Here is a 60,948-nt window from a genome sequence, read left to right on the forward strand (position 1 = left end):
GGGCCAGATGTGGCCCTTTGCTTGCCTTTATCCAGACCTCTGGGCGCTTTTTCTCCTACTGATACAAGACACTATTCCTTTACTCCCACCAACAATGGGGACCTTTACAAACATTGCTTTTACAATCACTTTAAAGTAGAAATTTACTCATAATGTAGTAGCAATTTTGGAAAACCAGAGAACTCCGGACACAGACCTTGAGGAATACAAGTGATTTATTAAAAACAGCGCTGTTTTGACCCAACAGACGGCTCATGCTCTCATCTGCTAAGTGACTTATAGAAAACTTCTTACAAGCATATATACAAATGATTACGTCAAAAGGCATACATTTCTTCTTTCACTTTCTATTACTGTCAAAAGGCTTTCCATACTCTACAGAATAACCCTGAAATAGAATCTGCAGATAAGGATACTAACTACAAGCTGGTACAAGTCACTCACAGGAAATAAGGGAGGGGGGAAGATGATCCAAAAACATTGCAAGCAGATACTGTTAGAAATGTTAGTTTAAAAGGGAACTCTGCCATATCTGGGTGCTACCACATTCCCCCCTTTGATGCTATCGTAGCGGAAGTTTCAGTGAGATAAAGCATCACCAATTAACCACTAACCACCAAATCCTAAGGGGCTAAGGGCAGTCTAGCTGATCATGGACAGCTAGGGGTTGATATTTCCACATTGCCATTACATGGATTGCAGCCTTCCTATTGAACAGCTGGATAAGCTAGGCAAGGACTGAAGGCTAGTGTCATGACTTTTCTCTCCCCATGTTCCCCATGCTGTACAACTCCACTGGGGACAGTATTTCCAGTGGTAGCGTTGTTGGATGTGACGGAGAAATCAATGGGGGGTGGTGTCCGGGCTGGGGGGGAGACAAGAAACTCGGTTTTGGAAAGGTTCAATTTAAGGAAGTGGAGCGACATCCAGTCTATGTCGCTCAGTAGGTGTGTGATTCGGGCTGAGACCAAGGGGGTGAGGTGGGGGGTTGAGAGATAAATTTGTGTGTCGTCAGCATAGAGGTGGTAGTTGAAGCCGTGAGAGTGTATGAGTTGGCCAAGGGAGGAGGTATAGATGGAGAAGAGAAGGGGCTGGATGGGGGATGAATTACTATAGGGGGGATGAATTACTATATGGGGGATGAATTACTATATGGGGGATGAATTACTATGGGGGATGAATTACTATATGGGGGATTCATTACTATGGGGGATGAATTACTATATGGGGGATTCATTACTATGGGGGATGAATTACTATGTGGGGGATGAATTACTATATGGGGGATGAATTACTATATGGGGGATGAATTACTATATGGGGGATTCATTACTATATGGGGGATTCATTACTATGGGGGATGAATTACTATGTGGGGGATGAATTACTATGGGGGATGAATTACTATATGGGGGATGAATTACTATATGGGGGATGAATTACTATGGGGGATGAATTACTATATGGGGGATGAATTACTATGGGGGATGAATTACTATATGGGGGATGAATTACTATGTGGGGGATGAATTACTATGTGGGGGATGAATTACTATATGGGGGATGAATTACTATATGAGGGATGAATTACTATGGGGGATGAATTACTATATGGAGGATGAATTACTATGGGGGATGAATTACTATATGGGGGATGTATTTTCAGTTTTAAAAATGTGGCTCTCAAAATAAATTTCAATCGTGGTTTTGGCGAGATTTGGCTCAGTTGAAAAAAAAGGTTGCCCACCACTGACCTAAGACTATGATTGTGATTATGACGATACACTGTGGCCCTGATTAACCCTTTGCTTACTGGGCCCTTAAACCCCCTTCATGACCAGAGCGCTTTTTGCAATATATGCAGTGTTGGATTTGTTTTAAATGTTGAAATGGTTTTGCGGCTCCCAGTCTTTTTTTCCCTCTCGGAAACGGGTCCAAGTGGCTCTTTATGTCTTAAAGGTTGCAGACCCCTGGTTTAGGTTAATAGCAGAGCAAAGATCAGGCTCACTGCATCATTGGGATTATCAGCTTGCCTATGGAAACCGTAGTTCCGTATGGTCACCCAGGGTTTAGTTGGTCCATAGGTGGGGTCATAACAGGTTACCTTGTTTCCTACAGTGCACATTGAATACGTTGTTCCATTATGTACACGTGTCAGTGACTACACCTTCACATTGATAATGAAAATGCCATAATAACATTCTAGTGGTTACAGGCCCTACTCTACTAATCTCGATAAACTGGTCACATGATCTGCAACCCCCCCCCCCCCCCCCCATCATTCTAGTCAGGGTTATTATTATGGCTACCAGCAATTTTGTTAAAACATTTTTATCAGGCATCATATCGGTGTATATTCCCATCTTCTGCTGTGCGTTGACCAGTCAGCTTCCGGGTGTGACTGGAGCAGAGCTGGAGTTCTTCCTTCTGGTCAGATGTATCCCTTTCTTCCGCCATGCGTAGACTCAACAGCTTCCAGGTATGTGTTGAGAGCAGGGTTGGAGTTCTTCCTTCTGATTCCTCTGGTCAGCTTCAGCTTTAAGGGGTCTTGAGGGTCTGCTTTACTCAGCCTGGAATCTGTGGGCTCAGCAGCTTACTTTGCCCTGCAGTGATGCATCCAGGGTGTCACCTCAGCCACCTTATTGGCTGTGGGAGTAGATAGCAGAACAGTGTAAGGACCTCTCCATCTTGGCCCTAAAGGGGTTACGCCCCACTCTTTTACCCACACTGCATCTCCCAGGGCAAAGGTATGGATGGGGTTGGACAGGCTTATGGGGAGTTTCTCTTGAACCCACTTCCCTATATCCTGCATATTCTCTCCCATCTTCTGTAACAGTTCACTGTTCACCACCCTCCCTATTTAGTGTAAGTCTCCCTTGATACCCCTAATGATGGGTGGGGGCCTACCATATAGTACTTCAAAAGGGGACAGATTTGTCCTCTTTGTTGGAGTACTCCGAATTCTCAGCAAGACAATGGGCAGCATCACGGTCCACTTAATTTGGATTTTCTGACAGAGTTTTGCCAGTTGAAATATTAGGGTGCGGTTCACTCTTTCCACAACTTTGAGGCCAGTATGCAGTGTGTAGTGTCCAAGTGATCTTGAGTGTAGTTGTTAATTCCTGAAGGCACTTGTGAACAAAGGCAGGGACATTGTCTTAGCCTTTGGAGGAGGGAATTCCATATCTGGGGATAATTTCCTGTATTAGGCATTTGACCACTTCTCTGGTAGTTTCAGTTCGTGTAGACCAGGCTTCCACCCAGCCCAAATAGGTGCAGACATCCACCAGCAAATATTTATATCCTCCTGAAGGGGGCATAACAGTGAAATCTACCATTAATTCTTCCATTGGTAAGGCCCCTACTGCTTGTACTCCAGGAGTTGATACAGGCCATAGTCTTGGATTGTTTCTGGCGCATTCCACGCATCTACTGGGGCTGCTGCTTGTACTAGCATGGGTAGTCGGGGAATGTAAAAATGTCTCTCTTGGGCCTTTTCAATGGCTGTTTTGCCTGTGTGTGTTCCATTGTAGAATTATGTCACTAATTCAGTTGCTACAGCAGCTGGAATGACAATTCTTCCATCTTGCAGTTGATACCACCGGTCTTCCCTGTACTTTCCAGGTTCAGTTTCTATCCATTCTTGTTCTGCCTTGGTATACATTGGGTGCCATTCAGAGAGTGGTACTGGGAACAGAGGGGCCATAATCTGTTGTGGGGACCGCTGGAGTGCAGCCTCTCTGGCTGCTTGATCTGCTTTTCTGTTGCCTTTTGCCACCTGGGAGTCTCCCTTTTGATGACGCCTACAGTGTATCACTGCAACTTCAGGGGGGGCCCATACTACTTCCAAAAGTTCTAGTATTTCTGTCCCATACTTGATGCTCTTTCCCCCCTGGATGTGATGAGTCCTCTTTCCTGTACAGGGCTCCATGAGCATGAAGAGTCAGGAAAGCATACTTAGAGTCCACATAAACATTCAGTCTTAGGCCTGCAGCTAGTTGTAATGCTCGGGTCAGGGCCCTGTGGTAGGGCTGTTGCCTCAATCACCGTTTCCTGTGTGACCACTGAATAACCGGCGTAGCGAATTCCATCTGGCTTTCCCAAGGGACTCTCAAGTCTGGCCGACTTGCATAGACTTCATCTATTACCTGGAGGCAGTTATGTATTAGGGGTTCTTTTGAGATGAGGAGCGGGGTTCAGAGTGCTAACAGTCTCTAAAGGGATTTCAGGATTTTCACACAGCATGGCCTGGTATTTGACCATGCAGCTGTTAGTAAACCAGTGATTTCCCTCATAATCCACCAATGCCTGAATGTGGTATGGAACTCGGACATAGATCTCTTGACCCAGTGACAACTTGTCAGCTTCGGCCACCAATAGGGCTGTTGCTGCGATAGCCCGCAGGCAAGGTGGCCAATCTTGACCTACAGTGTCCAGTTGTTTTGAAAGGTATGCCACCGGGCGTTGCCACGACCCCAGATATTGTGTCAGTATTCCCACTGCTATCCCGTTTCTCACTGACATACAGATAGTAGGGCTTTTTACAGTCTGGTAGGCCGACGGCAGGGGCTTGCATTAAGGAAGTCTTAATGTCTCGAAATGCTTGGTCTTGTTGTCTTTCCCATAGGATCAGTTTCTTCTCTCCCCCCTTTGTAGATTCATAGAGGGGCTTGGCTTTTGTGGCAAAGTCTGGTATTTAGATCTGGCAGAATCTGTCTACTCCCAAGAATTCACGCACTTGATGCCTGGTTGTTGGTGTAGGGATTTGGCAAACAGCTTCTTTCCTGCCCTCTCCCAACTGCCTCTGGCCTTTTGATATTCTGAATTTCAGGTATTTTACAGACGTCTGGCACAACTGAGCCTTTTTCCTGGATACCTTTATAGCCTGCCTCCCACAGTAGTTGTAACAGTGACCATGGGCTCCTGGGGGCCTAGCAGATGGAGCCCGGTTGGTCTCAGTACTGATCTTCATCTGGATACACAGGGCCTGCTAGCCCCACAAAATCGGCATATTTGTCTTATTGCCTGTTCCTTTCATATCGTCCATTATGAAATTGTCCCTCTCGTGGCTCCCTTCTCATGGGGTCCAGTCCTAGTCTCCCAGGTCCTCCTTGGGGACACTCTTACTTCCAACGTCTTTCCTGTTTGCAATATGCACATTGATCCTTTCCCAGCCTTGGTACATAATCTCCTTTTTTTTTTTTTTTTCCACTTTCTTAGCCTCCTTCCGGCTAAACATACCTAGTCCTTTTGGATCTCTCCGTCAGAGCTTCTGCTAACCTATCCACCTCCTTTTTCCATTCTCCAATTCTTCACTCTTCTTGTTTTTCAATCCCGATTGACAAACACTTTCGTAGCTATTTCTAACAATTATTACTCTTACAATTTTCCTCTTAACATCCCTTGTAGACTAACAAAAACTGTGTTAAATAACATCTGATTGTCAGTTGCTTCAGGGTCAAACGAGGTATATAGCCTAAAAACTTCACGTAGTCTCTCATAAAATTGTCCTGGACAATTGGGCTGCTGAAGAACTTTTGTGTCTTACTGAGATTTGTGGGCCTCTTGCCAGCTGTTTTCATCCCCTATATAATAGCTGTCTGATGAAATTCAAGTTTTCCCATATCCTTCACATTATTTGGATTCCACTGGGGGATCTGTTTTTAGAAAATGTTCCTCCACCCAGGTCTGGGAGTAAGCTCTGTCTTTTCCCAACTCTCCGGCATAATGAAAAGCTGCCAGGGTTATCTTGTGTCCTTCCTCTGTGTTAAAGAGAGTCAGTAGAAATTTCTGGCAGTCAGACCAGGTGGGGATATGCGTTTGGATCAGGGGCGTATTTACCACAAGACACTTGCCTAGGGCGGCATTTTTTTTGGGGGGGGCAGCACCTCCCCCCAGAAGAAAGAATGAAAGAAGGGACACACGCACCATGGGAACCAGGTGGAATCCTGCTTCATGGTGTATGTAGAGCCTGACTCTCATTCCTGGGGATGTCCAGAGCTGTGAAGATGAATGTCTATCATCAGGGGGTAGTGGAAGCCTCTCCTGGGTGGGGGTCAGGGGTGTTGTTGGTCAATGTCAGGCTCTCTCTGTGGGAGGGGAAGTTGTGTTGGTTGGTGTCTATGGGGGCAGACGATTTTTGTGTTGCCTAGGGCAGCACAAAACCTAAATACATCACTGGTTTGGATTATCACACAGGGAAAGTCTGGCAAAGCCTGTGGCTTCTCACTATTAAAAAGGGTTGTAGGTTTTCCAGTTCAGTTGTGGTGAAGGGAGTGTAGACTAGAGTCTTGTCCCCCTATTAATTGCTCCCTTAGGGGCATTTGCATGGGTAAATTGATGGATAGGACTAGAGTCTGATTACTGGCACTGGAGTCCTTCGGGGTGGAAGTGAACACCTGATCTGTGCACCCAATAGTTGTTGCTGTGCCCCCAATTCCCATCCTACTGCTATTTCTGAAAGTGTCACAACTAGGGGTGTCATAGTCTGTCCCTCGTTCACCCATGGTATGTCCCTATACATATGGAGGAGGCAGATCTGTCTCCTCAGGTTGAGAAAGATACGCTTGTTACTTTTTAGGCTGTAGTGTTATGGTTGTCATCCATACATTTCATATTGTATATCAGCTGTATGTCTCCTATCCTCTGTACATCTCCTGCACAACTCATATGTTATCTATTCATTCCATCAATATAATATACAGGTAATGTGTCCTGAGAGATCTGTGTACACAATATATGTGTGTATTATATACACTGGGGCAAAAAATATTTAGTCAGCCACCAATTGTGCAAGTTCTCCCACTTAAAAAGATGAGAGAGGCCTGTATTTGGCATCATAGGTAGACCTCAACTATGAGAGACAAAATATGAAAACAATCCAGACAATCACATTGGCTGATTTGGAAAGAATTTATTTGCAAATTATGGTGGAAAATAAGTATTTGGTCACCTACAAACAAGCAAAATGTCTGGTTCTCACAGACCTGTACCTTCTTCTTTAAGAGGCTCCTCTGTCCTGCACTCATTACCTGTATCAATGGCACCTGTTTGAACTTGTTATCAGTATAAAAGACACCTGTCCACAACCTCAAACAGTAACACTCCAAACTCCACTATGGTGAAGACCAAAGAGCTGTCGAAGGACACCAGAAACAAAATTGTAAACCTGCACCAGGCTGGAAAGACTGAATCTGCAATAGGCAAGCAGCTTGGTGTGAACAAATCAACTGTGGGAGCAATAATTAGAAAATGGAAGACATACAAGACCACTGATAATCTCCCTCGATCTGGGACTCCATGCAAGATCTCACCCCGTGGGGTCAAAATGATCACAAGAACGGTGAGCAAAAATCCCAGGACCACACGGGGGGACCTAGTGAATGACCTGCAGAGAGCTGGGACCAATGTAACAAAGGCTACCATCAGCAACACACTACGTTGCCAGGGACTCAGATCCTGCAGTGCCAGACGTGTCCCCCTGCTTAAGCCAGTACATGTCCGGGCCCGTCTGAAGTTTGCTAGAGAGCATTTGGATGATCCAGAAGAGGATTGGGAGAATGTCATATGGTCAGATGAAACCAAAATAGAACTGTTTGGTAGAAACACAACTCGTCGTGTTTGGAGGAGAGAGAATGCTGAGTTGCATCCAAAGAACACCATACCTACTGTGAAGCATAGGGGTGGCAACATCATGCTTTGGGGGTTTCTCCACAAAGGGACCAGGACGACTGATCCATGTACAGGACAGAATGAATGGGGCCATGTATCGTGAGATTTTAAGTGCAAACCTCCTACCATCAGAAAGGGCATTGAAGATGAAACGTGGCTGGGTCTTCCAACATGACAATGATCCCAAACATACCGCCCGGGCAACGAAGGAGTGGCTTCGTAAGAAGCATTTCAAGGTCCTGGAGTGGCCTAGCCAGTCTCCAGATCTCAACCCCATAGAAAACCTTTGGAGGGAGTTGAAAGTCCGTGTTGCCCAGCGACAGCCCCAAAACATCACTGCTCTAGAGGAGATCTGCATGGAGGAATGGGCCAACATACCAGCAACAGTGTGTACCAACCTTGTGAAGACTTACAGGAAACGTTTGACCTCTGTCATTGCCAACAAAGGATATATAACAAAGTATTGAGATGAACTTTTGATATTGACCAAATACTTATTTTTCACCATAATTTGCAAATAAATTCTTTCCAAATCAGCCAATGTGATTGTCTGGATTTTTTTTTCTCATTTTGTCTCTCATAGTTGAGGTCTACCTATGATGCCAATTACAGGCCTCTCTCATCTTTTTAAGTGGGAGAACTTGCACAATTGGTGGCTGACTAAATACTTTTTTGCCCCACTGTATACTGTCCTCTATACATCTCCTGCACAACTCATATTATCTATGCATTCCATCAATATAATATACAGGTGATGGTTGTACGGCGTCAGACCCCAGCCTTTCTCACCAACTTGTGACTGAAGGACCAGCCAATCTCAGATCGCGCTGTCACTTGCGTAATAATGCCACTCTCAGATGCGCCCTACACAAAGATTTTCCAGCTCGCGAGACCACAATCTATGTGCCAGCAGTCTGAGAGCGATTGTTACTGGGTCAGGTTAATTACACAATTAACCCTTCACACTGCCACCACTGCCTTTTTACAGAGAAGGAGGAAACTCACAAATCTTAGCAGTAACACTATGATATTAATATAAGCGGCTGTAATACACACTGCCACTGCTGACAGATGTATTCAGAGGATTATCACATACAGTAGCACTCTTCAGAGACAGGGATTCTTTAGTTTGCATTAAAAGCTTTAGAGACAGTTCAACACTTTTCAGAAAATAGGATTTATTACTAAAAAGGTCAAAATGGTGCAATTAAAATATTTACAGAAAACGATGTAACAAATATATATAAAGAGAGTAATAAAACAACAGAGAAATAAAAGAAAGAAGTTTCAGAAGATAGGATACTTGCGAAAGTCCTTAGTTTGAGCAGAGTCCAATCGTCCGAACAAAAGGTTACCTTTGCTCTCAAGATGGTTCCTGATTGATGTTAAAAGGGAGAGCTAGCTTTTCTCCAGGCTGTCAGTCTTTTTCTATTATCTCAAAGGGGTGTCTCCTGAGAACAAATAGCCAATCACCCCATTTGGGGATGGGTGTTAGGCGGTGACCAAGGTTCGGACCAAATCCCTTACAAGTTCATACTATGGTCAATAACCTTCAATAGGTACAGGTAGCATCCTAGCAACTGGCAGAATAATATTTAGAATTATATTCTGCTCACACAGATACCAATCTTGGCATATCCTGCCACTCCGGATAAAAGAGATTGCTTTCTGCCCTCTTGTAGGCGCAACATAGGGATGTAAGGTGTCATATGACTCATAATAAAATGTACGTTTTATGGCACACTCTGCTGTAATGGCCCAACAGGTCATGACTGACTGGGTTATGGTTTTACAACCGGGCAGAGGAAAGTGGTTTTTCCAGCAGACCTTCTGGAACCAGGCTAATTAGGGGTTTACAGCCATGGAGCTTATCCAGCTGTGCATGTGCACTGTTAAACTCAGTTCACTTACAGACTCGCATTCCATTCAAGAGGGAGGATCTGGAGAGACAAAATGGCTGTCAGTGTCCATGTCTCTATGCGCACAATTGTCACAATGTATCCTGAGAGATCCGTGTACACAATATATGTGTGTATTATATACACTGTCCTATATACATCTCCTGCATTATCTATACATTCCATCAATGTAATATACAGGTAATGTATCCTGAGAGATCTATGTACACAATATATGTGTGCATTATATACAGTGGGGATCGAAAGTTTGGGCACCCCAGCTAAAAATTTGTATTAATGTGCATAAAGAAGCCAAGGAAAAATGAAAAAATCTCCAAAAGGCATCAAATTACAGATTAGACATTCTTATAATATGTCAACAAAAGTTAGATTTTATTTCCATCATTTACACTTTCAAAATAACAGAAAACCAAAAAATGGCGTCTGCAAAAGTTTGGGCACCCTGCAGAATTTATAGCATGCACTGCCCCCTTTGCCAAGCTGAGACCTGCCAGTGTCATGGATTGTTCTCAATCATCATCTGGGAAGACCAGGTGATGTCAATCTCAAAGGTTTTAAATGCCCAGACTCATCTGACCTTGCCCCAACAATCGGCACCATGGGTTCTTCTAAGCAGTTGTCTAGAAAACTGAAACTGAAAATAGTTGACGCTCACAAAGCTGGAGAAGGCTATAAGAAGATAGCAAAGCGTTTTCAGATGTAAATATCCTATGTTCGGAATGTATTTAAGAAATGGCAGTCATCAGGAACAGTGGAAGTTAAAGCAAGATCTGGAAGACCAAGAAAAATATCAGACAGAACAGCTCACAGGATTGTGAGAAAAACAATTCAAAACCCACGTTTGACTGCACGATCCCTCCAGAAAAATCTGGCAGACACTGGAGTTGTGGTACACTATTCCACTATAAAGAGATACTTGTACAAATATGGTCTTCATGGAAGTCATCAGAAGAAAACCTCTTCTACGTCCTCACCACAAAAATCATTGTTTGAACTTTGCAAATGAACATATAGACAAGCCTGATGCATTTTGGAAACAAGTTCTGTGGACCGATGAGGTTAAAATTGAACTTTTTGGCCGGAATGAGCAAAAGTACGTTTGGAGAAGAAGGGGCACAGAATTTAATGAAAAGAACCTCTGTCCAACTGTTAAGCATGGGGTTGGATCAATCATGCTTTGGGGTTGTGTTGCAGCCAGTGGCACAGGGAACATTTCACGAGTAGAAGGAAAAATGGATTCAATAAAATTTCAGCAAATTTTCGATGGTAACTTGATGCCATCTGTGAAAAAGCTGAAGTTAAAGAGAGGATGGCTTCTACAAATGGATAATGATCCTTAACACACCTCAAAATCCACGGGGGAGTACATCAAGAGGCGTAAACTGAAGGTTTTGCCATGACCTTCACAATCTCCTGACCTCAACATAATTGAAAATCTATGGATAGACCTGGCTACAAAAAGCGTTTACAAGCTGTGATACTTGCCAAAGGGGGCAGTACAAGATATTAACTCTGCAGGGTGCCCAAACTTTTGCAGACGCCATTTTTTTGTTTTCTGTTATTTTGAAAGTGTAAATGATGGAAATAAAATCTAACTTTTGTTGACATATTATAAGAATGTCTAATCTGTAATTTGATGCCTTTTGGAGATTTTTCCATCTTTCCTTGGCTTCTTTATGCACATTGATACAAATTTTTAGCTGGGGTGCCCAAACTTTCGATCCCCACTGTATACTGTCCTCTATACAGCTCCTGCACAACTCATATATTATCTATATCTTCCATCAATGTAATGTATCCTGAGAGATCCATGTACACAATATATGTGTGTATTATATATACTGTCCTATATACAGCTCCTTAGTATTCTATACACCTAATATTTCTTACAATGGGTCAATGGTCTCTATAAATCAAACGTAACATGGGGCAGCCAACATTTTCCATAACGGGTCCAGCCTTTCTTGCACAGTGATTCTAACCTTTTAGGACTGAGTTTCAGTTTGCAGGTTTTGCAAAACCCACTCCTGAAAGTACTGATCATGCCCTCTAAGGCACTCCAAGAGGGTCTGGACTGACTGATTACCACCCATATTGTTTCCTTAGAGACACCAAGACAGACACAGAAGGATAGGGGATTGGATTGAGGACCTGGTAAGGGGTCCAGGGCCCTCGACACAATAGGGTTAAAAGACAAACACTTCCCCTTATTAGTGACTCTGTACAGAACGATATCAGCCCCGGGACCAAGAACTGCACCTACACAGAGTCAACTCTGGCTTCACTGCTGGGCAGCATCTCATTCACTCACATACACAGCAGACTTTCCAACCCAAAATTACTGACTACCTGGAGGTAAGGTCCACGGATCCACAATCATCCAAATCAAGGGCACCTCGGGAGGTAATCGGGCTCCCCTTCTCTCAAACCGTTGAGAGGCCCTGACTGACTGTTATAACCCAAAAGCCAAAGATCTCACCTGTTCCCAATGTGTGAAGCTTCACTATTTATCAGTTGGTTCCCCAGTCTGGGTTCTTTAGACTCCAGCAGGTCGATCCCGGACTAAGGTGACTAGAATGTAGTGCAGTTTCCCCAGACAAATACCCAGTGGCACCTGAAACAACACAGTGATCCCAGTGGCCAGCTCCGGACCGATCCCCGGGGTTCAGGGTGGAAAGCCACCTGTCGCGGTAGTTACACCTGGTTTCCCGGCCAATGCACCAAAAATGTAGCAATTTTGGCAAACCAGAGAACTACGGACATGGACTTGAGGAAAACAAATGATTTATTAAAAACAGCGCTGTTCTAACTCAACAGATGGCTTATGCTCTCATCTGCTGAGTTATAGAACACTTCTTACAAGCGTATATACCAGTGATGGCGAACCTTTTTGAGCCTGAGTGCCCAAACTGCAACCCAAAACCAACTTATTTCTTTCAAAGTGCCAACACTGCAATGAAACCTGAATATCGAGCTTTTGGTTTAGAAAAAACAACTCGTACAGTAGTGCAAACTAATTAACAGTACAGGGATGACCAGAGACTGCGGACACAGTACAGGGATGACCAGAGACTGCGGACACAGTACAGGGATGACCAGAGACTGCGGCCACAGTACAGGGATGACCAGAGACTGCGGCCACAGTACAGGGATGACCAGAACTGTGGACAGTACAGGGATGACCAGAGACTGCGGACACAGTACAGGGATGACCAGAGACTGCGGACACAGTACAGGGATGACCAGAGACTGCGGACACAGTACAGGGATGACCAGAGACTGCGGACACAGTACAGGGATGACCAGAACTGCGGACAGTACAGGGATGACCAGAGACTGCGGACACAGTACAGGGATGACCAGAGACTGCGGACACAGTACAGGGATGACCAGAGACTGCGGACACAGTACAGGAGATGACCAGAGACTGCGGACACAGTACAGGGATGACCAGAGACTGCGGACACAGTACAGGGATGACCAGAGACTGGGGACACAGCACAGGGATGACCAGAGACTGGGGACACAGCACAGGAGATGACCAGAGACTGGGGACACAGCACAGGAGATGACCAGAGACTGGGGACACAGCACAGGAGATGACCAGAGACTGGGGACACAGCACGGGGATGACCAGAGACTGGGGACACAGCACGGGGATGACCAGAGACTGGGGACACAGCACGGGGATGACCAGAGACTGGGGACACAGCACGGGGATGACTGCTGACCTTTGGGGAGGGAGGGGGAGCGGGTACCTGAATTTGACAGGTACCCGCTCTTACTTCCGCAGAGTTTTTTTTTTTTATCTTACCTGTTCCTCGATCCAGCCGCTCGCTGTCTTCCCGGCTTCTGTAGTGTGGGCGCTCGTCGGACAGCCGGATGCCCAGTGCGCATGCGCGAGAAGCTCTGCGCTTTGTGATTGGTCCGGCGGCTTCTGGGATCTGTCATGTGTCCCAGGTACCGCCTTACCATTCACAAGGAGCACTGCTTCTTGTGCATGCGCACTTGGGACCCGGCTGTCACGCACACTACAGCCGGGAAGACAGCGCGCCGCTGGATTCTCCTGGCGTGCCCACAGATAAGGCTCGGCGTGCCGGCTGTGGCACGCGTGCCACGGGTTCGCCACCACTGGTATATACCAATGATTACGTCACAATGCATACATTCCTTCTTTCACTTTCTTTTACTTTCAACAGGCTTTCTAAACTCTGCTGAATAACCTTGGACAGCAGCTGCAGATAAGAATCCCAGCTACAAGCTGGTACACATTACAGGTGAAACTCGAAAAATTAGAATATCGTGCAAAAGTTAATTTATTTCAGTAATACAACTTAAAAGGTGAAACTAATATATGAGATAGATTCATTACATGCAAAGCAAGATAGTTCAAGCCGTGATTTGTCATAATTGTGATGATTATGGCTTACAGCTCATGAAAACCCCAAATCCACAATCTCAGAAAATGAGAATATTACATGCAATCAATAAAACAAGGATTGTACATAGAACAATATCGGACCTCTGAAAAGTATAAGCATGCATATGTACTCAGTACTTGGTTTGGGCCCCTTTTGCAGCAATTACTGCCTCAATGCAGGGTGGCATGGAAGCTATAAGCCTGTGGCACTGCTGAGGTGTTATGGAAGACCAGGATGCTTCAATAGCGGCCTTCAGCTCTTCTGCATTGTTCGGTCTCATGTCTCTTATCTTTCTCTTGGCAATGCCCAATAGATACTCTATAGGGTTCAGGTCAGGTGAGTTTGCTGGCCAATCAAGCACAGTAATCCCACGGTCATTGAACCAGGTTTTGGTGCTTTTGGCAGTGTGGGCAGGTGCCAAGTCCTGCTGGAAAATGAAGTCAGCATCCCCATAAAGCTCGTCTGCGGAAGGAAGCATGAAGTGCTCCAAAATCTCTTGGTAGAAGGCTGCATTGACCCTGGACTTAATGAAGCACAGTGGACCAACACCAGCAGAGGACATGGCTCCCCAAATCAACACAGACTGTGGAAACTTCACACTGGACTTCAAGCATCTTTCAGTGTGTGCCCCTCCATTCTTCCTCCATACTCGGGGTCCTTGGGCCTCTCCATTCTTCCTCCATACTCTGGGTCCTTGGTTTCCTAATGAGATGCAAAAGTTGCTCTCATCAGAAAAGAGGACTTTGGACCACTGAGCAACAGACCAGGTCTGTTTTTCTTTAGCCCAGGTAAGACGCTTCTGACGTTGTTTGTTGTTCAAGAGCAGCTTGACAAGAGGAATACGTCATTTGAAGCCCATGTCCAGGATCCATCTGTGTGTGGTGGCTCTTGATGCACTGACTCCAGCCTCAGTCCACTCCTTGTGAAAATCCCCAGCACTTTTGAATGGCCTTTTCCTGACAATCCTCTCCAGGCAGCGGTCATCCCTGCTGCTTGTGCACCTTTTTCTTCCACACTTTTCCCTTCCACATAACTTTCTATTAATGGCTTTGATACAGCACTTTGGGAACATCCAACTTCTTTTGCAATTACCTTTTGAGGCTTTCCCTCCTTATGGAGGGTGTCAATGATGGTTTTCTGCACAACTGTCAGGTCGGCAGTCTTTCCCATGATTGTGATTCCTACTGAACCAGACTGAGAGACCATTGAAAGGCTCAGGAACCCTTTGCAGGTGTTATGGCTTAATTAGCTGATTAGAGTGGGACACTTTGAGCCGAGAATATTCCACCTTTTCACAATATTCTCATTTTCTGAGATTGTGGATTTGGAGTTTTCATGAGCTGTGAGCCATAATCATCACAATTATGACAAATCACGGCTTGAACTATCTTGCTTTGCATGTAATGAGTCTATCTCATATTTTAGTTTCACCTTTTAAGTTGCATTACTGAAATAAATGAACTTTTGCACAATATTCTAATTTTTTGCGTTTCACCTGTATACTCACAGGAAATAAGGGAGGGGGGAAGATGAGCCAAAAACCTTGCTTCTACAAACACAGGCTGATAGAAGTCTTAGAGTTTAACCCCTTGGCGCCGGCACCTCCCGGCCCTTTAACCGGTTCCCGCCCGGCCAATAGCACAAAGGCAGCTGGCAAAACACCTCATCCCTCTGGGTGGACGCCATATGGCGTCCTTTCAGGCACGCACAATGCGCCTGCCCACAAGGCTGCTCTGCAGTGCAATCTCTCACCAGGCGTGTACCTCGAACACAGCCGATGACAGATCTGTGTACTGGCCCCATTTCCAGTACCATATGACCTGCTGTGACCAATCACAGCTGGTCACATGACTATTGTATACAATGGATGGCTTCCTTTCATGCCATCCATTGTATACTAGTGTCTAGCTGTGAATGGTCACAGCGATCACATGCACAAGCTGGGCCAATCACAGGTCAGCTGTGCCATGTAATTAGCCATGGCCAAATCACACCTAAGCACAACCCCCCCGAATGAATCAATGTCATTCAGGTAAATGCTTGCCTACAGCAAACTAATTCTTTACTATCAGCAAATTGTGTAAAAAAAAGAAAAAATATTGATCACTTCCCCAAAGTAGTACAATGTTACTATGGTGACATTATACTACTTTGGTCATAGTGCAATATGAAAAAAAATCTTAAAAAGAGAGAAAAAAAGTAATAAAGAATTTAAACTAATAAAAAAAAAATATATATTTTTTTTTAATACTGTCATCAGTCTGTGTCCCTGATCACTGCCATGCCAGTTATATGACGCTGTACTGCACTGGTGACAGTATGTAAAAAAAAAAAAAATAATAGTGAAAATTATTTTTTACATTTTTTAATTTTCCGAAAAATTATGACAAAAAAATTACAACTTCAAAAAACTCACCATGCCTCTTATGAAATACGTCGGACTGTCTACTCTGCAAAAAGGGGTCATTTGGGGGATATCTGTACTGTTCTGACATTTGGGGGATATCTGTCCTATCCTGACATTTGGGGGATATCTGTACTGTTCTGACATTTGGGGGATATCTGTACTGTCCTGACATTTGGGGGATATCTGTACCGCCCTGACATTTGGGGGATATCTGTACCGCCCTGACATTTGGGGGATATCTGTACCGCTCTGACATTTGGGGGATATCTGTACCGTCCTGACATTTGGGAGATATCTGTACCGCTCTGACATTTGGGGGATATCTGTACTGTTCTGACATTCTTGGACCTCAAGAAATTAGATTGGCTGTCAGTACTTCAGGATTGATCACTGTTTGACCATAGTTTGTGAACTCTATAACTTTCCTACAAACTAAATAATAAATACTAATTTGGGTTATTTTCACCAAAGACATGTAGCAGAATACATCTCGGCCTAAATTTATGGAGAACAATTATTTATTTGCAAACTTTTATAACAGAAACAAAGAAAAATGTGTTTTTTTTCAAACTTTTTGGTCTTTTTTTTGTTAATTTAGCAAAAAATAAAAACCCCAGCGGTGATTAAATACCACCAAAAGAAAGCTCTAGTTGTGTGAAGAAAATGATAACATTTTAGTTTGGGTACAATGTTGTATGACCGCGCAATTGTCATTCAAAGTGTGAGAGCGCTGAAACCTGAAAATTGGCCTGGGTAGGAAGGGGATGAAAGTGCCCGTTATGGAAGAGGTTAAGGGTTTCAGACGCCTGCAGGCGGGGCGGGATCTTAGGGTCATGTGACTGCCATGATTCGCGGTCACATGATTGGGAAAGGTCCAGATCACAAGAGATCGGGACCTTTCTGTGAGTACCGGACATGTGTGCTGGGAGCGCACAGGACGCGCGCTCTCAGCACATGTTTTTCTTAATTGCACGCAAATATGTGGCCGCTCAGCGTGAAGGCCCAGACACCGGGAGGCCAAACATCTGCATGCAGCCGGCGCTGAGGTTAAAGGGAAACTCTGCCATATCTGGGTGCTACCACAAGAAATGGCCTGGTGATGGGGGGGGGGATCCTCCGGAAGGCAAGTGGTTAATTTAAAAGTGTTCTCCAATCTCAGTTACAGTGGGTGTGGTCTCTCCCATTCACAGTGCAGACTCCTCCCACTCCCCATGGAAGCAGTGGGCTCTCTGCAGCAGTCCAGCACTCCTCCTGCTGAATCATCCACTCAAGCTGACACAGAGCAGAGGATCAGCAGAACAATCCGCCGTCCAGCATTTCCAGAAGACCAGCCTGAATATTATTCTCATGATGACTGGATTCTTCTCCATCCCTGAGTGCACAAGATGGGGCCCGCCGGCCCTCTGCCCTGAGTGCACAAGATGGGGGCCCGCCGGCCCTCTGCCCTGAGTGCACAAGATGGGGGCCCGCCGGCCCTCTGCCCTGAGTGCACAAGATGGGGCTCGCCGGCCCCTCTGCCCTGAGTGCACAAGATGGGGCCCGCCGGCCCTCTGCCCTGAGTGCACAAGATGGGGGCCCGCCGGCCCTCTGCCCTGAGTGCACAAGATGGGGGCCCGCCGGCCCTCTGCCCTGAGTGCACAAGATGGGGGCCCGCCGGCCCTCTGCCCTGAGTGCACAAGATGGGGGCCCGCCGGCCCTCTGCCCTGAGTGCACAAGATGGGGCTCGCCGGCCCCTCTGCCCTGAGTGCACAAGATGGGGCCCGCCGGCCCTCTGCCCTGAGTGCACAAGATGGGGGCCCGCCGGCCCTCTGCCGAGTGCACAAGATGGGATGGGGGCCCGCCGGCCCTCTGCCCTGAGTGCACAAGATGGGGGCCCGCCGGCCCTCTGCCCTGAGTACACAAGATGGGGCTCGCCGGCCCCTCTGCCCTGAGTGCACAAGATGGGGCCCGCCGGCCCTCTGCCCTGAGTGCACAAGATGGGGCCCCGCCGACCCTCTGCGTACGGCCGGCAAGCTGTTAGCACCAGTTAGGCAGCAGAGTGCTGGGAGCTGGAAACTGTATATCAGACCAGGGCTGTGCAGTGACACCAAGGAAATAAGATGCCATTCATTTACATCTATACCATGTAATAAACCAAACTCCTCTGAAATGGACTCAACACACTCCACTGTGTCCAGAACCCCATGCAGCTGAGAGCTGAAACACGCTATGGGGGGGGGGGGGGGGTTAAAATTCACAGTTATGACCACCAATGCAGTGGGGTTGGGTGATTAGATTTCATTGTGGGGGGAGATAATGACACCACTTCTGGGGACTATGGTCACATCCACTGACACCAATGCTGGGGTTATTATTGTGTCCACTGACACCAATGCTGAGGTCATTATTGTGTCCACTGACACCAATGCTGAGGGTTATTATTGTGTCCACTGACACCAATGCTGAGGGTTATTATTGTGTCCACTGACACCAATGCTGGGGGTTATTATTGCATCACTAACAAGAATGCTGGAGATTATTCCACTGTTGGGTTTTGTTTCGTCCACTGACACCAATGCTGGTGGTTATTATTTAATCCACGGACACCAATGCTGGTAGTTATTATTTCATCCACTGACACCAATGCCGGTGGTTATTTCATCCACTGACACCAATGCCGGGGGTTATTTCATCCACTGACATCAATGCTGGGGGTTATTATTTAGTCAACTGACACCAATGCTGAGCGTTATTATTGTGTCCACTAACAAGAATACTGGACATTATTTCATCCACTGACACCAATGTTGTTTTTTTTTTGTTTACTGACACCAATGCTGGGGGTTATTATTTCATCCACTGCCACCAATGCCGGGGATTATTATTTTGTCTACTGCCACCAATGCCGGAGATTATTATTTCGTCTACTGCCACCAATGCTGGGGGTTATTATTTCATCCACTGCCACCAATGCTGGGAGGTATTTCATCCACTGACACCAATGCTGGGGGTTATTATTGTGTCCACTGACACCAATGTTGGGGATTATTTCATCCACTGACACCAATGTTGGGGATTATTTCATCCACTGACACCAATACTGGGGGTTATTTCATCCACTGACACCAATGCTGGGGGTTATGATTGTGTCCACTGACACCAATGTTGGGGATTATTTCATCCACTGACACCAATACTGGGGGTTATTATTTCATCCACTGACACCAATACTGGGGGTTATTATTTCATCCACTGACACCAATGCTAGGGGTTATAGTACTCCTTATGATACAGTGCAGATTATAATGCATTAGAAGCCATTTATATGGAGGGGGCAGTGCTATTGGGTGTCCCCTCTGGAAGTGTGGGGGGGCCACATATGAGGCCGTCTATTATGGGCAAGTTGCCCGCCATTACTCTGTATCTGGGCTGCTATTGGCCTGTCCTTCTGAGCATGCTCAGTGCCTGGCTGTCACGGTCACCCATTGGTTGAGGTGCAGAGTATGAGGCTGGCAGCCTGGACAGATCACACACATATGTGAGGAGAGGACACGACGCTCCCCACACTGCGCCCAGCTCTGCAGCACGGAGCCCACGCGTCTGCGGCGTTTCCATGGGACCTGGTCCCTCCCCCCGTCGCGCTGATTGGTCAGAATCTCCTGCAGGACAAAAGTCGGCGTCAATCACACCGCGGGAACTTCAAGTTCTCCTTCCGCCAATCAACGCGCGGGGAACGCCGGGACCTGACGTCACAGGAAAGGAGGGCGGGATTGGTTGCCGGAAGCGAAGGCACCGGCGGGGAAATGGCGCCGAGCTCGAAATCGGACCGGGGAGCTAGCCGGAAATGGGGCCCCCGGGATCATGTCATTCGACAGCTGGACCGTGTGAAGGTACCGGGAGGGGCGGGTCTGGGGGGGACGGGGCAATGCTGAGGGCGGATGGGAGGTGTTATTACTGAGGGGACAGGATTACAGAGACCGAGAGCGGGGGAGCAGAGCGGGTATATAGAGGGGGAGGGGCCGGAGTGGGATTATAGAAGGGAGGAGAGGGGGATACAGAAAGGGGGAGGGACCGGAGAGTGATAAGGGACGGAGGGTGGGGTGTAACTAGGAGAGGGGGGGCTGGAGTGTAATAATATCACAGAGGAGGGGCTGGAGCATAAAGGGGAGGGGCTGGAGCGTAATAATTGAAGGGGGTGGGGTGTAACTAGGAGAGGGGGGCTGGAGTGTAATAATTGAAGGGGGTGGAGTGTAATAATATCACAGAGAAGGGGGTGGAGTGTAATATCACAGAGGAGGGGGCTGGAGTGTAATAATATCACAGAGGGGGGCTGGAGTGTAATAATATCACAGAGGGGGGGCTGGAGTGTAATAATATCACAGAGGGGGGGCTGGAGTGTAATAATATCACAGAGGGGGGGCTGGAGTGTAATAATATCACAGAGGGGGGGCTGGAGTGTAATAATATCACAGAGAAGGGGGTGGAGTGTAATATCACAGAGGAGGGGGCTGGAGTGTAATAATATCACAGAGGGGGGCTGGAGTGTAATAATATCACAGAGGGGGGGCTGGAGTGTAATAATATCACAGAGGGGGGGCTGGAGTGTAATAATATCACAGAGGGGGGGCTGGAGTGTAATAATATCACAGAGGGGGGGCTGGAGTGTAATAATATCACAGAGGAGGGGCTGGAGTGTAATAATATCACAGAGGGGGGGGCTGGAGTGTAATAATATCACAGAGGGGGGGGGGCTGGAGTGTAATAATATCACAGAGGGGGGGGGGCTGGAGTGTAATAATATCACAGAGGAGGGGCTGGAGTGTAATAATATCACAGAGGGGGGGCTGGAGCATAAAGGGGAGGGGCTGGAGCATAATAATCGAAGGGGATGGGGTGTAACTAGGAGAGGGGGGCTGGAGTGTAATAATTGAAGGGGGTGGAGTGTAATAATATCACAGAGGAGAGTGTAATAATATCAGAGGAGGGGCTGGAGTGTAATAATATCACAGGGGGGGGCTGGAGTGTAATAATATCACAGAGGGGGGGGTCTGGAGTGTAATAATATCACGGGGGGGGGGGGGGGCTGGAGTGTAATAATATCACAGGGGGGGGGGCTGGAGTATAATATCACAGGGGGGGGGCTGGAGTATAATAATATCACGGGGGGGGCGGGCTGGAGTATAATATCACGGGGGGGGGGCTGGAGTGTAATAATATCACAGAGGGGGGGCTGGAGTGTAATAATATCACAGAGGGGGGGCTGGAGTGCAATAATATCACAGAGGGGGGGCTGGAGCATAATAATCGAAGGGGATGGGGTGTAACTAGGAGAGGGGGGCTGGAGTGTAATAATTGAAGGGGGTGGAGTGTAATAATATCACAGGGGGGGGGCTGGAGTGTAATAATATCACAGGGGGGGGGCTGGAGTGTAATAATATCACAGAGGGGGGGCTGGAGTATATTAAGGGAAGGGGATGAAACATGGGTAGAGCATATTGAGGAGGAGCTGAGTATAATAAGAAGGGGCTGGGAGTGGTCAGAGGGTAATGAGGAGGGACCGGAGCGTAATAGAGAGAGAGGAGGGGCCGGAGCATAATAAGGAGAGTGGGCGTAGCGTAATAAGGGGAGGGGTTAAAGTGTAATAGAGGGAGGGGATGGAGAGGGAGGGGGGGCTGGAGTGTAATAAGGAGTGGGAGGCATCAAGGTATAATAAAGATAGGGGGAGAGACCAGAGCATAAGAAGAAAGGGACAGTGTAATATGGGGAGGGGTGTAATAAGGAATTGGGGAGAAGCTGGAGTGTAATAGAGAGGAGGGGCCAAGTGTAATAAGTAGAGGGGGATGGGTTGGGGTGTAATAAGGAAATGGGAAGAGGCTGGAGTGTAATAAGGAGAGGAGGGGCGGGGCATAATAAGTAAATGGGGAGGGGATGGAATGTAATAAGAAGAGGCGGGGTGTAATAAGTAGAGGGGGAGGTGCTGGAGTGTTAGAAGAGGAGGGGCTGGGACATAATAAGGAAAGCGAGGAGTGGCTGAATTGTAATAAGGAGGGGTGGGGTGTATTAAGGAAATGGGGAGGGGTTGGAGTGTAATAAGGAGAGGAGGGGCTGAGCATAAGGAAATGGGGAGGGGCTGGAGTGTAATAAGGAGAGAGGGGGTAGGGGCATAATACAAAGGGGTAGGGGCTGGAGTGTAATAAGGAGGGGTGGGGTGTACTAAGGAAATGGGGAGGAGCTGGAGTGTAATGAGAGGAGGGTCTGGGGTGTAATAAGGAAATGGGGAGGGGCTGGAGTGTAATATGCAGAGGAGGGTGGGGCATAAGGAAATGGGGAGGGGCTGGAGTGTAATAAGGAGGGGCCTTGGTGTAAGGTTGAGTCAGAAGGGGCGGGCATTGACCTCATGACTAGAGCAGTACTACATTGTGGTCACTAGATGGAGGTGAGGAGTGTGGGAGATCCAGATGTCCTGTTAGTGGATACAATGTCTGCTGGAGAGAATTGGGCAGTAAATGTAAGAGGTCTCCTGGGCTCCTCCCCTCCAGTCAGTGTCTGTAATGGAATATTCTACTAGCAGGCATAGAGGACATTCCTCCTGAAGAGGACTATCGGCCCCCTGAGTGTTTCTGGCCAGTCAGGAATGTAGGTAGTAGGATTCCATGGAGGAGGGGCTGTGTGGATGGTGTATATTTGGGATGTCTGTACCAGAAGTCCCCTCCTTGCAGTCACCAATAACATTGTTGTGTATGTGATCCCAGAATTAGGGAAGGTCTCTTTTTTTTTTTTTTTCTACAGATCACAGGTCAGCTCTCCCCTCGTCTGTTTCGGAAGCTTCCACCCCGCCTCTGCGTGTCTCTGCGCAACATCGTGGATGAGGAGTTCCTACAAAAAGGGTAATGACTGCATCGTTCGTAATTCGAACCATGTATGGCCTGCATTAGGCGGCACTGATTGCCAGCACAAATGGACACTATTGGCTGCACTGATGGGGCTACCCTGATCACCAGGACACTGATGATCAGTGTAGATGCCTCCCCTGTGAAATGCCACTTACAGGCTCTCCTCTCCCCCGCCCTGTCGGGGTGAGGAGAGGACTGCCGATAACCAGCATTTCCTATTTACCCAGTGAACAGCTGTGATTGGACACCGCTGGTCACATGGTAAAAGCGGCTGTGATCGGCCCATTCCTTAGTCATGTGATCAGCTGTGTTTGAAGGAAACCGCGATCACAGATTGCATGGTGTGTGTCCCAGGGGGCATGCGGGTCCGTCTTTTGGCTATAGCGCAGTTGGGAACTGGCTAATGTGACTGGCATTTTTGCATTGAAATCATTATGGGGCGTTTTTGAATTGAAGTGGGAGACAATTTTGCATTGAAGTTAATGGGATGTGATTTTACACTAAAGTCACTAGGGGGCGTTTTTGCATTGAAGTCAATCTTAGGTGATTTTGAGGGGTCATTCACTCTGGAAAACTGAGCACATCTTGTGGCCAAAAAAGTAGTATTGCTGCTGATTTGCAGCTTTCTGGTGAGATTGTCTGCAGCCTGACTTGGGGAGTGCCACGCCTAGAGCGTGCCAGATTGGATGTTGCAGGGGTGGTGACCTTTGGGCACTGGGTTCCTTGTGGGGCACTTTCCGGACTCCATTTTGGTATGTTAGCTGCAGAATGCTTTTCATCTGCTGGGCCACCAGCATGGCCTCAGTTCTTGCCCTGTCTGAAGACTCGCTCAGTGTGTAGGCAGGTCAGGCTGAGCATCGAGAACCATTTCATTTTCATTGGTAGCTTCCCTTTTTTTTTGCCTAGAAATTAGTTAATGCCATGGGTGTGAACACTGCTGTCATCCACTAGGTGTCCAGTGTGTGCTCTGCGTTCTTTTCCACCATGAGTTCGCATCTCTCCAGTGCCGCTCTTTCTTCTAAAGAGCCACGTGGAATTTTACTCTTTAATCCATTCCTGCTGCTCACCATCAGTGACTTTAGTCACCTCCAGTTCATCCAACCCCCACCTGCTACCAGCTGTTCGGGTTCCATGCGTATTTGAGGCCTTGGGGACCTCTGGTCTTACCAATTATATGCGTATTGAAAGATGCGCATCTGGTGAGTGCGTATTTTTTACTATTTACCAACACACCACTGGAACGTGAAGTCACTATCAACTCCTGTACCGATCACCTATCACGAACTGTCACCAATTTTATTAACAGACTGGAGTATATACCTTTTAGCGCTGCACTTTTCATATATATGTATTTGAGGCCTTGCCCCTTACCTTGAGCCTTTACACTGCCTTAGAGGACTGCGTTCATAACATCTCTGATCATGGACGCTGAGGGTTGGCAGTCCCGCTGTAGCCTATGGCTCAGCTCACTTACTACCATCAGCTCCTGGGCTTTTTACATTGTGTTTGCTTCTTGGTGCCAAAGTCATCAGCCTGGAATTATGCTGTCCCCTGCTGTTAGAGCCTCTCCTGTCCTCTTGAGTCCACTTTGACTCTGTCAGTTGTGGCTGGTTCCTCTGCCCTCACTGCTGAGGTTTTTACCACACTCATACAAGACTTTATGACCCAGTTATAATGCAGAGGCCAGAAGTGCACTTCCATGCCCTCTCCAGCAAATTTTGTACCTGGTTTAACTGTGGCTTTAAGGAAGGAAACAAACTCTCTTGCGCTCTATGACCCAACCAGGGGTAGATAGATGGGACCAGGACTTGAAAGTTTCCACCGCCACCAGTGGGTATGGGGTTGTGCAGTTCCAAACAAGGCTGGGGAATCCCGACCAATACTGCGAAGCGAAAACAAACAGCGCACAAACTTTGCGCATTAACTCAGTAAACCAAAACTCATTAGATACAGAATAATACTCACAAACAATGATGAATATCAAGCATGTAAGTCCTCAAGGGGACTAAAGATTAAAGCAGCCTGCGTGAATCCCATCATAGGAGTGGACACTCAGGGAACAGCTGACGCGTTTCGAAGAGCATCCCTTCTTCATCAGAGCTTCAAACTGTGGCTTTGGTTGCATTTGACCCAACGGCTACAGAGACTGTCGTCTGATTCTGGTCACCCAAGCCCTTAATTAATGAGCTTACTTCTGAGGAGACGCAATCTTCTACTATTAATGTAATGGGCACCACTCTGAAACTGGAGGATTAGCCTGTTGCTGTACCAGTACTGTTTCTTGTCTCGGGTCAATTAAAACTGCTAAGAGGACAATTCCTCTTCTTCCAAAGTGTCCCAGGAAGACGTCAGCTATACACCCTTCCGCCTGTCCCTGCTGTACTTACCTCCAGGGATGCTGTGCTCACAGTGCCCACACAGCCTGCCCAGCATTCTGGAGATTTGAAATCAGGGTGGATAAAAATCAATGATTTTTTTTTTTTATTATTTAACCACTTCATGTCCAGACACTTTTACCCCCTTCCTGTCCAGGCCAATTTTCAGCTTTCAGTGCTGTCACACTTTGACAATTGCGCGGTCATGCAACACTGTACCCATATGAATTTTGTGACATTTTTTGAGACAGATAAAACTTTATTTTGGTGGTATTTATTCACCACTGGGATTTTTATTTTTTTTGCTATATAAATGAAAAAGTCCAAAAATTTTGAAAAGTTTTTTTCTTATAAAATTGTGCAAATAAATAATATTTCATCATAAATCTTAGCCAAAATGTATTCAGTTATCTTTTTAGTTAAAAAAAACAAATTTAGTTTATAACCAAAAATTATAATTTAAAAAAAAAAATTAACATTTTCATTTTATTTTTTTTATATTATTTGTCTTTTTTTTTTCTTTTCTACATACTGTCACCCTAGCAGTACAGTGTCACCATGATGACACTACTACTTTGGGGGGGGGGTGATGATTTGTTAAAATTTTTTTACACGGATTGCTTTTACACCCATAAAGGCTATAAAAGCAATCATTTCTCCTTCTCTCTGGCTGCGTTCTTGCAGTCATTGAGAACTACTGTGTGAGCTGTGATTGGTCACAGCTTGTCACATGGTACAAGGCTGTTGTGAATAGCCTTGTACTGTGTGATCTCTCTGATCATTCACAGATTTCACACGTAGTAAGCAATGATGTCCAAAGTGACATCTTCCTTATACCTATTCATGTGATCACTGATTGGCCACATGATCGGGACCTCACACAGAGGTCCCGTTTAGAGATCGGTGTTCCATTGTGTCCGGAGAACACAACAGGCACAGATCACGGTGCCGTGCACTCCCAGGGAGCGCGCACAGGCAGTGAATGCAAGGCCGTTAATAAACAGCCAACTGCTCCCGTCTGGCCGTTTATATACATGGGCCAGACTGGAAGTGATTAATTTAGTACCGCGCAGTACCGCGTGCTCCCAGGGAGCGCACACAGTCCAAAATGGCGGGCAGCCACCTGCTCCTGCACTGCCTCTGTCCGGCTGTTTATATACATGGGCCAGACGGGAAGTGGTTAAAGATGTCACCTTTGCATCCACGTTTCCTACTTTCTCTATGGAAATTGGAAGTGCCTTGATAAGTTGTATGCTCTCCCCAAGCGCTTGCAAGCAATGCATCCCTTTTGTGAGGCCCGGATCTAGCGATGTCTCACCTTAGCACGGCTCTTACTCTAAAGGTAGAGGATGTGTCTGTCTTTAAGGACCCAACAAGTTGTTGGAAGTTTTTTTTCCAGAGCTCTGTTCTCACTGATGGTTCCTGTTGTAAACCTAATTCAGACTGCTTTACTCTGGTTGGGCAGAATCCCTTAAGAGATCTAGAGTGCTGTGGTTTGAACTCATGGAGCAGATGGCTTACTTATAGCTGTGATGGCTTGCTAGAAACCTTCTGTCTCATTGCCCAAAGGTATCTTTGGCATATGGCACTTTGGCTAAAGTTCTGGGTTGCGGAAACTTATTGAGAGAAAGGTCACCCATCTTCTTCGGTGGAAGTAGTCTGAAGAGTAGCCTACAAAGTCATCTGACTGTCAAGAAATGTCCCTTTTGGTTTCTCCAGTCCCTTGATGACTGTTTGCCAAATCCTCAGACAAACTTTCCTCCTTTTATAGAAGAGCACTGCTGTTTTCCAGCATAGGGAGATGTCTGTTCAAATTTCTTAGCCTTAGTTTGCATCCCAGATGCCATGTTCCATGGCTACAAAGTAGAGTTTCCTCCCTGCCACCTCCATATTTCTTAACTTGCACTGTTCCTGTGTCTCACACAAAACAGTCGATCAAGTTATTGCCTTTGTCCCTGAGACAGAATAGTTCCATTGATTTTACTCCATTCTGTTTATTCCCAAACTTAAAGGGAGGGAATTGACCCCATCTTGGATCTCAGAGCTCTAGTGTTTACTTTCAAAGCCAAGAATTCCCAATCCTCCAGATCTGTTGTTGCCTCATTGCACCCGAGAGAATTTCTGGCTTCTGTAGATATCAGATGCTTACTTGCATGTGTCTATCTTTCCAATACATCAGTTAATTCTACTCTTTCATGTTGGCCACTTTACTGCTAGTTTGTGGTCCTGCCCTTCGCTCTCGCCTTCCGGGTTTATCGAGGTGTTGTATCCATTTGAAGCCAAAAATCTCCTTCCACAAGAGAAAAAAAAAAAACTAATTCTACAGCATAATCAGTCTTTCAGCAAACTTGATTTCCCTATACTAATGTTACTGTATAAAAATAAAGTCCAAAAACCAAAATCCAAATAAAGTCCCAAAAAAATATTAATTCATAAAAAATCTTTATCTTCAATTTCTCAATTCTTCATATCTTCAAACCACTTTTGTGATATACTCCAAACAAAGTCTTCATATACCTCAAAGAAAAAAAAACTCAACATGTGTATTATCTCCAAACAAGTATATTAAAACGTGCCACACGTGTTTCATGCAGATAAAACTGACGTGCCACCGCAACCGTGAAACAAAATCCCTCTGCCTTAGGTATCAATCCACTGCATACCAATAAGAGAAGTGCATAATTACCCTCAGAATAGTATCAGGGGTCTGAATACTTATTTCCAACCTTTTTGTTCCTTCAGCCTTTCCAGCCACTTCCCACAGACCTCATAAACAGACCAGGGATCAGTATGTGTCATAAAAACTCATAACACTTTATTGGTATATATATTGGTATGCAGTGGATTGATACCTAAGGCAGAGGGATTTTGTTTCACGGTTGCGGTGGCACGTCAGTTTTATCTGCATGAAACACGTGTGGCACGTTTTAATATACTTGTTTGGAGATAATACACATGTTGAGTTTTTTTTTTTTCTTTGAGGTATATGAAGACTTTGGAGTATATCACAAAAGTGGTTTGAAGATATGAAGAATTGAGAAATTGCAGATAAAGATTTTTTATGAATTTAATATTTTTTGGGACTTTATTTGGATTTTGGTTTTTGATTTTTGTTTTTGGACTTTATTTTTATACACTAACATTAGTATAGGGTAATCAAGTTTGCTGAAAGACTGATTTGGTGATATATGTACTTCAGGGGAAGGACTGTAAAAGTGACTTGGTGGGGTGTCCTAATTAAAGGATAGTGCTATACTTAGAACATAAGTTCTACAGCCTCCATTTTGAGACTGTCCAACTGTACTCCTGAATAGGAGTCTTGGGGCTGATGGTAGCCTCTTTTGAGACATTTCTCTTCCCCCAATGTCACTCCAGATTTTTTCAATGCAACACTCAGTCATTGGACGTCAGTCCTTTCTTTGGATGGACTGATTTGGTTGATACCAAAGTCCAGATTATCCCTGGCTTGTTAGCTCAGGAATCCTGCCCTGTAGTCAATCCTGCCCTCACTCAGCTGGGGTGGGGTCCTAGATGCCTTTTTGGTGAAGAGCTCTTGGTTGTTGGAACAATGGCATCTCCTGATAAACACCTGAAGCTTCAAGCAATTTGGCTTTCCCTTCCGTGTTTGATAACCTGCTGGAGGATCATCTGTTCTGGGTTCAGTTGAACAAGACCACAGCAGTGACTCACATAAACTGTCAGGGAGGAAGCAGAAGTCTTTCTGCAGCAGGAGAGGTAGAGAGAATTTGGTACCATGGTGACACTGTACTACTTGTGGGGGGTGATAAAGATTATTATTATTTATTTTTTTTACACTGATTGCTATAAAGGCTGTAAAAGCAATCATTTCTCCTCTCTGACTGCATTCCTTCAGCCATTGAGAAGTACTGAGTGAGCTGTGATTGGTCACAGCTTGTCACATGGTACAAGGTTATTGTGAATAGCCCTGTACCATGTGACCTCTGTGATCATTCACAGATTTCACACGTAGTAAGCAATGATGTCAGATGTGACATCTTGCTACATCTTGCTTACTACTCTTTGTGTGATCACTGATCGGAACCTCACACAGAGGTCCCGTACAATGATCGGTGCTGTGCTCTCCCAGGGAGCGGGCACAAGCAGGGAACGGGGGGGGGGGACGTTTATAAACTGCCACCTGCCCCTGCACTGCTCCTGTCCGGCTGTTTATATAAATGGGCTGGATTGGAAGTGGTTAATAGCAAGCCGCTGCCGAGGGGGCTCCCAAGCCCAACTGCTGGTGTCCATAAGATAAGACACACAGAGCCTTGACTTGGCCCCACCCCTCTCATTTCCCATGGCCAATGGCTCCCACTGCTGTCTCAGCCATTGATGAAAGGGGGTCCCGGGACTGCCTTTGCTCTCATGCACATTGTTGGATTAAGAGGGGCTCAAGTGAGTTTTAAGGTGGGGGGGGCTATAAGGGAGCAGCACACGGAAGATTTTATTACTTTTATGCACAGAATGCATGAAGGTTATAAAAAAAACAAAAAACCTTCAGCCTTTACAACCACTTTAAATAGGCTTCTGCGTAATTTAATTAACTCCAAGAAAAGGATTTTATGATGAGTACAAAAATCTTATATTTTTTATTTTATATTTTAATGGGCTGTTAATTGTTCTTCAATTTTGACTGGAGTTCTGCTTTAGGGATTTTTTTTTTTGTCAGTGAATTTGACTAAATGTTTGTGTTTTATACTTGAATGTAGTTATGCTTTAAAGGATAAGTTCACCTTTTCAAAAAAAAAATAAAATAAATGCTCATCGTTTTGCATGTTATTTTTTTTTTATTTTCTTTTTTTATTGGGAGCCTGCAAAGCATTGCACCCGAGATGAGCTGATCATAGGTGCTATGCAGGGCTCTTGCAGACTCGGTGTGTGTAAGCCGTGTGCCTTGTACCTCGTATGAGCATTCAGTTACACACTAACAGGAACTTTCAGTCAACTACCACAGCGTTCAATAGCGCCATAGTGGTTCATTGGGAACTATAACCTGACAGCCGCAAAGGCTGTCAGTACTTGTAGTTTCCCATTCACAGAATACTGTGCATGAGTGACACGGTGGGGTGGGCGAAGCCCCGCACGGCCGCATCTTTTTTTTGAATTGTGGCAGCAGACATGAGAACAAGATCCCCGGTCTGCTGTCACTGTGGGGGGTCCGCACTTTTGTGATACAGGTGTAACATGTTAGAAAAGGTGAGATTGTCCTTTAAAACAAATGCATGCATAATAAATGCTTAACAGGACTTGAGTGTTTGTATGTCTTTTTCTGTTCTTCCCTATGTATGATTTGCCTAGATGGCTCGATTTAACCACTTCAAGTCCGGATACTTTCACCCCCTTCCTGCCCAGGCCAATTTTCAGCTTTCAGTGCTATCACACTTTGAATGACAATTGCGCGGTCATGCAACACTGTACCCAAATGAATTTTTTAGCATTTTTTTGAGACGGATAAAGCTTTATTTTGGTGGTATTTATATACCACTGGGATTTTTTTTTTGCTATACAAATGAAAAAGTCCAAAAATTTTGAAAAGTTTTTCTTATAAAAAGTTTAAAATAAATAATCTTTCTTCATAAGTCTTGGCCAAAATTTATTCAGTTATCTTTTTAGTAAAAAAAAATAACCCAAATTAGTTTATAACCAAAAATGTATAATAATAATAAAAAAAAAAAAAATGATATAAAAAAAATAAAAATGTATTAAACTTACTGTCACCCCAGCAGTACAGTGTCACCATGGTGACACTGTACTACTTGTGGGGGGTTATGAAGATTTTTTTTTTTACACTGATTTCTTTTACACCCATAAAGGCTGTAAAAGCAATCATTTCTCCTACTCTCTGGCTGCATTCCTGCAGCCATTGAGAAATACGGTGTGAGCTGTGATTGGTCACAGCTTGTCACATGGTACAAGGCTGTTGTGTATAGCCCTGTGCCATGTGACCTCTGATCATTCACAGATTTCACACGTAGTAAGCAATGATGTCAGAAGTGACATCTTGTTTACTACTCATGTGATCACTGATTGGCCAATCAGTGATCACATGATTGGGACCTCGCGCAGAGGTCCTGTACAATGATCCTCTGGACACAGTGGGCACCGGATCGCGGTGCTGCGCGCTCCCAGGGAGTGGGCACAAGCAGGGGTCAGGAAGGCTGTTTATAAACGGCCACCTGACCCTGCACTGCTCCCGTCCGGCCGTTTATGTACATGGGCCGGACGGGAAGTGGTTAAAGGCTAGAAAATGTACAGAGAAAAGTATCCCTGACTACGCCCTGGTGGGGGAGGCAAAATGCATCAGGATGAGTGGTTTGGAGCAGATATGTAAGGCTGAGGCCAATTTTTAGTGTTTCTTCACCTGGGCTGGTGGGGCGATCCTTACCCCTTTGCATTTACTAGCCCCCTGGACTGGTATTATAACAGGCCTGCACCCCATGTTCTGTGACACAGAGATATGTTTTCACCTCTACTTTGAGTGGTGCGAAAAGCAATCCTAACAGGTCACAGTAAACAAAGGGCTAGAACACACATCTGCTGCTTTTTACTACATCAGCAGGCAGCTGCCATTTTTGCTGTCCCTCACCTGCAGGGAGCCGGCCTTCATACATCGTCTATCCTGCCATTGACTTGTACGTGTGTTTCTGTCCCCGCAGGCACATCTTCCTGGGTTTCTCCAAGTGTGGCCGCTTTGTGTTGTCATATACCAGTGATGTCCTGGACGATGACTTCTCCTTCTACTCCTATCACCTGTACTGGTGGCATTTCCAGGGGCACAGCAAACTGCGTCTGGTAAGAGCCATTGCTTGTTCACTTTTTATTAACAGATTCCAAAATCTGACCTGTTCTGTTACAGCAGTGCAAATGCTCACGAATTCTGGTTGCCAAAAAGTTTTTTTCTGGTCCAGTACAGAGGGGAACATCAGGGATCACAAATGATCTCACACTGCAGAAATACAGCTGTGTGGGTCAAGGCAGAAGAAGCGCTCTTTAGGGTACTGCTTGAATGCAGTTAACACTTATAAATGTTTTCTAGAACATCACAAATATTAACTTTTTGACTTCAGGTCCACTTTAATTATAACCTTTTTTTTTTTTTTTTTTTTTTTTTTTTTACATAAAGGGCTAGTGGATAATTATTGATCGATACCTTATGGCCAATACAGAGGTTTAGCAGATAAAAATAAATTTTTTGCTGTCTTACTACTTAGACAGAGAGCGACTGCAAGTTAGCATCACTAACAGGATCTAAGACTTGCACACTACCCTCTGGTTCCTCTGCGTGTCCACTGGTAGGAGCAGGGAGCAGGGTTTGCAGACTTTTGGCCTGGAATCTCAAAGGCATTTGAAATGTGTTGAAATTCTTGTATTTCCTGTAAGATAGGCTGCTTATTCCAAGAGGGATCCTAACTTGCCTTTTGAGTATCTTCAAACCATGTGAAATTTCATTCTTCAGTGAAATATTTGTGGTCAGTATGTCACCGTCAAAGTGATTCCTAGTCTTCCCCTTTTAAGTTTCCAGCAGAACAGCCCACTAAATCTTTAGTTGACTGTATGAGTTGTCCCTATGAACCAGACACAAATGGTGGGGGTGGGCTAGAGCTTTCGATCAGGGCTTTTTTACTTTTTTTTGGTTCATCTGACATGGAAATGTAGACTCCTAACTGACCTGGTGCCAACGAAGGCATGTCTACCCCTCTTTACATTCTCGTTTGCTTTAAGCACTCGCAGGTTGCGGGGGGAAAAACCCCCCACATTGCATGAGTTAACTGCTCGTTTTGTCCAGGGGTGTAATGAAAGGCTATACTCTACCTGATCCTTCAATCCTCTGGAAAACCGTGCTCCCCCATCTCCAAGGGTGGACTATTCCTGCCGTCCTTATATCCAGAGCCGGTCTATGGGCTTGATGACATCAGGAACAGTCCACTTCACAAGACCGCTAGCGTGCAGGAGCGGCAGGGACCAGTCTTGCGATCAGAGGATCTTTGGATTAGGTAAGTATATCTCTGCTCTTCTCACCCCTAGACAAAAAAAAGCAGTAAAAGCGGGGTTCCAGCCGTTTTTGTGTCTATTAAAAGTCAGCAGCTACAAAAACTGTCTCAGGGCCCGGCAATGTGCTCACCTGTGCTGTCCCTTCTCTCCACGGTGTCGGCATCTCAACTGTGGGTACCAGTGTGTTACAGCTTGCGGCTTCACTACAGGGTGCCCAATGTGCATGCTAGAGTCGCGCTGTGCATCCTGATTGGTCCGGTAGTCTTCTGGGACCTGTGAAAGTTCCCAGGAGACTGCGGGAGGAAGGAGGGGGCCGAACTTCTGGCTCCCTTTGCAGCGGTGAACGGAGCCAGAAGTGGGAGCAAGTACCTGTCAAAACCAGGCACCCGCTGCCCCCTCCCCACCAAAAGGTGCCAAATATGGCATTGGAAGGGGAGGCAAACAAGCGGAGTGTGGGTGGAACTCCGCTTTAACAAATGCAGTGCATGCACAGCCCCACTGCATGGGAAATTTATTTATTTATTTATTTTCCCCAGAGTTCTTCTTTAAATTCAAACATGGGCAAGTGTACACATATCCCATACATTCCATTATACATCAGGCTTTAGAGAAATCGTAACTGTGGCAAAGTTACATAGTCTGGATGAAAAATACACAAGTCTATCCAGTTCAACCAATAGAGGTTATACAATGCTCTATACACAATCCAATATACACCGTTGATCCAGAAGAAGGCAAAAAACCCCAACTAAGCATCATCCAATTTGCTCCAGCATTGGAAAAAATCCCTTCCTGATCCCCTAAGAGGCAATCTGATATATCGTGGATTAGCTTTACCTATAAATGTTGGTATCCAGTTATATTTTCTGTATCTAGGAAAGAATCCAGGACTTTTTTTTTTTTTTTTTTTAAAGGTGGAAGTATATACTGTATCGTTCTCAAATTCATGGTTCATTCCCTCTGAATGGGAGAATAATAATTGCAACAATTAAAAAAAAAAAAGGGGGGGGTTGTCTTGGAGTTGTGTGGTATATTCTCTTGTCCCTACTGAGGAAGATGAATGAATATGGTGGTGTCAGGGCCTTATTTCACACGTGGACACAGTCTGATCGAGCGAGGCGATAGGATCGGCAGGGAAGGGGGCTAGTGAAGAGAGTTTGGGAGATGGAAAGAGTATGGGGAGGTAGGTAGAAGGGGAGAGAGGCATGAAGGAGAAGACAGAATGGGTAAAGGGAAAGGGTGCATCAGGAATAGGTTTGCAGGTGTAACAGACATGGAAGCGATTTCCTCTAGGAGGGGATGAATCCGAGGTTCTATGAGTCAGTGCCAAGGGAACCACAGTTCTGTACTTGGCCCCTCAGAGATCAAAATGGAAAGGTAATGGCACTTCTGGTCCAGCCATGTGGAGGAGTAAATGAAGTCGGTGCAAGGGGACCACTTATTGCGGCATTTCTTTATTATGAAGAGTTGCAGTAAATCTTCCATCTGTGAGTTCCCGTGCATTTTTGAAAACCATAAGGACAGTGAGGGGTTATTGGTTTGTTTCCAGAAAGCTGAAACACATGCTCAGGCTGGTTTAAAGGAAGGTTTTAACCAAGGGCTTTCCCCAGCATGCAGGCATGCATTCAATCTGTTATTTTGTAAAGCGCTGCACAAACTGTTGGCGCTATATAAATCCTGTATTATTATTATAATAATAACACAGGTCTGCAAAAAAATTTTTCAAGAGCTGTTTTGGTTATTCCACGTAATCTTTGTTTTTTGGTGCGCTGAATCCGAAAATGACCTCCATTTTGTCATAGGACATCACGTTTCCTGACGATTTGGGTAACTATGTTAAATAAGACAATACCTCAAAATAAATGGAAATAGACTTATAAAATTAAAGTTTTATTACAATTTTTTCATGAAAATCCTTTTTTGAACTGAAATGAGCTCACCTACACACACTAAACTCGATTCTTCATCCCTGTGAGGCTCCTCTTGGTGCATTTACGCTTGTGAGTAGCATCTGGAATGTCTCTCTGAAGCATCCAACAGTAGTCCGCCATCATTGTAATGCTCCATTTTCCTTGGTATCTCCTTTCCATCTCTTTAATGTCTTGGTGGAATCGTTCACCTTGTTCCTCACTCAGCTCCCAATTTTCAGGAAAGTAGTCAAGGTGGGACTGGAGGAAATGCACTTTCAAACTCGGGCAACCTAAAGCTTGAAGTGCCTTCAGCATTTGTCCGACGATCGTTTTGTAGTGAGGATATTTGTTATTGCCTAAAAATTTCTGTACGACTTCTTTAAATGCAATCCACCCTTCTTTGTGAGGATCCGTCATGGTATTGACAAACTCTTGATCAACTATAAGCCTTCTAATGTCGGGTCCGACGAACACACCTTCCTTCAATTTTGCCTCCGACGAACACACCTTCCTTCAATTTTGCCTCCGACAGGCCTGGAAACTTGGTGACCAAGTATTTGAAGCATTCTCCATCTCTTGGAAGTGATTTTACGAATTGCTTCATCAATCCCAATTTTATGTGGAGAGGTGGTAGAAGAACTTTATGGGAACGTACCAACGTTTCTCGGAGGACATTTTTTTTCACCGACTGTTAGCACCCTCGGCTGCCAACTCTTCTTGGTCCAGTGATTTTGTCGGTCTGGACTGTCCCATAGGCATAGAAAACAAGGGTATTTGGTATCCCACCCACTGGATTCTTCAGGAAAGATTAACCCCTTCTACCATTAGAAGCACAGACTCAGGGCTGAGGCTTACACATACAGCATGCTGCTGAGTATCCCAGTAGTCAGACATGTCACTCAGAGCAGCACTTGTATTCACCCCCTTTGCAGGGGGGGAGGGGCAGAGATTGCTTACCTGCAAATAACAAAGGGCCAGAAGAGAACTAGGGAAATGAGGAAATAGAATTCTTTTCCCCTAAAACTTGTTTAGCTTATGTATATATTGATGACCATCAGATTTGCAATGCTATATTTTTTTTTACATAACTCGGGACAACCCCTTTTAAGGTTTTTTTGGCATTTTATATCTTAAATGCATTTATGTGAATTAATAGTAATTTGGACTTTAAATTTGGTTAAAAACCCATATTATAAAAAAAACCAAAAATTAAAAAAATTGATAAATTTGAAGACCATTTTGCATTTTGTGGCAAATCATGACGTCTAGGAATTTTTTCAATATTTTAGTTTTCAGCACACCAAAATACATGGAAATTAGATGAAAATAATCAAAGAGCTTTTTAGTCGCAGACCTGTGTAATTTACCCATGCAGGGCAAAGAAACTGGTTCCTATTGTTCCCCCTCCCACCCTATTCAGCTGTTGGAAGAGGGAACAAAAGCAATGTGTAATCTCCAAGTGACATGCTATAGATAGATATATTTTTTTCTAAACATGATAGAAAATCATCTTATAAACTGGTAACTTTTTTTTTTTTTTAAAGAACGAAATCGTAAAAAGTAACCTTTAATTGTGTTACACTTGTCCCCAGGTACGGCAGGTACGGCTCTTCCAGGATGAGGAAATCTACAGTGACCTCTTCCTGACAGTGTGCGAGTGGCCCAGTGACAGCTCCAAGGTCATTGTGTTTGGCTTCAAGTAAGTCTTCCATTTTCACACATCCTCCCAGTCCTTTACCTCGCCCAGACCACAGTAACCTCTGTTTCCTTCCTCAGCACTTCTGGCAATGGGATGATAATGAATATGATGAGCGATGAGAATCATCGTGATATTTACATCAGCGCTGTGTCTATACCTCCAATGTCACCCTGTATAGACTGCCGGGAGTCTGCGATTGGTAAGTGGAGTTTGTACCATGTCGCCTCTTCCAGTACATCATATGGTCATGTTTCCACAACTGTAAACTGCCTTTATTAATTCAGTGACATCATAAATGAAGATTTCATTAATTTTCTGGTTCTCCGTGCCTACACAGAATATTTGAAACATTACCTGTTGGGAATATTGTACACAGAGAGAGTCTATACCTGGGACAAGCTCCGTATTAAAGAATATAAACCCAACATTTAATATTTCTGTTATGTGCCTGCTGTACCATGTACTTGTATGAAAAAGTATCCTGTTCCCTCTGTATTGCTTCCTTTTTGTGAAATTCCTGGTGTTCCTGCTAGTCACTCTGCTGTCCTGTTAAAAACTGACCACGCTAGACATGAGAGCACAGTATGATCAGTTTTCTAGTTGTGCAAGAAGCTAATCTGATGTTATGGTATGATGGGTAAGTATTTGCCTGTATCTCTCTGCACTGAGGACACTATTGATCCTGACCAAATCTCCAACTCCATTTGCACAAATGCAGCCCCAAACTTGCAAGGAACCTCCACCATGTTTCACTGTTGCCTTCAGACACTCATTATTGTACTGCTCTCCAGCCTTTCGCCAACAAACTGCCTCCTGCTACAGCCAAATATTTTTCTGCACCCCAGTTCTTATGTTTTCATGCATAGTTGACTTGCTTAGCTTTGTTTCCACATTAGAGGTATGGATTTTTGTCCGCAATCCTTCCATGAAGACCACTTTAGGCCAGACTTCTCCGGACAGTAGATGGGTGTACCTAGGTTCCGCTGGTTTCCACTAGTTCTATGCTGATGACTCTGCTGCATACAGTGAGGAACAGAAGTATTTGAACCCCCTGTGATTTTGCAAGTTTTCCCACTTAGAAATCATGGAGGGGTCTGAAATTCACATTGTAGGTGCATTCCCACTCTGAGAGACAGAATTAAAAAAAAAAATTCAGGATATCACATTGTATGATTTTTAAATAATTTATCTGTCTTGCACTGCTGAACATAAGTATTTGAACACCTGAGAACATCGGTGTTAATATTTGGTACAGGAGCCTTTGTTTGCAATTACAGAGGTCAGACGTTTCCTGTAGTTCCTGACCAGGTTTGCACTGCAACAGGGATTTTGGCCGACTCCTCCACACAGATCTCCTCTAGATCTGTCAGGTTTCGGGGCTGTCGCTGAGCAACACGGAGTTTCAGCTCCCTCCAAAGATGTTCTATTGGATTTAGGTCTGGAGACTGGCGAGGCCACTCCAGAAAAGAGTAGGGGAAAAAATGTCAGTGGTCTCCACCTGTAAAACCATTCCTGTTTTGGGGGACGTCTCATTGTTGTCCATTTAGTGCATCTGTTGCAGGAGTTTCGTTGACTTGATGGTGTGTGTGTGTGTGTGTGTGTGTATGTATACAGTTGTGTTCAAAATAATAGCAGTGTGTTGAAATAAGTGAATAAAGCTCAAAATCCTTCTAATAGCTTTTATTTCCATCCACACAAATGCATTGGGAACACTACACATTCTATTCCAAATCAAAACATGAAGAAAAATACAACAAATTTGTGTTGTTTCTCTAAAAATATTGAAGAAAAGTGAATATTAGACTGTTCAAAAAAATAGCAGTGTTTGTATTCTTCCTTACAAACTCAAACATTCACTATACCTGTGACCAGGTATTCCAGCCCAGGATGATTGGACGACATTCCACAGTTCTTCTCTATTTCTTGGTTTTGCCTCAGAAACGGCATTTTTGATGTCACCCCACAAGTTTTCTATTGGATTAAGATCCGGGGATTGGGCTGGCCATTCCATAACGTCCATCTTGTTGGTCTGGGACCAAGATGTTGCACGTTTACTGGTGTGTTTGGGGTCATTGTCTTGTTGGAACACCCATTTCAAGGGCATTTCCTCTTCAGCATAAGGCAGCATGACCTCTTCAAGTATTCTGATGTATTCAAACTGATCCATGATCCCTGGTATGCGATAAATAGGCCCAACACCGTAGTAGGAGAAACATCCCCATATCATGATGCTTGCACCACCATGCTTCACTGTCTTCACAGTGTACTGTGGCTTGAATTCAGTGTTTGGGGGTCGTCTGACAAACTGTCTGCCCACTAGACCCAAAAAGAACAATCTTACTTTCATCAGTCCACAAAATGTTGCGCCATTTCTCTTTAGGCCAGTCAATGTGCTCTTTGGCAAATTGTAACCTCTTCAGCACATGTCTTTTTTTCAACAGTGGGACTTTGCGGGGGCTTCTTGCAGATAGCTTGGCTTCACATAGGCGTCTTCTAATTGTAACAGTCCTCACAGGGAACGTCACACCTTCTTTCATCTTCCTGGAGCTGATTGTTGGCTGAGTCCGCGCAATTTTGGCTATTCTTCTATCCATTCCAATGGTAGTTTTTCTTTCTTCCACGTCTTTCAGGTTTTGGTTGCCTTTTTAAAGCATTTGCGATCATTTTAGCTGAGCAGCCGATCATTTTCTGCACTTCTTTATATGTTTTCCCCTCTCCAATCAACTTTTTAATCAAGGTACGCTGTTCTTCTGAACAATGTTTGGAACGATCCATTTTCCTCAGAATTTCAGAGAGAAATGCACTGTAACCAGCATGTCCAACATTTGCTGCCTTCCTTCCTTAAATAAGGGCAATAATTGCCACCTGTTTTTCAAAGAATGAACGACGTCACTAATAGAACTCCACACTGCTATTATTTTGAACATGCCCCTTTCAATGAGTGATTCAATTACACAGAATCAGCAGCATGCGTGTCATGACTGTTGGGTCTGTTGGATTTCTATTACTCTACTACACCTGCTAGGAAATTATTTGCCATGTAGAGATATCATTTCTACCAAACACAGTGATTGATCCGGTTAGTGATGTCTGACTGCTATTATCTTGAACACAACTATGTGTGTGTATGTATGTGTATGTATATATGTATGTGTATATGTAATTTTTGCTTACCTGTCTGTAATGAAAATGGGGTGTTCCCAAACATGCCCACGGTGGACTCCTGTCTCCCACAAAGTCAGATTCAGACCTGCTATGGAAGGTTGAGTCTAATGACCCAACAACCACAGAGAGGAAGTTCTAGAACAAAGGCTTTGGGAAGTTGCTCATGTGAGAAGCTGTCTGCCATCTGGCCGTAGTGGAGTAAAGGGAACGTTGTATAAGGTTTTATTGGCTGGAGTTCACTCTCTAACTTTTTGCAAGACTTCTCTTGTAGATCACAGGGGTGCACTTATGTTTGCTCTCCTGTGATCCAAAGTTGGCTGAGAGGGGGCACACCGCTGAGAACCTGAGCCAGCCGCTCTCCTGCCCGGCACTCCAGTGAGTGGTGGAGTAGCAGATCAGAGCGCGTTGACTGATCACTACTCTCCACTCTGAGCAGACCGAGAATTGAGTGAGCAGCGATCATGTTCTCGGTGTTAGACAACATGGGACAGCTGTAGCATGGATGGGAGCAGGTGGCCATTTTATAAACGGCCTCCGTATTCCCTGCCTGTGTGCGCTTCCTGGGAGCGTGCGGCACCGCAATCCGGTTGCCCGCTGTGTCCGAAACACCTATCGCTGTAGGGGACCTCTGTGTGAGGTCCTGATTCATGTGATTACTAATTGGCCAATCAGTGATCACATGATTAGTAGTAAGCAAGATGCCACTTCTGACATCATTGCTTACTACGTATGAAATCTGCGAATGAGATTACATGGTACAAGCCTATTCACAACAGCCTTGTACCATGTGACAAGCTGTGACCAATCACAGCTCACACAGTATTTCTCAATGGCTGCAAGAATGCAGCCAGAGAGGAGAAATAATTGCTTTTGCAGCCTTTATGGGTATAAAAGCAATCGGTGTAAAAAAAGAAAACCTTCATTGCCCCCCACAAGTAGTACAGTGTCACTATGGTGATACTGTACTGCTACGGTGACAGTATGTAAAAAAAAAAAAAAAAAAAAAAACATAAATATTAAAAAAATTAAGTAAAAATGTACAAAAAGTTTTAGAATTATTTTTTGGTGTTTAAACTAATTTGGGTTATTTTTGTTTTTACCAAAAAGCTGAATACATTTTAGCCAAGATTTATGAAGAAAGATTTATTTGCAAAATTTTATAAGAAAAACACTTTTTTTTTTTTTTTTTTTTTTTCCCCCAAAACGTTTAGAATTTTTCATTTTATATAGCTAAAAAAAAAAATCCCAGTGGTGAATAAATACCACCAAAATAAAGTTTTATCTGTCTCAAAAAAATGCTAAAAAATTCATATGGGTACAGTGTTGCCATTCAAAGTGTGATCGCGCTGAATGCTGAAATTGGCCTGGACAGGAAGGGGGTCAAAGTGTCCGGACTGGAAGTGGTTAATAGGTAGAGAAGCAACGATAAGGATCACAGCCCTAATTAGCAATAATGTCCTGTGTTTCTACATTTGTACCCATCTCTGTAAAGTGTGTGTGTGTGTGTATATATATATATATGTGTGTGTGTATATATATGTGTGTGTATATGTGTGTGTGTGTATATGTGTGTGTGTGTATATGTGTGTGTGTATGTATGTATATGTGTGTGTGTATGTATGTATATGTGTGTGTGTATGTATATATATGTGTGTGTGTGTATGTATATATATATATATGTGTGTGTGTGTGTATGTATGTATATATATATATATATATATATATATATATATATATATATGTATGTGTGTGTGTATGTGTATGTATGTATGTATGTGTGTGTGTGTATATATGTGTGTATGTGTGTGTATATGTGTGTGTGTGTGTGTATATATATATATATATATGTATATGTTTGTATATATATATGTATATATATATATATATATATATATATATATATATATATATATATAAAAATTCCTGATTTTATTCTCTGTTCTCAGGTCAGTGTTTGTTGCACAGTTTCATGCTGCATACAAAGTATCAGGTGGTCTATCCATTCCCCACCTTTCAGCCAGCCTTCCAGCTGAAGAAAGATCAAGTAGTGTTGCTGAATACAAGCTATTCCCTGGTGGCCTGTGCCATAACTGTACACCCAGCAGGTAAGTGGTCTGTCCAGCTTTGCTGACTCTCATTTCATCCGTGTGGGGTACACTTTTTTTTTTTGTTTTTGTAAATGAGGTCTGGCATCGTACCCCCACGTGTCCAGACAAGACTGTAACTTGCTCATTGTTTAAAGCCTGTATTGGGAAGTGCATGGGTCTTTTCTGTTTTTGTTTCTCAAAGGTGACCAGGAACCCAGCCGTATCCTCTACAGCAAACAGAGCCACCACAACACACGCCCTAACGCCTCCCCTTCCGTCAGCCCCTGTGCCTCTTCTTCAAGCAGTCAGTCTCCTCACCCACCCGACCCCAGTTCCCCCCCTCCCCCAGGAACTCCTCCCGCTGTCACCCGCGCACGTGAGTTTGTGGCCGGGATATTCCGGCGGGCTCGTGAGGCTTCGGGCATAGAGCACCAGGACAAGGGAGAGAAGGCCGGGCCCAGCCGACAGAGCCCTTCTCAGCCTGCTGAACCGGACTCCCCTGTATGGCACAGGCCTGCCGGTGAAGGCTCCACACAAAAGAACAATCGCAGTGAGGAACCCAGCTACGTCAACTACACAAGACTGCGATATGTCCTGGGGGAGGTGACCGAGAGTGATCGAGAGAGCGGTAAGAGCGCTGGGGTGTTGGTATACACAGGTATCCTCCCTTTTGTCCTTGTATGAATAATTGGTATTGCAACCCAAATAGAAATTGAGGAGTAGTGCAATATGTAAATAAGACACACGACACAGAACTAGTAAGAAGGGGTCATTTTATTGGAAAGAAGTAAAGAATTTAACCCCTTGACGCTGACGTAACACAAATATGCGGCCTCACAGAACTGGGCTTTTTTCCGTGGGGGCCGCATATTTGCGTACCTGTCTTTATGCTGGGAGCGCGCCGCACAGCGCGCTCTCAGCACAAAGACCGCAGTGTCACTGAGCGCACCAGGTCCGGTTTTAACGATCGGGACTCCTGATTCCGGGTCACATGATCGCTGTGATGGCCTCTAATTGGCTATCACAGTGATCAGTCACTACATCCCAGCCCCCTTGTTTTTTTTTTTTTTTGGTTTTTTTCTCTCTCTATGAATGGAGGAGAGAGATGCAGTCTATCTAACTCCTGGCATAGAGAGAGAAAAAAGTTACAGAATAAAAAAAAGCTAAGTATTAAAAAATAAAGAAAAAATACCTAGATCAAGGTTTGATCTAGTTCAGTGCCAGGGTAAGTGTTTGGGTCAAGGTCCGGGTCAAAGGTCAAGATTTAAAAAAAAATTGGTGTCGGTTTTAGGTAAAAAAAAAAAGACAAAAACAAAATGTGCACTATTGTTTCTGGGCTGTACTCCGGGTACAAACCACAAATAACATACACATATATGGTATCGCTGTGATCGCCAAGAGCTGGAAAATTTTATTTTGGGTTGTTCTTTGGTGGTAGGTTATGGTAGTAACAAGAATCACACAGCTAAATAAAAAAATATATATTCTTTTTTTTTTACTATTTTGGGCCAGTTTTCCTTTTGATAAAAAAAAAAAAATCAGGAGATATCCATTGCTATTTACCACCAAATGAAAGCCCAATTTGTCCTGAAAAAAACGCGGTATAATTCACCTGGATGTACAAAGTAGTTGTGGTGATATGTACGGTTTTTACGAACACATCTCAACATTGCAAAATTGTGCTTAGGCATTACGATTTGTTTTACCCTTAGGCGTGAAGGGGTTAAGATCTCTGAGGTGGGCATGTAGTACTTGATGTATGTCACATCCATTGCGCCTTCTTCACATAGGCATGCTTAAAGTGGAACTTTATGTCCAAACATTATAAAGAGCAAACCGGCAGGAATTCTAATGCAGAAGAGACATGCTTTGCCTCGTCTGCGTTATAGTTACTTACCTGCCTGTCCGCCCATGTACAGTATACTGCGCATGTGCAGCTCACTGTACAAATCTGACAGAAATCCTGGTAGTGACCAATTACCAGCCAGTGATGGCAGCCGGTAATTGAGACCCGGAAGCCGGCCACCCAGAGTAGTCAGCGGCTGGCCTGGGAGCTCCGGGACACCGCATCACTGGAGTTTAGTACAGTGCCGCTTGAAGCATACATTTGTGCAGCGGACCATGTTTGCCCACACAGGATGCACGAGTGTTCATGCATTCACATGCAGGCAGTCCCATTCATGTCTGTTGGATACAGCCGGTGAACAGACACAGCCACTGGTCCAAATTTGACAGACGTGCAGGTCCGTGCCCCTAGACCAGGGGTAGGCAACCTGAGAGCCGCAGGACTACAAGTTCCATCATGCCTATGCAAGTCATAGCTGTAACTATCAGTTTTGTAATCTTTGCAATGCCTTATGGGAAATGTAGTTCCACAACAGCTAGAGAGCTACAGGTTGCCTACCCCTGGCCTAGACGCACACTGTCTGAACCTGCACAGCTGTCCGATCAGGACCAGTGGCTGTGTCTGAACAAGGACCACCAGATTACTATTTTAATGAAAGCTGCAAACTTAAAAGGATGAAATGATATTAAGATGTTACAGCTTGTATGATATTTTAGAGATTGGATTTAGATCTATTTTAGACGCAGAAATTTCTTCACGCCTTTTTCTGTGTTATCTGAAATATAAATTTCCAATATGGTCGAGAATTCAGTAAAGCTCTCTGGGGACAGTAGGGGCAAGGCAGAAAGTTATGTTCACTTGATTTTCCTGGATATATCAAGAGACGAGTGTATGATTTTTTTTTGGGGGGGGTATTTTTTTTTTTCTTTTAACCACTTCCTGTCCGGGCCATGTACATGAACAGCTGAACAGTGGCAGTGCAGGGGCGGGTTGCCATTCAGAAACGGCGCCCACCATTTTGGACTGTGTGCTCTCCCTGGGAGCGCGCAGCACCGCGATCCAGTGCCTGCTGTGTCCTCTAGTCACAGCGGAACACTGATCACTGTACGGGACCTCCTGTGTGAGGTCTTGATCATGCGATCACTGGTTGGCCAATCAGTGATCACATGAATAGTAATAAGCAAGATGTCACTTAAAAGGATGAAATGATATGAACATGTTACAGCTTTGTATATTTTAGAGATTGGATTTAGATCTATTTTAGATGCAGAAAATATCTTCAGGTGAGGAGTTGCAGACATCTGACATCATTCCTTACTACGTGTGAAATTTGTGAATCATCACAGAGATCACATGGTACAAGGCCATTCACAACAGCCTTGTACCATGTGACAAGCTGTGACCAATCACAGCTCTTGCAGTATTTCTCAATGGCTGCAAGAATGCAGCCAGAGAGAGGGAGAAATGATTGCATGTACAGCCTTTATGGGTGTAAAAGCAATCTGTGTAAAAAAAACAAACAAAAAAAAAAAGAAATCCTTCATTACTCCCCACAAGTAGTACATTGTCACTATGGTGACACTGTACTGCTAGGGTGACAGTATGTTCAAAAAAACAAAACATTAATAATATAAAAAAATAAAAATGAAAGCATTTTTTTGAAAAATTATAATTTTTGGTTATTCATTTTTTTTTTTTTTTGCTAAAAAGATAACTGAATACATTTTGGCCAAGATTTTATGAAGAAAGATTATTTGTAAAATTTCATAAGAAAAACACTTTTTTTCAAAATTTTTGGACTTTTTCATTTATATAGAAAAAAAATCCCAGTGGGGAATAAATGCCACCAAAATAAAGTTTTATCTGTCTCCAAAAATGCTAAAAAATATCACATGGGTACAGTGTTGCATGACTGCGCAATTGTCATTCAAAGTGTGATAGCGCTGAAAGCTGGAAATTGGCCTGAGCAGGAAGTGGTTAAATGCGATATTTTCGGCTGTAAAGCTGATTTTCAGTGGGTTAGAGCAAGTTTTAATACTTTGAGTCCCAGCAGGGTATGAAGATGACAAGATGTCTCTGCCTTTCCTGGTTACTGATCTGAAGGGCCAGCACCTAAAGCCTCTGAATGACAAGGCCTCTTTCCAGGTGAGCAGTGCTCCTCCTCTCTGCTGTGTCCTTTTAAAGATGCTGTCCAATCTGATCTTGTTACCTCTGCACTTTTTTTTTTTTTTTTGTTTTTTTTTTTCCAGGGCCAGCACCTTTGTGTGGAGCAGCTGACACTGGACTTTGAGTACGTAATTAACGAGGTCATACGACATGATGCATCATGGTCCCAACAGTTCTGCTCCTTTAGTGACTATGACATTGTCATCCTGGAGGTAAGCAGTGTGTGGGCGCTATATGTTTATCACATTTGTATCCCGTGCAGTGATAGAATCCGTTGTTGTCGTTTTGACCAGTATGGGGATAGAACCAAGTTTACTGAAATCTGTCCTGGGGTTTTCAATGGAATCTGTTTCTTTGCCTCAAAGTGACAGTTTTCCTTGCAGGCCACTACAACTACTCTCACTCAGTATGCTCTGTCAGTACCTAAATTGAAACCTTGTTTCACCACTTGACCTCCAGAAGATTTAGCCCCCCCCCCCCCCCCCCCCACCAGGCCATGTTTTGCTATACGGCAGGGGTCTCCAAACCATTTAAAACAAAGGGCCAGTTTACTGTCCTTCAGGTTTTATGGGACCGGACTGTGGCCCGTGGGAGTAGAAAATGTCCCAGCATCAGTGGGAGTAAAACAAAGCCCCATTATTGGTTCTGGCAGGAGGAGTAGTGCCCCATCATTGGTTCTGGCCGGAGGAGTAGTGCCCCATCATTGGTTCTGGCCGGAGGAGTAGTGCCCCATCATTGGTTCTGGCCGGAGGAGTAGTGCCCCATCATTGGTTCTGGCCGGAGGAGTAGTGCCCCATCATTGGTTCTGGCCGGAGGAGTAGTGCCCCATCATTGGTTCTGGCCGGAGGAGTAGTGCCCCATCATTGGTTCTGGCCGGAGGAGTAGTGCCCCATCATTGGTTCTGGCCGGAGGAGTAGTGCCCCATCATTGGTTCTGGCCGGAGGAGTAGTGCCCCATCATTGGTTCTGGCCGGAGGAGTAGTGCCCCATCATTGGTTCTGGCCGGAGGAGTAGTGCCCCATCATTGGTTCTGGCCGGAGGAGTAGTGCCCCATCATTGGTTCTGGCCGGAGGAGTAGTGCCCCATCATTGGTTCTGGCCGGAGGAGTAGTGCCCCATCATTGGTTCTGGCCGGAGGAGTAGTGCCCCATCATTGGTTCTGGCCGGAGGAGTAGTGTCCCGTTGTTGGTTTCAAAGGGAGGAATGGTGCCTCATCCATGGTGACAGCTGGAGGAATAGTGTCCCAAGGGCCGGATACAGGCAAGTAAAGGGCCACATCTAGCCCTCGGGCCACAGTTTGGAGACCGCTGCTATACGGCATTGTTACACGCAGTTGCATGGTCATGCAACTCTGTACATAAATGAAAATTTTAATTTTTTCCGCAAATTGTTATTATATCAGGTACTTATATAGCGCCATCAATTTATGCAGCTCTTTACATATATATTGTACATTCACTTCAGTCCCTAACCCTCAAGGGGTGTACAATCTAAGGTCCCTAACTCACATTCATACATACACATACTAGGGACAATTTAGACACTAGGCCAATATGTGTTCTGCTACGTAGTTTTGGTACAAAAAAAAAAAATCCCAATAAGCGTATATTGATTGGTTTGTGCAAACGTTATAGCGTCTACAAACTATGGTGTGTGTGTATATATACTAGAATTTTAATATTTATACTAGTAATGGTGGTGATCAGCAACTTATAGCGGGACTGAGTTAGTGTCAGATTGTCAGCTGCAATATCGGACACTTTGTGGAAACCAGTGACACTAACACAGTGATCAGTGCTAAAATATACACTCACTGTACTAATGACACTGGCTGAGAAGGGGTTAAACATCTAGGGCAGGGGTGTCCAAACTTTTTTCAAAGAGGGCCAGATTGGATGAAGTGAACATGGTGGAGGGCCGAACATTTTTCCGAACATTCTTTGAACCATTACAATTAAATGCAAATAAATTATTTTATGCCAAGTTAATTGCAAACAACATACTTTTCATTTCATAACATTAAGATCAACTGACAGCTGAGTTTTCACAATGTATTGAAAATAAATTTAAAAAAAACTTACCTGCACTAATGTGAAGGGTGAAAAAGGTAGCTGGAACTGAAGTCTCTGCTCGTCAGCCGGGGGGGGGAAGAGAAACACACTTCACGCTGGAAGCCCGGCCCTGACGTCACCGCCCTCTGTCGCTCCCAGTGCGGCTCAGTCACGCATGCGCACTGCTCTCAAGCAGAAGACTGTCTGCCACAGAAGGGAGGGCCGTGCGACAGCCGCATTTACACAGACCAGGGAGAACGCGCCGCAGTCAGGCATGCGCACTGCCCTCTGCTCTCAAGCAGAAGACTGTCTGCCATAGAAGGGAGGGCCGTGGGAGGGGCACATTACACAGAGCAGGGAGGGCTGTTGGAGGGCCGTATTAAACCGACCCCCGGGCCGTAAATGGCCCGCGGGCCGGACCTTGGACATGCCTGATCTAGGGCAATCAAAGGGTTAACGTTGCTTAGTCAGTTTTTTATATGTGTGGTGTTTTAAGGAATGTGCTGGATTTTATTATCTGCTTTGCAGGGAAACAAAGTCCAGCACCAAATTGACCAATGCCGCCGTTGACAGGACAGCTCTGCCTTGTTCACATAGAGCTGTGTTCTGTCTCTCGTGTGGCTGATGGCGATCATCCATTGGCCGGCACCCGCTGATCGGCTTCTGCTGTGACTATTCATATGAGTGGCACACCGGGGGCGCACGCCCTACCAGGAAGTGCAGACATGCGTGTATGTGCAGATATATATATATAATATAATATAGTGTGTGTGTGAGTGATTCTACACATAGCAGCCATCCTGTAGCAGTAAAGCTTGGTCCAAACAAACTATTAGCTTCAAAAAGATGCAGCAGCTGGGAGCACTGTGTGTGTGGAGCCTCGGCTACATATAGTACACGGCACTGTGTTCCGGTAGTAGTTCCCATTCCACTGCTGGAACAAACTTGAGTCTAGCGAAGTGGTACTCAGCCTTTCCCAGGAAGTTTTGTATTCTATGAATGAAGACAAAGCTTCCTCAGGAGAAGTAGCCAGATGATGTCATGATCTTGGCCAATCACAGGAGGCTTTGTATCCATTTATAAAATACAAAGCTTGCTGTAAAAGGCTGAGCTTCGCATATCCCGGCTTGATTTTGTTTGAGTGGGACCGAGGCGTTCTAATCTCACAGCTGGAACACTGCGCTGTATATGCTATGTAGTTGAGGCTACATACAGCTTCTACATTGCTCCTAGCCACTGCATTTTTTAGTGGGAGTAATTTTGTTTTTTGGACTGGCTTGGTCCAAACAAGCTGTTTCTAAAGGATAAGCCCACGTTTTGGGAACATGTCCCATGTTCCACCCATTTTTGTCCCATGTTTCCCACTCCTGCAGCCTCTTCTTGATCCCTCTTCTCATTGTGATAGCGGGCCAGGGATCTTCTCCCCATGCCTGCTGTCACAATTTGAAAAGAGCGTGGTCGTGCGGGGCTCCACCCACATGTCCACGTTGTTCATTCACAGTGTTCTGTGAATGAATGAACTACAAGTACCTAGTGGTCTGCGGGGGCGCTCTTGTAGTCCTTTGATTCCCCCTGTCATTCTGTAAACTGCTTGCCCATACCAGGTACAAGCAGACTAAGACACTGACAAGCAGCAGGAGCCCTGCATGGCACTTGCGTTCTGCTAATCGTGGGTGCAATGGTTTCTAGGCTCCTACCAGAAAAAAAAAACTAGTAAATGCACATTTTTTTACCTGCAAAAAAAGTGCATTATTTTTTAAGGTGATCTTCTCCTTTCAACTTCACTAAAATCTGGAGATCAGCTTTAATAAGCTTTGTGTCAGAGTTTGCACAGAGGTGGTGACCCGCTCCCCTCTCACATGAGTTCTGGTCTGATGATTGGCTGGCATAGCATTGAATCCTGGGTGGAAGGGCTAAAGGTCACATGCTCCTCCATTCCCCAAAACACCAGATGTTTGCAAGGGCAGTAAAGTTGCGTATCTATGGGTCAGGGGTTGCCCTTTCAAGAAAACCTTTCACTTTGGCCTGAATGGGCAAATGACAAATTCTCATGAATCCTTTTACTGCTGCCGCTGTTTAACCCCTTGCCTACCGGGCACTTATACCCCCTTCCTGCCCAGGCCAATTTTCAGCTTTCAGTGCCGTCACACTTTGACAATTGCGCGGTCATGCAACACTGTACCCATATGCAATTTTTATAATTTTTTTCACACAAATAGAGCTTTATTTTGGGGGTGTTTACTCGCCGCCGGGTGTTTTTATGTTTTTTGCGTTCTAAACAAAAAAAGAGCAAAAAATTTGTCTCTATTCTAAAATTTTGCAAACAGGTAATTTTTTCTCCTTCACTGATGTGCGTTGATGAGGCTGCACTGATAGGCAGCACTGATGGCCACTGCTGGGCAGCACTGCTGGATGGCACTGCTGGGCTGCACTTGCTGGGCTCTTGTGGGTGGCACTGCTGGGAACTTGTGGGCGGCACTGCTGGGCACATGTGGGCGGCACTGATGGATGGCACTGCTGGGCACATGTGGGCAGCACTGATGGATGGCACTGGTGGGTGGCACTGCTGGGCACTGGTGGGTGGCACTGCTGGGCACTGGTGGGTGGCACTGCTGGGCACTGGTGGGTGGCACTGCTGGGCACTGGTGGGTGGCACTGCTGGGCACTGGTGGGTGGCACTGCTGGGCACTGGTGGGTGGCACTGCTGGGCACTGGTGGGCGGCACTGCTGGGTGGCACTGCTGGGCACTTGTGGGCGGCACTGGTGGGTGGCACTGCTGGGCACTGATCATCAGGGCACTGATGATCAGTGCCCTGATGATCGGTGCCGATCCCTCCTCTGAGAACTGCAGGATCTCTACTTTCCTCATACTGTGACAGTTGCATTTCCTGGTGATCAGTATGTCATTGGACACGGCTGATCACGTGGTAAAAGGCTGCTGTGATTGGCCTTTTACCATATCACGTGATCAGCCGTGTCCATAGGACATCGATCATGGAGATTACCAGGTGCACGCTCCAGGGGGCGTGCAGGAGAGCGCGTTCTGGGAGGACATCCTATGACGCCCTCCCAGAACTGGCCGGCTGCGGTGAAGCCGTCATTCGGCTATCTGTGGTCCACAAGAGGTTAAGTATTGCAGCATGGCAATAACTGGATGTATTTTTGCTGAAAACTTTTATTTAAAAAACTATAGTGTTGTCCATTGTCTTTCTGTCCCTCAGATGTGTCCAGAGACCAACAAGGTAATAATGAACATCGGCCTGTTACTCCTGGCTTTCCCTCCTCCTCAGGAGGACACACAGCTCAGGTAGGCGATGTCACAGCCTTTCTCACTGCCAGTTTGTCTGGACTCGCTTAGCGATCTTATCTTTCTCATAGGCCGAAGACGCATCACACCAGCCTGAAAGTGGCCTGGGACCTGGACACTGGTGTCTTCAGCACGCTGAGTGTAGATGACCTCACTGAAGTCAAAGGTCAAACCAGGCAAGTCATCTCTTTCCAACACACAAAGTTCCTATCTGCTTCCTGCTGTAGGTAGTTGTTAGCAATCGCTGGTCTTCCATTATACCGTATGTATAAAGAGTGGATTGACGTGGATTTTGCTCCCACAGTGGCAGTGTCTGGAGCTCGTACCGGAAGAGTTGCGTAGACACGGTTATGAAATGGTTGGTTCCAGAGAACAGCGTGCGATTTGTGCATCGTATGACCAATGAGGCCCTGCATAAAGGTACGGGAAGTCTGAAGGGGTTATAATATCTGGCCAAATCTCTGTGCTATTGATGGGTATAGCAACCCTATATAATGCAAGGCTTGGCGGGATCAACATTCTACACCAGTCAGATCTGCACAATGCAATGATTTGTGTTTTTGCTGTTTGTTTCCGTCACTGTATGTCTGCCTGATCAAGAAAAAAAAGAACTGAAACTGAATATATGTCCCTTGAGGGACAAACCAGTAAAATAACAACTCGCCCTTTATAAACAGGCCAATTAAGATTTACACGGTGGGTTTTGTGTATTCAGGATAAATTGGCCGTTCCGTGCAAGCTCACCACCCCCTGACCCACTCACACTCGTCTTTCCAATGCTCCCTGTTCTGTTCTTCCATGGTAGCCAGGAGTCCAAATTCTTTGTAAGCTCCGTGTCAGACCTGGAAACACCAGTATTTTGTGAGAGATGGAGTAACAGAGGTGGGGAAGCTTGGAAGAAGGTGAGTATAAGTGGGTAGAGGGGGTTGCTTTCAACTCTTTACACTGAATAGCCAAAGTAAGTCTCTTTATGGCCCCATTAACACGAAGGGTCTGATCAGGTCCGCCTGTCAGTTTTTTATGCAGGCCTGATCGGATCCCACATTCATTCCTATGGACCAGCGGATATACATAGACTTGTCCTTTTTACAACCACCTAGTTCCAATCCGACCTGGTCCAAAAAAAAAAATGGAAGGGGATCCATCTATTTGTATCAGAAGGCTGAGTCTGTTTACTCCCGGCCCCCCATAGAGCAAAGTGTTCTCTGTATCCGCTCTGCAGAAACTGAGGGGACATGGACCTGTCATCCACCTGCTTTGCTCTGATCATCGGGATCAGCAGACAGATCTGGTGATCAAAGCAGAGTCTGCTCCATGTATAAGGGGCCCGTAGTAGTTTGTGGATCTGCACATCCATGGTAATATTTCATAGTTGGCTGCAATCTTTCTTGATCTGCCTGACCTTGGCTTGGTATCAAGAGATCCCCTGAAATCTCCACTTCTTAACCTCTTGGCACCTGCCGAACGCAAATGTCCGGCGTCTTGGCCTAGACGCCGAGCGGCCGCACATTTGCGTTCTATTAAAAAAAACATGTGACGAGAGCGCGCGCCCTGCACGCTCCCAGCACACACATTCGGTACTCATGGAAAGTTCCCGATCATTTGACCGCTGTGACAGTGAATCACGTCGGTCACATGACCCTAAAACCCCACCCTGCCTCCCGGCTTCTGGAACCCTTAAAGGGCTGGGAACAGCACTGACTGGCGTATTCATGGCTTTGAATAACTTCTTATATTATTATTATTATACAGGATTTATATATTATTATTATACAGGATTTATATATTATTATTATACAGGATTTATATATTATTATTATTATTATTATTATTATACAGGATTTATATATTATTATTATACAGGATTTATATATTATTATTATTATACAGGATTTATATATTATTATTATACAGGATTTATATATTATTATTATACAGGATTTATATATTATTATTATACAGGATTTATATATTATTATTATTATACAGGATTTAGATATTATTATTATTTTACAGGATTTATATATTATTATTATTATACAGGATTTAGATATTATTATTATACAGGATTTATATATTCTTATTATTATACAGGATTCATATATTATTATTATTATACAGGATTTATATATTATTATTATTATACAGGATTTATATATTATTATTATTATACAGGATTTATATGGCGCCAACAGTTTGCTCAGAGCTTTACAATATAAATGGAGACAATACAGCAACAATACAGTTCAATACAAGAGGGATAGGAGGGCCCTGATCCTTGGAGCTTACAATCTAGGAGGGAGGGGCTAGTGGTACAAAAGGTAGTAACTGTGGGGGATGGACTCGTAGAAGAAATAGAAGATTCCAGTATTAGCTGAGGGCAGGATAGGCTTCCCTGAAGAGAGAGGTTTTCATAGATCGCCTGAAAGTGAGCAGAGTAGGCGACAGTCTGATAAATTGGGGTAGAGAATTTCAGAAGATCCGTTTCCATCTTTATAAAGTTCCATTACCTTGTTACGCAGGTCTTTTTGAAAGTTCTTTTCTGCTTCCCATGGCTCAGTACCTAGCCTGCTTACCATGAGCGCTAACAAACTCATTGACTATTTATACACTGACACTAATTGCAATTTAAAAAGCCACAGATGTGGGACATTAACTTCTAATTGGCATTTTAACCCGGGTGTGTCACCTTGTATGTCTGTACCAAGCAGGGGCGGACTGACCATTCGAGTGCTCGGGGCACTGCCCGGGGGCCCTGTGTCAGTAGGGGGCCCCATGAGATGCCCCTGGTACCTTTCATAGGCTTTTTTGGGTGTGGGTGAGAACACAGGGGCCCCATGATCCCCTATTGCCCGGAGGTCCCATGAGTTGTCAGTCCGCCCCTGTTACCAAGGCCAAACATTCCGGGGAGGGAAACTTGATCCGGGCCATTTGGGTGATTTCTGTTATGATTTAAAAGGCAGACAAACAACTATGTGAGGATAAAGGGCTTCATGTGATCACCATCCTTACATAAACATCATTGGTTCTAGCAGGAGGAATAGTACCCCATCGTTGGTTCTAGCAGAGGAATAGTGCCCCATTATTGGTTCTAGCAGGAGGAATAGTGCCCCATCGTTGGTTCTAGCAGGAGGAATAGTGCCCCATTATTGGTTCTAGCAGAAGAATAGTGCCCCATCGTTGGTTCTAGCAGAAGAATAGTGCCCCATTATTGGTTCTAGCAGGAGGAATAGTGCCCCATCGTTGGTTCTAGCAGAAGAATAGTGCCCCATTATTGGTTCTAGCAGGAGGAATAGTGCCCCATCGTTGGTTCTAGCAGGAGGAATAGTGCCCCATCGTTGGTTCTAGCAGAAGAATAGTGCCCCATTATTGGTTCTAGCAGGAGGAATAGTGCCCCATCGTTGGTTCTAGCAGGAGGAATAGTGCCCCATCGTTGGTTCTAGCAGGAGGAATAGTGCCCCATCGTTGGTTCTAGCAGGAGGAATAGTGCCCCATCGTTGGTTCTAGCAGGAGGAATAGTGCCCCATCATTGGTTCTAGCAGGAGGAATAGTGCCCCATCGTTGGTTCTAGCAGGAGGAATAGTGCCCCATCGTTGGTTCTAGCAGGAGGAATAGTGCCCCATCATTGGTTCTAGCAGAAGAATAGTGCCCCATTATTGGTTCTAGCAGGAGGAATAGTGCCCCATTATTGGTTCTAGCAGGAGGAATAGTGCCCCATCATTGGTTCTAGCAGGAGGAATAGTGCCCCATCAGTGGTTCTAGCAGGAGGAATAGTGCCCCATCATTGGTTCTAGCAGGAGGAATAGTGCCCCATCATTGGTTCTAGCAGGAGGAATAGTGCCCCATCATTGGTTCTAGCAGGAGGAATAGTGCCCCATCGTTGGTTCTAGCAGGAGGAATAGTGCCCCATTATTGGTTCTAGCAGAAGAATAGTGCCCCATTATTGGTTCTAGCAGGAGGAATAGTGCCCCATTATTGGTTCTAGCAGGAGGAATAGTGCCCCATCATTGGTTCTAGCAGGAGGAATAGTGCCCCATCGTTGGTTCTAGCAGAGGAATAGTGCCCCATTGTTGGTTTCAAAGGGCGCAATAGTGCCCATTAATGGTGTCAGTGGGAAGAATAGTGTCCCAAGGGCTGGATACAGGCAAGCAAAGGGCCACAGTTTGGAGACCACTGCTATACAGCATTGTTACACGCAGTTGCGTGGTCATGCAACGCTGTACATAAATTACATTTTTAATTTTTTCCGCAAATTGTTATTATTCAGGTACTTATATAGCACCATCAATTTATGCAGCACTTTACATATATATTGTACATTCACATCAGTCCCTAACCCTCAAGGGGTGTACAATCTAAGGTCCCTAACTCACATTCATACATACACATACTAGGGACAATTTAGACAGGAGCCAATTACCCTACCAGCATGTCGTTTGGAGGGTAGGAGGAAATCCGCACAGAGAGAACATGCAAACTCCAGGCAGGTGGTGCCGTGGTTGGGATTCGAACCAGTGACCCTAGTACTGCCAGGCTGAAGTGCTACCCATCTAGCCACTGTGCTGCCCAGTCATATTTTCAATATCAATGCCAACATTTTACAATTTCTGCCAGGGGGTGCAAACATTTGAGCACAACTGTAGGTTCCATTTCAAGGGCTGTCCTCATTATTTGGTGGCACAAGGATGAAGATGACACAACCCCAATCTGAAATGGTTTCTTTCCCTGTTGTTCTGGGTCGTTCCTTTGCATGGTCACATATCACTGTCCTTTGACACCCTGGTCATTTGTCCGCAGGCTGCTCGCTCAAGGTTTTGGCTGACAGCGTTCGCTACACTTGGATCGTGCTGTAATCTGGCTTCCCCAGAGACCTGAACACTACCTCAGCACACGCGGCTCTGTGCACCTGGATAAAGGGATCCTGTGGGTTGAAGCTTCATAGCAGTCCTGTGTTGTTGTTCTGCCATTTAGTGGCCACTTCTAGCAGGAGTGGGGCCACCCGTTGCACCTATTATGAAGAAAGTTACCGTGTCCTGTAGCAGGATAGGTGGACCTGCGTCTTAGAGATCTGTGGCATTCCCCCGCTGAGGTGAAAAGCGTTCCTCTCTCTGCAGGGGACAGATCACCACAGCATCCATTTTAACTTTTTTTTATTTTGTCTGTCCGGAAAGGAGCAGCCGTTTTTTTTTTTTCAAGAGCATGTGTATGTAATTGTGTATATACAGTGTATTCTGTAGAATTTTTTGTTATTCACTATATGTAACTGTTCATTTTTGTGAAAATAAATCAGTATTTCAGTTTACAAGCAATTCATGGATGTTTTTTATTTTCTGGGTATGAAAAAAAAAATTGCTTTGTTACATCTTAACCGTTAATACATGATCTCCGCCATAATAGTGTCTGCAAAGGTGCGCAGATAGATATGAGAAGGATAGATGGATGGATAGATAGGAGGATGGATAGATAGGAGGATGGATAGATAGGAGGATGGATAGATAGGAGGATGGATAGATAGGAGGATGGATAGATAGGAGGATGGATAGATAGGAGGATGGATAGATAGAAGGATGGATGGATGGATATGAGAAGGATGGATGGATGGATATGAGAAGGATGGATACCGTATTTGCTGGCGTATAAGACGACCCCCTACTTTTCCTGCTAAAATGTAGTGTTTGGGCTATACTCGCCGTATAAGACTACCCCTCTTCCAGTGCAAAACAGTGGGAGGAATAGTGCCCCATCACTGATGTCAGTGGGAGGAATAGTGCCCCATCACTGATATCAGTGGGAGGAATAGTGCCCCATCATTGGTATCAGTGGGAGGAATAGTGCCCCATCATTGGTATCAGTGGGAGGAATAGTGCCCCATCATTGGTATCAGTGGGAGGAATAGTGCCCCATCGTCGGTGTCAGTGGGAGGAATAGTGCCCCATCGTCGGTATCAGTGGGGGGAATAGTGCCCCATCGTTGGTGTCAGTGGGGGGTGGAATAGTGCCCCATCGTTGGTGTCAGTGGGGGGCGGAATAGTGCCCCATCGTTGGTGTCAGTGGGGGGTGGAATAGTGCCCCATCGTTGGTGTCAGTGGGGGGTGGAATAGTGCCCCATCGTTGGTGTCAGTGGGGGGTGGAATAGTGCCCCATCGTTGGTGTCAGTGGGGGGTGGAATAGTGCCCCATCGTTGGTGTCAGTGGGGGGTGGAATAGTGCCCCATCGTTGGTGTCAGTGGGGGGTGGAATAGTGCCCCATCGTTGGTGTCAGTGGGGGGTGGAATAGTGCCCCATCGTTGGTGTCAGTGGGGGGTGGAATAGTGCCCCATCGTTGGTGTCAGTGGGGGGTGGAATAGTGCCCCATCGTTGGTGTCAGTGGGGGGTGGTATAGTGCCCCATCGTTGGTGTCAGTGAGGGGGTGGAATAGTGCCCCATCGTTGGTGTCAGTGAGGGGGGGGAATAGTGCCCCATCGTTGGTGTCAGTTGGGGGGAGGAATAGTGCCCCATCGTTGGTGTCAGTTGGGGGGAGGAATAGTGCCCCATCGTTGGTGTCAGTGGGAGGAATAGTGCCCCATCATTGGTGTCAGTGGGAGGAATAGTGCTCCATCATTAGTATCAGTGACACCAATGATGGGACACTATTCCTCCCACTGACACCAATTACACTTGCTGACCCTGTTCTAGTATGGTGCTGCTGCAGCCAGCATATGTGGTTGCAGCAGCACCTCTACACTGAAGAGTTACCTGCTGCTCCTGCACTCGATTTTCGCGGGGCCGCTCGGCTCCGCCCCCTCACCGGTGATTGGCCGCCTGTGTGCCTTTCCTGAGCTACAGTTCTGGCGGCCAATCACCGGTGAGGAGGTGGAGCCGAGCAGCCGCCCGAACATCCAGTGGCCGAACTGAAGGAGCAGCCACGCTTCCTGGACCGGATCGTCGTGGGACCGGAGCCAGGTAAGAAACAGCCCCTGCCCACCCCTGTACTTAGTGTCCCTTCCGTTGGAAGGGGGGGGGGGCGGCGGCACCGCGCCACCCCCCTAAAAGTGTCAGTATGCCGTATACCGGCGTATAAGACGACCCCCGACTTCAGAGGAGATTTTCAAAGGGTAAAAAGTCGTCTTATACGCCGGCAAATACGGTAGATATGAGAAGGATAGATAGATAGATATGAGAAAGATAGATGGATAGATAGATATGAGGATGGATAGATATGAAAAGGATGGATGGATATGAGGATAGATAGATATGAGAAGGATAGATGGATAGATATGATGGATGGATATGAGGATAGATATGAGAAGGATGGATGGATATGAGGATAGATAGATATGAGAAGGATAGATGGATAGATATGAGAAGGATAGATGGATAGATATGATGGATGGATATGAGGATAGATATGAGAAGGATGGATGGATGGATAGATATGAGAAAGATAGATGGATAGATAGATATGAGGATGGATAGATATGAAAAGGATGGATGGATATGAGGATAGATAGATATGAGATGGATAGATATGAGAAGGATGGATGGATATGAGGATAGATATGAGAAGGATGGATGGATATGAGGATAGATAGATATGAGATGGATGGATAGATATGAGGATAGATATGAGAAGGATAGATGGATGGATAGATAGATAGATATGAGAAGGATGGATAGATATGAGAAGGATAGATGGATAGATAGATATGAGGATAGATAGATATGAGAAGGATGGATGGATAGGAGGATAGATAGATAGATATGAGAAGGATGGATGGATAGATATGAGAAGGATAGATGGATAGATATGAGAAGGATGGATGGATATGAGGATAGATAGATAGATATGAGAAGGATGGATGGATAGATATGAGAAGGATAGATGGATGGATATGAGAAGGATAGATAGATATGAGAAGGATGGATAGATAGATATGAGAAGGATAGATGGATAGATAGATATGAGGATAGATAGATATGAAAAGGATGGATGGATGGATATGAGGAGGATAGATAGATATGAGGATAGATAGATATGAGAAGGATAGATAGATATGAGAAGGATGGATGGATATGAGAAGGATAGATGGATAGATATGAGAAGGATGGATGGATATGAGAAGGATAGATAGATAGATATGAGGATGGATAGATATGAGATAGATAGATATGAGAAGGAAGGATAGATATGAGGATAGATAGATATGAGAAGGATAGATGGATAGATAGATATGAGGATGGATAGATGGATAGATAGATATGAGGATGGATAGATATGAGATAGATATGAGAAGGATGGATGGATATGAGAAGGATAGATGGATAGATAGATAGATATGAGGATAGATAGATATGAGAAGGATAGATAGATATGAGAAGGATGGATGGATAGATATGAGAAGGATGGATAGATATGAGATAGATAGATATGAGAAGGAAGGATAGATATGAGGATAGATAGATATGAGAAGGATAGATGGATATATAGATATGAGGATGGATAGATATGAGAAGGATGGATGGATATGAGAAGGATAGATGGATAGATAGATAGATATGAGGATAGATAGATATGAGAAGGATGGATGGATAGATATGAGAAGGATGGATAGATATGAGATAGATAGATATGAGAAGGATGGATGGATGGATATGAGAAGGATGGATAGATATGAGAAGGATAGATAGATATGAGAAGGAAGGATAGATATGAGGATAGATAGATATGAGAAGGATAGATAGATATGAAAAGGATAGATGGATAGATAGATATGAGGATAGATAGATATGAGAATGATGGATATGAGAAGGATAGATGGATATGAGAAGGATAGATAGATATGAGAAGGATAGATAGATATGAAAAGGATAGATGGATAGATAGATATGAGGATAGATAGATATGAGAATGATGGATATGAGAAGGATAGATGGATAGCTATGAGAAGGATAGATGGATATGAGAAGGATAGATGGATGTACATATATAGATAGAGAGAGACAGATACACAGATAATGCATTCCGAACGTATTCAGACACCCGTCACTTTTTTCCAATCTTGGT

General features: G+C 44.9%; 1 protein-coding gene across 2 annotated transcripts; it reads left to right on the forward strand.

Annotated features, from left to right (window-relative positions):
- The first annotated feature begins 19,905 nt into the window (after positions 1-19,905).
- Positions 19,906-57,216, forward strand: DCAF15 (DDB1 and CUL4 associated factor 15). 2 transcript variants are annotated; one of them, XM_089652641.1, is made up of 13 exons: positions 19,906-20,287; positions 23,187-23,284; positions 32,343-32,478; positions 37,181-37,287; positions 37,365-37,486; positions 42,399-42,557; positions 42,742-43,167; positions 46,436-46,530; positions 46,635-46,763; positions 51,822-51,907; positions 51,979-52,083; positions 52,212-52,327; positions 56,705-57,216. In XM_089652641.1, the coding sequence occupies exons 1-13, from the start codon at positions 20,201-20,203 to the stop codon at positions 56,758-56,760; spliced, it is 1,722 nt and encodes a 573-aa protein (XP_089508767.1). In that variant the 5' UTR covers positions 19,906-20,200; the 3' UTR covers positions 56,761-57,216. The 2 variants fall into 2 exon arrangements, with proteins under 2 accessions (XP_089508767.1, XP_089508768.1); XM_089652642.1 differs by having other exon boundaries at positions 19,908-20,287; positions 46,439-46,530.
- Positions 57,217-60,948: the final 3,732 nt, after the last annotated feature.

The sequence above is a fragment of the Staurois parvus genome, unplaced genomic scaffold (genome assembly GCF_062004578.1).
Source record: "Staurois parvus isolate SC_StPar_1 unplaced genomic scaffold, SC_StPar_1.0 ptg000689l, whole genome shotgun sequence".
NCBI classification, from domain to species: domain Eukaryota; kingdom Metazoa; phylum Chordata; class Amphibia; order Anura; family Ranidae; genus Staurois; species Staurois parvus.

Bases quoted from the DNA above. Each gene is read 5' to 3' on its own strand.
- DCAF15 (XM_089652641.1), top strand. From the start codon at position 20,201: ATGGCGCCGAGCTCGAAATCGGACCGGGGAGCTAGCCGGAAATGGGGC. The intron at 37,288-37,364 runs GTAAGTCTTCCA...TTCCTTCCTCAG, and splicing joins GTCATTGTGTTTGGCTTCAA to CACTTCTGGCAATGGGATGA. The intron at 51,908-51,978 runs GTAGGCGATGTC...TCTTTCTCATAG, and splicing joins CAGGAGGACACACAGCTCAG to GCCGAAGACGCATCACACCA.